Raw genomic sequence first — 70,940 nt, 5'->3', positions numbered from 1 at the left:
TGTCCATAGACATATTTTTTATCCCTTATACTTATATCATTCCCCAATTTGTCAAATGTGATCTAAATTCTCTCAAAATCTCAAATTTTATCCGCAGATGGAACAATTACAATTTTACCCTTATATAGTGAAAATTTCAATTTGACTCCGAATTGATCCTCGAACTCCTAATTACCATTTTGAGTCATCCCTGAACTGTGAAACTCTTAATTTCACCTTAAAATTCCTATTTGAACTAGTTCGAGGCTTAATCGACTTAATGATACCATTAGAGGCAATATCGTCTTTTAACGATTTCTCGAACTTCCTAAATATACAAACATTCTATCGAGCATGTGAATGATATTATAATTATTTTACAAAGCAGGGTTTGACAACACTACCCCCCTTAAAATAAAATTTTGTCCTCAAAATTTCACTTATTAACTCAAAGAAAAGGCGGGGTATTATCTTTTATTCGATGCTCAACTTCTCCTGTTATCTCCTTTATAGGGAATCTTAATTCACTAAAAATCATTCTTTATTTTAGTTAATCACAATATCACCCCACATATGTGTATATGCTTTATAATCCCATTTATGCATCCAAGATCTCTCTTGATTTAATCATCGCATATGATGCAGTATCATAATTCCTCAGAGTCATCCCTTTGTCCTTAATCATCTTTCGTGCCTCTATATTGCTTTGTATCCTTCTTGTATTTCAACATCAATTTATTGCTTAAGATTTAAGTTCATTTGAACTTTGTATACCTCAAGTATTTTTGAGTTCTAATTTCCACAATATAGTAAGAAATTCTTACAACCATATTCCATATGAACTCATTTACTATATTATTCTTGAAACCTTTATTTACACGTCCATCACTTGGTATTTACATCCCCTATCACTATTTTACACCTTCGTCTAACTTTTCACTCACTTTCTCCAAATCGGGCTCGTGCTTCATCTTCTGTTACAGCGAAAACTCTTGTTGAAGAACGAGTCAATGGCCTCAAAGGTGGTTGTGCTGGGGTGTTGCTACCCATTTCAGATCGTACAGTTACCCCCTGCCTCGGGTGTACTCCAGAGGAATCTCTCCTCTGCATATCCGTATGAGTTAGTGGGGATGAAGCAGCTACTGTAGCCCGTCCTAACTGTGGGCAGTCACTCCTAATGTGGCCCGGCTGGTCACAATGAAAGCATCTTATGCCCCAACACTCCCCAACATGATATCTCCCACATTTTTCGCATTTATTTAAACCTCCAAAACTCTTCTCGGAAGTACTACTCATCCCAGACCTGTTAAATCTCGAAGGTCTCTGCTGTAACTGTGAAAGTGGGGGTCGAGGAGATATCACCGGAACAGAAACAATATTCTCAGAAGCAAATGTGTCCCTACCTCTTTTGGGCAGTTGACTAGAGGATACATTCGGGTTTCTCCTCTTTGCAAACTCAGCTCGCATTCTCCGATTTTCATTCGTGAGTTTTTCGACCCTTAAAGCCATCTGTACAACTTCTTTATGAGGCTCCCGACTTGTCACATTCATCCTCTCTCTGATCTCGTTACGGAGCCCTTCTTCAAAATAACTAGCTTGATCTTGCTCAGACTTCACCAGGTCTGGCACATATGACATCAGCTCATTGAAACGAGCCTCGTACTCTTCTATGGTTAAATTCCCTTGTTGTAAACTTAGGAATTCTCTCTTCTTCTCTTTTTGATGAAAGTAGGTGTAGTATTGACCGTCGAATTCTTGTAGGAAGTCTATCCAAGTCAACGAAGTAATGGAACGTGATTTTACCGAGCTCCACCATGTACGAGCCTTCTTCTCTAGTAATCTTGTGGCCACCATTAACTTCATATCATCATCCAATTTCATATCCACAAATGTCTCCGTTACCTGAGTAATCCAATCTTTAGCTGCGGTTGCATCCAAATCACCAACAAAAGAAGTGCAACCCAGCTGCCTAGCTTCCTTAAGCTTTTTGGAAATGGAGACATCTGGCACTGGTGGTGGAACAAGAGGTGGTGGTGGTGGCACTGGAGATACTGCTGGGGGAACAGTATGAGGGACTCGACCAGCTTGAGCTTGGCCCATAATGACATTAAGAAAAGCTGCTAATGCTTGGACTGCCTCAAGAGACATGGCATGAACACCAGGAGTAGCAGTAGGTGGTGGAGGAGGTGGAGGAATCTCAGTAGGCTCAACAACAGGTGCTGCTCGAAAAGTAGGTGCAGCAGACTCCCTTTCCACGGGATCTGGCTGACTAAGTCTAGCACGGCCTCTTCCCCTCCCTACTGACCTATAGAGAGGTGGACGTCCACGTCGAGGAGGCATGGTACTCTACAATAAGAAATGGAATAGACTTAGATGACTTTAAATTCTATATGCAACTAACTCGATATAACCTAACTTAACTTGACTTACTTAACTTAACTTAACTTGGGCCACGCAGTGTCAGTGTGGATTTCTTAAAACAACTTTAAAATCAAAAACTTTGAAATCCAAAGCTTTAAAATCAAAATCTTTGATCTTTAAACCATGCTCTGATACCAATCTAATTGTCACGACCCGGAACTCCCATCGAGCCAGTGACAACCGCCGCAACGTCCCGATAAGCACTCATTACCCCGAATGCCGATCGAAACCCCGCAAGGCTTAGCATCAACTTCCGCATCTCCCCGGTGAGCGACAATTAGATAAATCTCGCATTTCAAGAAAACATAAGTTGGTTCCAACTCAAAACAATAAAATATTATTTTCTAGCTCACAGGGGCATTTTCGTCAATTTTTTTTTTTAAAATTTTGAAATCCGAAAAATGTAATATGTAAGTGGAAACACATATTTCATGATTTAAATTAAATTTTGAAGTCTACAACATTCATTTAAAGTAAAATTATAGCTATTTGAATATAATAAAAACATTAAATAAAATATTCTATTTTCTTAAAACACAATATTTTCAAAGTCTTCCTAAAATAACTTTTGTAGCGTAAAAGTAAAATAAATTCAGTTATATAGTAATAAAGATAATTAAAGTATGAAATTTCGTTTACAGTGACACGTGGGCCCCTAACTAACCAAGAAAGTGTAGAGCTACGAACCCTTACTTCCTATGATGCAACTTCGAGATTAATTCTCGTCTTAATCAACTATCAACAAACTGTCCTGAGCCTGAAAAATGGATAGGAAGAGGGGTGAGATTAAATAATCCCAGTGAGTAAACAATTACCATCAAAAGCATCTAAAGCCGAGTAGATGGAGACAATATAAAAACGTTATATCTCAATAATGTTCATAACACAAAATTCGTTTCAATCTATACCAAATAATTTCTTTTCATCAAAATTTCCCCGACTTATGAATTTTTTTAAACTTGGCCCCTGCCAATATCATTCTCGCGGGTACCTTCGTCAAGGTATCCCACTGAGACCGCCAAGGCTGTTCAATGACCCATACCCATAAACATGTTTTCACATCTGACACACAGCCGTTCCTTGGCGTTGGCTGAGTCTCACTCTCACGTGGTGGCCCGAACGTGAGGTGCACTCAAATCATACCTCAGGAGATACTTCACCCAACATCTCCCCCTGGAGGTAAGTATATAATTGAGTTACCGTGCCCCTCTCATAGGCAGTCCACGGAAACCCCCACCACTGCAGTGACCGTTTAATATACCACCAGACCCATAAAAATTTCAGTAGCATAATATGGCGAATAAAATGTAATCTAGTCTACCAAGACCAATCCAAAACTGTTCATGTATTTCATGCCAACCTCAAAAATTTAGTCATCATGCTATCATAGTGTCATAAGCCACAATTTCAATAACATATAAAATCATAAATTTCAACACAGTCTCCATATACTCAATTTTCCCAAAACAATATTAGTTTTCAAAACCAGTATAAATCTCATTTTTTATTAAAAAACATTTTAATTGGAAAACATAATATTTTATAATTTAAATTCACCATTCAATAAAAGCATCAAACAAGTATAATAACTCTAGATATTTAAGACGATAAATTGTCCACTCACAGTTCTAGGAGTCGATGTACTCCTAATCTCAGTCTTCAAGCACAATGTTGGTACTTTTACCAGTGTAATTTGCTCACCACCTATCCACAATGTACAATACATAATTCACCACATCAATGCTTGACCATTATAAAATCAATTCAGGCTCGGTATATATGCATGATATGACATGCAACTTATCCGACTACCGCTTAAATGCGGTGCTAACCTAATTCGGCCTATTACTCGATTAAATTACTAACACGTCCAATTTAATCTCAAATTAATTTTTTTCAATTTCTATACCTCAATTGCACCCAAATTGACTTAATGTCCCTCAGTGTGGTGCAAATTATCAGTCTCGATAACAAATTACGAAAATACCCCTAATGGGTAAAAATTCGTATTTTTGCTCTGAAAATTTCTATTATTTTTCTAGACTCATAATTCATCATTATTCATCATAATTGCTCAAGTAAACATCAAGATCATCAGCCAATATTCCCCTAGAAAATTCAGCCAATAATGGTAATGGAGGAAAATAAATTCTTTTCTTGTTGTTTTGTTCCTAAATATGCTAAACTAACTTAAAACACTAACATAACTTAAAATCAAATTAATCTAACAAGTTTCTCTCTCCTAACCCATTTTTCCAGAATTGAATTCATCCTCAAATCACATGATTCAACCATGAAAAATGATGGAAAATGCATGGGAAAGGTAAAGCACAAGACAAATTTAAGAAATGTTACCTTTTTTCACTTGATTTTTGAATTTCCACCTATTTTCCCTTTAAATTTCTTAGCTAGGGTTTTATTTTCTCCTTTCTCTCTCTTGTTTCTTGCTTGGCCGAATGTTGAAGAAGAAGAATGGGTGGGCTGATTTTTTTATGCCTTTTTTATTGTTTAATGAAATAATATTATTTTATTCATATTTTAAATATTTTATTAATTCATTTTTTTTTTCTAGCCATCCATTTGTCCTACTTTTTCCACCATGCATTCCCTTTGACTTATCCAAGTCTTAAGTGAAATTTCCAGATTTTTCCAAAGTTTTGGTGAAGTAATTTTTGATATTTACACTTTTGCCCCCGTAAAAATCAAAAATTACTTTTTTGCCCCAAAAACTGAAAAATTGTCCATAGACATATTTTTTATCCCTTATACTTATATCATTCCCCAATTTGTCAAATGTGATCTAAATTCTCTCAAAATCTCAAATTTTATCCGCAGATGGAACAATTACAATTTTACCCTTATATAGTGAAAATTTCAATTTGACTCCGAATTGATCCTCGAACTCCTAATTACCATTTTGAGTCATCCCTGAACTGTGAAACTCTTAATTTCACCTTAAAATTCCTATTTGAACTAGTTCGAGGCTTAATCGACTTAATGATACCATTAGAGGCAATATCGTCTTTTAACGATTTCTCGAACTTCCTAAATATACAAACATTCTATCGAGCATGTGAATGATATTATAATTATTTTACAAAGCAGGGTTTGACAACACTACCCCCCTTAAAATAAAATTTTGTCCTCAAAATTTCACTTATTAACTCAAAGAAAAGGCGGGGTATTATCTTTTATTCGATGCTCAACTTCTCCTGTTATCTCCTTTATAGGGAATCTTAATTCACTAAAAATCATTCTTTATTTTAGTTAATCACAATATCACCCCACATATGTGTATATGCTTTATAATCCCATTTATGCATCCAAGATCTCTCTTGATTTAATCATCGCATATGATGCAGTATCATAATTCCTCAGAGTCATCCCTTTGTCCTTAATCATCTTTCGTGCCTCTATATTGCTTTGTATCCTTCTTGTATTTCAACATCAATTTATTGCTTAAGATTTAAGTTCATTTGAACTTTGTATACCTCAAGTATTTTTGAGTTCTAATTTCCACAATATAGTAAGAAATTCTTACAACCATATTCCATATGAACTCATTTACTATATTATTCTTGAAACCTTTATTTACACGTCCATCACTTGGTATTTACATCCCCTATCACTATTTTACACCTTCGTCTAACTTTTCACTCACTTTCTCCAAATCGGGCTCGTGCTTCATCTTCTGTTACAGCGAAAACTCTTGTTGAAGAACGAGTCAATGGCCTCAAAGGTGGTTGTGCTGGGGTGTTGCTACCCATTTCAGATCGTACAGTTACCCCCTGCCTCGGGTGTACTCCAGAGGAATCTCTCCTCTGCATATCCGTATGAGTTAGTGGGGATGAAGCAGCTACTGTAGCCCGTCCTAACTGTGGGCAGTCACTCCTAATGTGGCCCGGCTGGTCACAATGAAAGCATCTTATGCCCCAACACTCCCCAACATGATATCTCCCACATTTTTCGCATTTATTTAAACCTCCAAAACTCTTCTCGGAAGTACTACTCATCCCAGACCTGTTAAATCTCGAAGGTCTCTGCTGTAACTGTGAAAGTGGGGGTCGAGGAGATATCACCGGAACAGAAACAATATTCTCAGAAGCAAATGTGTCCCTACCTCTTTTGGGCAGTTGACTAGAGGATACATTCGGGTTTCTCCTCTTTGCAAACTCAGCTCGCATTCTCCGATTTTCATTCGTGAGTTTTTCGACCCTTAAAGCCATCTGTACAACTTCTTTATGAGGCTCCCGACTTGTCACATTCATCCTCTCTCTGATCTCGTTACGGAGCCCTTCTTCAAAATAACTAGCTTGATCTTGCTCAGACTTCACCAGGTCTGGCACATATGACATCAGCTCATTGAAACGAGCCTCGTACTCTTCTATGGTTAAATTCCCTTGTTGTAAACTTAGGAATTCTCTCTTCTTCTCTTTTTGATGAAAGTAGGTGTAGTATTGACCGTCGAATTCTTGTAGGAAGTCTATCCAAGTCAACGAAGTAATGGAACGTGATTTTACCGAGCTCCACCATGTACGAGCCTTCTTCTCTAGTAATCTTGTGGCCACCATTAACTTCATATCATCATCCAATTTCATATCCACAAATGTCTCCGTTACCTGAGTAATCCAATCTTTAGCTGCGGTTGCATCCAAATCACCAACAAAAGAAGTGCAACCCAGCTGCCTAGCTTCCTTAAGCTTTTTGGAAATGGAGACATCTGGCACTGGTGGTGGAACAAGAGGTGGTGGTGGTGGCACTGGAGATACTGCTGGGGGAACAGTATGAGGGACTCGACCAGCTTGAGCTTGGCCCATAATGACATTAAGAAAAGCTGCTAATGCTTGGACTGCCTCAAGAGACATGGCATGAACACCAGGAGTAGCAGTAGGTGGTGGAGGAGGTGGAGGAATCTCAGTAGGCTCAACAACAGGTGCTGCTCGAAAAGTAGGTGCAGCAGACTCCCTTTCCACGGGATCTGGCTGACTAAGTCTAGCACGGCCTCTTCCCCTCCCTACTGACCTATAGAGAGGTGGACGTCCACGTCGAGGAGGCATGGTACTCTACAATAAGAAATGGAATAGACTTAGATGACTTTAAATTCTATATGCAACTAACTCGATATAACCTAACTTAACTTGACTTACTTAACTTAACTTAACTTGGGCCACGCAGTGTCAGTGTGGATTTCTTAAAACAACTTTAAAATCAAAAACTTTGAAATCCAAAGCTTTAAAATCAAAATCTTTGATCTTTAAACCATGCTCTGATACCAATCTAATTGTCACGACCCGGAACTCCCATCGAGCCAGTGACAACCGCCGCAACGTCCCGATAAGCACTCATTACCCCGAATGCCGATCGAAACCCCGCAAGGCTTAGCATCAACTTCCGCATCTCCCCGGTGAGCGACAATTAGATAAATCTCGCATTTCAAGAAAACATAAGTTGGTTCCAACTCAAAACAATAAAATATTATTTTCTAGCTCACAGGGGCATTTTCGTCAATTTTTTTTTTTAAAATTTTGAAATCCGAAAAATGTAATATGTAAGTGGAAACACATATTTCATGATTTAAATTAAATTTTGAAGTCTACAACATTCATTTAAAGTAAAATTATAGCTATTTGAATATAATAAAAACATTAAATAAAATATTCTATTTTCTTAAAACACAATATTTTCAAAGTCTTCCTAAAATAACTTTTGTAGCGTAAAAGTAAAATAAATTCAGTTATATAGTAATAAAGATAATTAAAGTATGAAATTTCGTTTACAGTGACACGTGGGCCCCTAACTAACCAAGAAAGTGTAGAGCTACGAACCCTTACTTCCTATGATGCAACTTCGAGATTAATTCTCGTCTTAATCAACTATCAACAAACTGTCCTGAGCCTGAAAAATGGATAGGAAGAGGGGTGAGATTAAATAATCCCAGTGAGTAAACAATTACCATCAAAAGCATCTAAAGCCGAGTAGATGGAGACAATATAAAAACGTTATATCTCAATAATGTTCATAACACAAAATTCGTTTCAATCTATACCAAATAATTTCTTTTCATCAAAATTTCCCCGACTTATGAATTTTTTTAAACTTGGCCCCTGCCAATATCATTCTCGCGGGTACCTTCGTCAAGGTATCCCACTGAGACCGCCAAGGCTGTTCAATGACCCATACCCATAAACATGTTTTCACATCTGACACACAGCCGTTCCTTGGCGTTGGCTGAGTCTCACTCTCACGTGGTGGCCCGAACGTGAGGTGCACTCAAATCATACCTCAGGAGATACTTCACCCAACATCTCCCCCTGGAGGTAAGTATATAATTGAGTTACCGTGCCCCTCTCATAGGCAGTCCACGGAAACCCCCACCACTGCAGTGACCGTTTAATATACCACCAGACCCATAAAAATTTCAGTAGCATAATATGGCGAATAAAATGTAATCTAGTCTACCAAGACCAATCCAAAACTGTTCATGTATTTCATGCCAACCTCAAAAATTTAGTCATCATGCTATCATAGTGTCATAAGCCACAATTTCAATAACATATAAAATCATAAATTTCAACACAGTCTCCATATACTCAATTTTCCCAAAACAATATTAGTTTTCAAAACCAGTATAAATCTCATTTTTTATTAAAAAACATTTTAATTGGAAAACATAATATTTTATAATTTAAATTCACCATTCAATAAAAGCATCAAACAAGTATAATAACTCTAGATATTTAAGACGATAAATTGTCCACTCACAGTTCTAGGAGTCGATGTACTCCTAATCTCAGTCTTCAAGCACAATGTTGGTACTTTTACCAGTGTAATTTGCTCACCACCTATCCACAATGTACAATACATAATTCACCACATCAATGCTTGACCATTATAAAATCAATTCAGGCTCGGTATATATGCATGATATGACATGCAACTTATCCGACTACCGCTTAAATGCGGTGCTAACCTAATTCGGCCTATTACTCGATTAAATTACTAACACGTCCAATTTAATCTCAAATTAATTTTTTTCAATTTCTATACCTCAATTGCACCCAAATTGACTTAATGTCCCTCAGTGTGGTGCAAATTATCAGTCTCGATAACAAATTACGAAAATACCCCTAATGGGTAAAAATTCGTATTTTTGCTCTGAAAATTTCTATTATTTTTCTAGACTCATAATTCATCATTATTCATCATAATTGCTCAAGTAAACATCAAGATCATCAGCCAATATTCCCCTAGAAAATTCAGCCAATAATGGTAATGGAGGAAAATAAATTCTTTTCTTGTTGTTTTGTTCCTAAATATGCTAAACTAACTTAAAACACTAACATAACTTAAAATCAAATTAATCTAACAAGTTTCTCTCTCCTAACCCATTTTTCCAGAATTGAATTCATCCTCAAATCACATGATTCAACCATGAAAAATGATGGAAAATGCATGGGAAAGGTAAAGCACAAGACAAATTTAAGAAATGTTACGTTTTTTCACTTGATTTTTGAATTTCCACCTATTTTCCCTTTAAATTTCTTAGCTAGGGTTTTATTTTCTCCTTTCTCTCTCTTGTTTCTTGCTTGGCCGAATGTTGAAGAAGAAGAATGGGTGGGCTGATTTTTTTATGCCTTTTTTATTGTTTAATGAAATAATATTATTTTATTCATATTTTAAATATTTTATTAATTCATTTTTTTTTTCTAGCCATCCATTTGTCCTACTTTTTCCACCATGCATTCCCTTTGACTTATCCAAGTCTTAAGTGAAATTTCCAGATTTTTCCAAAGTTTTGGTGAAGTAATTTTTGATATTTACACTTTTGCCCCCGTAAAAATCAAAAATTACTTTTTTGCCCCAAAAACTGAAAAATTGTCCATAGACATATTTTTTATCCCTTATACTTATATCATTCCCCAATTTGTCAAATGTGATCTAAATTCTCTCAAAATCTCAAATTTTATCCGCAGATGGAACAATTACAATTTTACCCTTATATAGTGAAAATTTCAATTTGACTCCGAATTGATCCTCGAACTCCTAATTACCATTTTGAGTCATCCCTGAACTGTGAAACTCTTAATTTCACCTTAAAATTCCTATTTGAACTAGTTCGAGGCTTAATCGACTTAATGATACCATTAGAGGCAATATCGTCTTTTAACGATTTCTCGAACTTCCTAAATATACAAACATTCTATCGAGCATGTGAATGATATTATAATTATTTTACAAAGCAGGGTTTGACAACACTACCCCCCTTAAAATAAAATTTTGTCCTCAAAATTTCACTTATTAACTCAAAGAAAAGGCGGGGTATTATCTTTTATTCGATGCTCAACTTCTCCTGTTATCTCCTTTATAGGGAATCTTAATTCACTAAAAATCATTCTTTATTTTAGTTAATCACAATATCACCCCACATATGTGTATATGCTTTATAATCCCATTTATGCATCCAAGATCTCTCTTGATTTAATCATCGCATATGATGCAGTATCATAATTCCTCAGAGTCATCCCTTTGTCCTTAATCATCTTTCGTGCCTCTATATTGCTTTGTATCCTTCTTGTATTTCAACATCAATTTATTGCTTAAGATTTAAGTTCATTTGAACTTTGTATACCTCAAGTATTTTTGAGTTCTAATTTCCACAATATAGTAAGAAATTCTTACAACCATATTCCATATGAACTCATTTACTATATTATTCTTGAAACCTTTATTTACACGTCCATCACTTGGTATTTACATCCCCTATCACTATTTTACACCTTCGTCTAACTTTTCACTCACTTTCTCCAAATCGGGCTCGTGCTTCATCTTCTGTTACAGCGAAAACTCTTGTTGAAGAACGAGTCAATGGCCTCAAAGGTGGTTGTGCTGGGGTGTTGCTACCCATTTCAGATCGTACAGTTACCCCCTGCCTCGGGTGTACTCCAGAGGAATCTCTCCTCTGCATATCCGTATGAGTTAGTGGGGATGAAGCAGCTACTGTAGCCCGTCCTAACTGTGGGCAGTCACTCCTAATGTGGCCCGGCTGGTCACAATGAAAGCATCTTATGCCCCAACACTCCCCAACATGATATCTCCCACATTTTTCGCATTTATTTAAACCTCCAAAACTCTTCTCGGAAGTACTACTCATCCCAGACCTGTTAAATCTCGAAGGTCTCTGCTGTAACTGTGAAAGTGGGGGTCGAGGAGATATCACCGGAACAGAAACAATATTCTCAGAAGCAAATGTGTCCCTACCTCTTTTGGGCAGTTGACTAGAGGATACATTCGGGTTTCTCCTCTTTGCAAACTCAGCTCGCATTCTCCGATTTTCATTCGTGAGTTTTTCGACCCTTAAAGCCATCTGTACAACTTCTTTATGAGGCTCCCGACCTGTCACATTCATCCTCTCTCTGATCTCGTTACGGAGCCCTTCTTCAAAATAACTAGCTTGATCTTGCTCAGACTTCACCAGGTCTGGCACATATGACATCAGCTCATTGAAACGAGCCTCGTACTCTTCTATGGTTAAATTCCCTTGTTGTAAACTTAGGAATTCTCTCTTCTTCTCTTTTTGATGAAAGTAGGTGTAGTATTGACCGTCGAATTCTTGTAGGAAGTCTATCCAAGTCAACGAAGTAATGGAACGTGATTTTACCGAGCTCCACCATGTACGAGCCTTCTTCTCTAGTAATCTTGTGGCCACCATTAACTTCATATCATCATCCAATTTCATATCCACAAATGTCTCCGTTACCTGAGTAATCCAATCTTTAGCTGCGGTTGCATCCAAATCACCAACAAAAGAAGTGCAACCCAGCTGCCTAGCTTCCTTAAGCTTTTTGGAAATGGAGACATCTGGCACTGGTGGTGGAACAAGAGGTGGTGGTGGTGGCACTGGAGATACTGCTGGGGGAACAGTATGAGGGACTCGACCAGCTTGAGCTTGGCCCATAATGACATTAAGAAAAGCTGCTAATGCTTGGACTGCCTCAAGAGACATGGCATGAACACCAGGAGTAGCAGTAGGTGGTGGAGGAGGTGGAGGAATCTCAGTAGGCTCAACAACAGGTGCTGCTCGAAAAGTAGGTGCAGCAGACTCCCTTTCCACGGGATCTGGCTGACTAAGTCTAGCACGGCCTCTTCCCCTCCCTACTGACCTATAGAGAGGTGGACGTCCACGTCGAGGAGGCATGGTACTCTACAATAAGAAATGGAATAGACTTAGATGACTTTAAATTCTATATGCAACTAACTCGATATAACCTAACTTAACTTGACTTACTTAACTTAACTTAACTTGGGCCACGCAGTGTCAGTGTGGATTTCTTAAAACAACTTTAAAATCAAAAACTTTGAAATCCAAAGCTTTAAAATCAAAATCTTTGATCTTTAAACCATGCTCTGATACCAATCTAATTGTCACGACCCGGAACTCCCATCGAGCCAGTGACAACCGCCGCAACGTCCCGATAAGCACTCATTACCCCGAATGCCGATCGAAACCCCGCAAGGCTTAGCATCAACTTCCGCATCTCCCCGGTGAGCGACAATTAGATAAATCTCGCATTTCAAGAAAACATAAGTTGGTTCCAACTCAAAACAATAAAATATTATTTTCTAGCTCACAGGGGCATTTTCGTCAATTTTTTTTTTTAAAATTTTGAAATCCGAAAAATGTAATATGTAAGTGGAAACACATATTTCATGATTTAAATTAAATTTTGAAGTCTACAACATTCATTTAAAGTAAAATTATAGCTATTTGAATATAATAAAAACATTAAATAAAATATTCTATTTTCTTAAAACACAATATTTTCAAAGTCTTCCTAAAATAACTTTTGTAGCGTAAAAGTAAAATAAATTCAGTTATATAGTAATAAAGATAATTAAAGTATGAAATTTCGTTTACAGTGACACGTGGGCCCCTAACTAACCAAGAAAGTGTAGAGCTACGAACCCTTACTTCCTATGATGCAACTTCGAGATTAATTCTCGTCTTAATCAACTATCAACAAACTGTCCTGAGCCTGAAAAATGGATAGGAAGAGGGGTGAGATTAAATAATCCCAGTGAGTAAACAATTACCATCAAAAGCATCTAAAGCCGAGTAGATGGAGACAATATAAAAACGTTATATCTCAATAATGTTCATAACACAAAATTCGTTTCAATCTATACCAAATAATTTCTTTTCATCAAAATTTCCCCGACTTATGAATTTTTTTAAACTTGGCCCCTGCCAATATCATTCTCGCGGGTACCTTCGTCAAGGTATCCCACTGAGACCGCCAAGGCTGTTCAATGACCCATACCCATAAACATGTTTTCACATCTGACACACAGCCGTTCCTTGGCGTTGGCTGAGTCTCACTCTCACGTGGTGGCCCGAACGTGAGGTGCACTCAAATCATACCTCAGGAGATACTTCACCCAACATCTCCCCCTGGAGGTAAGTATATAATTGAGTTACCGTGCCCCTCTCATAGGCAGTCCACGGAAACCCCCACCACTGCAGTGACCGTTTAATATACCACCAGACCCATAAAAATTTCAGTAGCATAATATGGCGAATAAAATGTAATCTAGTCTACCAAGACCAATCCAAAACTGTTCATGTATTTCATGCCAACCTCAAAAATTTAGTCATCATGCTATCATAGTGTCATAAGCCACAATTTCAATAACATATAAAATCATAAATTTCAACACAGTCTCCATATACTCAATTTTCCCAAAACAATATTAGTTTTCAAAATCAGTATAAATCTCATTTTTTATTAAAAAACATTTTAATTGGAAAACATAATATTTTATAATTTAAATTCACCATTCAATAAAAGCATCAAACAAGTATAATAACTCTAGATATTTAAGACGATAAATTGTCCACTCACAGTTCTAGGAGTCGATGTACTCCTAATCTCAGTCTTCAAGCACAATGTTGGTACTTTTACCAGTGTAATTTGCTCACCACCTATCCACAATGTACAATACATAATTCACCACATCAATGCTTGACCATTATAAAATCAATTCAGGCTCGGTATATATGCATGATATGACATGCAACTTATCCGACTACCGCTTAAATGCGGTGCTAACCTAATTCGGCCTATTACTCGATTAAATTACTAACACGTCCAATTTAATCTCAAATTAATTTTTTTCAATTTCTATACCTCAATTGCACCCAAATTGACTTAATGTCCCTCAGTGTGGTGCAAATTATCAGTCCCGATAACAAATTACGAAAATACCCCTAATGGGTAAAAATTCGTATTTTTGCTCTGAAAATTTCTATTATTTTTCTAGACTCATAATTCATCATTATTCATCATAATTGCTCAAGTAAACATCAAGATCATCAGCCAATATTCCCCTAGAAAATTCAGCCAATAATGGTAATGGAGGAAAATAAATTCTTTTCTTGTTGTTTTGTTCCTAAATATGCTAAACTAACTTAAAACACTAACATAACTTAAAATCAAATTAATCTAACAAGTTTCTCTCTCCTAACCCATTTTTTCAGAATTGAATTCATCCTCAAATCACATGATTCAACCATGAAAAATGATGGAAAATGCATGGGAAAGGTAAAGCACAAGACAAATTTAAGAAATGTTACCTTTTTTCACTTGATTTTTGAATTTCCACCTATTTTCCCTTTAAATTTCTTAGCTAGGGTTTTATTTTCTCCTTTCTCTCTCTTGTTTCTTGCTTGGCCGAATGTTGAAGAAGAAGAATGGGTGGGCTGATTTTTTTTATGCCTTTTTTATTGTTTAATGAAATAATATTATTTTATTCATATTTTAAATATTTTATTAATTCATTTTTTTTTTCTAGCCATCCATTTGTCCTACTTTTTCCACCATGCATTCCCTTTGACTTATCCAAGTCTTAAGTGAAATTTCCAGATTTTTCCAAAGTTTTGGTGAAGTAATTTTTGATATTTACACTTTTGCCCCCGTAAAAATCAAAAATTACTTTTTTGCCCCAAAAACTGAAAAATTGTCCATAGACATATTTTTTATCCCTTATACTTATATCATTCCCCAATTTGTCAAATGTGATCTAAATTCTCTCAAAATCTCAAATTTTATCCGCAGATGGAAAAATTACAATTTTACCCTTATATAGTGAAAATTTCAATTTGACTCCGAATTGATCCTCGAACTCCTAATTACCATTTTGAGTCATCCCTGAACTGTGAAACTCTTAATTTCACCTTAAAATTCCTATTTGAACTAGTTCGAGGCTTAATCGACTAAATGATACCATTAGAGGCAATATCGTCTTTTAACGATTTCTCGAACTTCCTAAATATACAAACATTCTATCGAGCATGTGAATGATATTATAATTATTTTACAAAGCAGGGTTTGACAATTTCCAAATCATAACATAACATATTGTTTTTTTTTTCTGGCTCACAGGGGCATTTTCGTCATTTTTGTCGAAAACCTCGAAACTTGCTAAAAATGTAGTAGGTAAGCCGAAAATATATATTTCATGATAAAAAAAGAAAAAATTAAGTATCTAAAACGTTCATTTGAAGTGAAAATTTAACCATTTGAATATGATAAAAATATTCAATAAAATAAACTATTTTCTTGTAAAATAATTTTCATAAAACTATCGGTACATAATTCTTATAGCGTAAAAGATAATTATATTCATATATACTACAAAGCAAATAACCAAAGCATAAAATTTCTTTTACAGTGACACGTGGGCCCATATCTATCCAAAATGCATCGGAAGCTGGAAACCTACAGCTTTTACCGATTCGAGTCCAAATGAAGGTCCTTGTTCAAGTCAGCTAACTACGGAATTCCCTGAGCCTGAAATGTGAGGAAATGAGGGTGGTGAGATTATAAAATCCCAGTGAGTAAACAGATACCATCTAAACTATCTAAAGTCGAGTAAATGGAGACAATTAAAATAAATCATCATACTGTAATTTCATTACCTTTCATCTCATTTCAACCAAATAAAATCAATCCATAAAAATCGAGTAATCAACTTGGCTTATGAATTTCTTAAAACTTTGGCTCGTGCCAAAACTTATACTCGGTGATACCTTGCGCAGGGCATCCAACCGAGTCCGCCAAGGCTGTTAAAATTTTGTATACACTTAAAATATATTTTTAGTTTGAGAAAAATACAGCCGTTCCTTGGCGTTGGCTAAGTTCCCCTTTACGTGGTGGTTTGGCGTGAAGTGAACCCTAAGCTTTACCCCAGGAGATACCCTATGCGCCTCTCCGTTCGAGGTAATAATATAATGGAGTTTACCGTGCCCCTCTAATAGGCTGGTCCACGGAACCCCCTCTGCAGTAAATAATTAATATATATTCCACCAATTCAATAAAATTCATTCTAGCATGACATGGCAATTTATCGCAATCTAGCCTCTCAAGGCTGAATACACAATACAAATAATTCTGATACCAAAATTAGTTTAGCCATTCATGCTCATTTAATATCATAAGCCATTCAATTTAAAACCATAATTTACAATACAAGCAGGCAGTCTCCAATTACTCTATTTCCAAAACCAATATTCGATTTTTCAGAAAATTTATAAAATCATAATTTCTCTTAAAACATAGCAATTTACCATTTAAACCCATTTTCTATAAAATCACACAATTGTATAAAACTACTATAGATAATTAAGATGATAATAAGTTTACTCACAGTATTAGGAGTAGAAATACTCCTATCTTCCGCCCTCGGGTGCAGTCTCTTACCCGAAACAATTGACTCACCACTTATCCATAATCTATGACACAAAATTCAATAAATTGTGTCAATTTATCATAAATTATTTCAGGCTCTTATCTATGCGTATGCACTAGATAGGATTTGAAATGTTTAGACAATCGCTTAATTGCGGTGTCCGACCTAACTCGCCTATACACGGTGTAAATTCCTAAAATCCCCAATTCGACTCCAATTCCATCCATTTCAATTTCAATTATCCAATTATATCCACAATACCTCAATGACTGTGAATTTGGTCCAATTTATCAGTCCGGACTATAAATTACGCTTTTACCCCTAGTGGGTAAAATTTTCAATTTATTACACCGAAAATTCCCATTTAATTTCCAACCTCATAATTCATCATTTTTCCACCCAATTCTCTTAAAATAAAGTCAACCTCATCCTCACATACCATTGGCCAGATTCAGCCTAGAGAAATTCATGGAGAAGATAAATATTTTTCTTGTTGTTTTGCTCATAAACATGTTAAACTAACACTAAACACTAACATAGCTCAAAATCAAATTTATCTAACAACTTTCTCTCTCTAAACCCATATGACCAGAATTCAAATCATCCTCAAATCACATGATTCAACCATGAAAAATGATGAAAAATGCATGGGAAAGGTAAAGCACAAGACAAATTTAAGAAATGTTACCTTTTTTCACTTGATTTTTGAATTTTCACCTATTTTCCCTTTAAATTTCTTAGCTAGGGTTTTATTTTCTCCTTTCTCTCTCTTGTTTCTTGCTTGGCCGAATGTTGAAGAAAAAGAATGGGTGGGCTGATTTTTTTATGCCTTTGTTATTGTTTAATGAAATAATATTATTTTATTCATATTTTAAATATTTTATTAATTCATTTTTTTTTCTAGCCATCCATTTGTCCTACTTTTTCCACCATGCATTCCCTTTGACTTATCCAAGTCTTAAGTGAAATTTCCAGATTTTTCCAAAGTTTTGGTGGAGCAAATTCTTCAAAATTACACTTTTGCCCCCGAACTTTTCAAAAATTACATTTTTACCCTAAAAATTGAAAATTTGCCATAATGCATAATTTGCACTCCTCATACTCATTTCACACTCCAAATAATTAAATTTCATCAAAATCCTTTCAAAAATTAAATTTTCGATTTTGGGTGGCAAAATTACCATTTTACCCTTTTACTCCAAATTATACCGAAATTAAAATTTTTCACTTCTAAACCTCAAATCTTACTCCAATAAGTCAAATGGGGCCAAAAAAATCTTTTCTAAAATTCCCATTTTGTCCTTAGGTGGCAAATGACCATTTTGCCCCTAGATAGCGAAAATTTCGGTTTGACTCCAAATTGATCCTCAAACTCTGAATTACCATATTAAACCATTCTGTGAGTTTAAAATTCTTAATTTTATCATAAATTCTCTATTTGATCTAGTTCGAGGTTTAAATCAACTTTGTTGTACCTCTAGGTACAATACCGACTTTTGTAAATTTTTTTCGTGACTCTCCTAGTATGCAAACATGTTATCCATCACGTGTATGTCATGATAAATATTTTTATAGAGTCGGGCTTGTCATCTTCTCCCCCACTTGAATCAACCATATGATCTTTCTTCTTGATTGATTTCGACATCCGGCTAAATATTAATATTTTAAAAATTTTATCTTGTCTCCTTGGTACCTGAAATACCTTATTATGCCTCACTTGACTTCTGAATTGCCTTTTATCTCACAAATTCTCCTCTGATAAAATTATTATTATTTTATTGCTATTTTCTCACTTACGGAATATTTTATCCTAAACTACTCCTTTCGTCTCTTATCACTTTTAAACATTTTAATTGACTTCAATTTGCATTCGCTCAACTTTATTTATCACCATATCAAAGTATGGGGTATTTCAATCTCCCCCACTTAAATAGAATTCGTCCTCGAATTCCCGTCAATGTTGCGTTATCAATCTCCTTCTATGATCCTACTCCTTGTTCCTTCTATAAGGACATTCAATTTATTTACCTCGTTCACCTTCAGTTCAATTAAATGCTTTATTTATGGCAATTATCATCCTTTGGAACCGGATCAGTAATACTTTTCATAACCATGATCTCTTATATCTAGACACTAAGCATGCCTTTATCACCAATATTAAATTTGAACCATAACTTCACCTCAATTATACTGATTTCAATCATATATCATACTTACTTATGTATACTTAATCATCATTTTATTAATTCACTCCGTACCAAATTTCTCAACCTTCATTTATCCATCTTATACTGGTCCATACCTTTTCTTTATTAGAGTTCCATTAAGAATTTAAACAATCCAAGGTTTACCTTCAAAGTTATTCATAACTTTAATCGTTCATTGCATGTCCGTTAACACTTTAGCTGAAATACCCCATACTTTGATATGGTGATAAATAAAATTGATCGAATGCATATTGAGGTCAATTAAAATGTTTAGAAGTGATAAAAGACGAAAGGAGTAGTTTAGGATAAAATGTTTCGCAAGTGAGAAAATAATAATAAAATAATAATAATTTTATCAGAGGAGAATTTGTGATATAAAAGGCGATTTGGAAGTCAAGTGAGGCATAATAAGGTATTTTGGGTACCAAAGAGACAAGATAAAATTTTTAGAATAAAATAATATTTTATTAATAAAATATTATTAAAATATTAATATTTAGCAGGATGTCGAAGTTAATCAAGAAGAAAGATCATATGGTTGATCCAAGTGGGGGAGAAGATGACAAGCTCGACTCTATAAAAATATTTATCATGACATACATGTGATGGATAGTATATTTGCATGCTAGGAGAGTTTCGAAAAATTTACAAAAGTCGGTATTGTACCTAGAGGTACAATAAAGTTGATTTAAGCCTCGAATTAGATCAAATAGAGAATTTACAATGAAATTAAGAATTTTAAAGTCCCAGAATGGGTTAATATGGTGATTCGGAGTTCGAGGATCAATTTGGAGTCAAATTGGAATTTTCGCTATCCAGGGGCAAAATGGTCATTTGCCACCTGGGGACAAAATGAAAATTTTTAGAAAAGATTTTTGGCCCCATTTGACTTATTGGAGTAAGATTTGAGGTCTAGAAGTGAAAAATTTTAATTTCGGTATAATTTGGAGTAAAAGGGTAAAATGGTAATTTTACCATTCGAAATCGAAAATTTAATTTTTTGAAAGGATTTTAATCAAATTTAATTATTTGGAGTGTGAAATGAGTATGAGGAGTGAAAATTATGCATTATGGAAAATTTTCAATTTTTGGGGTAAAAATGTAATTTTTGAAAAGTTCAGGGGCAAAAGTGTAATTTTGAAAAATTTGCTCCACCAAAACTTTGGAAAAATCTGGAAATATCACTTAAGACTTGGATAAGTCAAAGGGAATGCATGGTGAAAGAAAATAGGACAAGTGGATGGCTAGAAAAAAGAAATGAATTAATAAAATATTTAAAATATGAATAAAATAATATTATTTCATTAAACAATAAAAATGCATAAAAAAAATCAGCCCACCCATTCTTCTTCTTCAACATTCGGCCAAGCAAGAAACAAGAGAGAGAAAGGAGAAAACAAAACCCTAGAGAGAGAAAATCAAAGAAAAAGTGTGAATTTTCAAGGAAATTAAGTGAAAAATGTGAGATTTTTTCTATTAAGCTTGAGTTTTCTTATTCCCAAGCATTTCTCTTTATTTTCCATGATTAAATTACATGTTTTCATGATGAATTCAATTCTGAAAAAATGGGTTAGGAGAGAGAAAGTTGTTGGATTTATTTGATTTTAATTTATGTTAGTGTTTTTAGTTAGTTTAGCATATTTAGAAACAAAACAACAAGAAAAGAATTTATTTTCTCCCCCAACCATTAATGGCTGAATTTACCATGTAGTGAGTGAGGATGAGTTTGATTTTATTCTAGGAGAATTGGTTAAGGAATAATGAATTATGAGCCTAGAAAAATAATGAGAATTTTCGGAGCAAAAATACGAATTTTTACCCACTAGGGGTATTTTCGTAATTTACTATTGGGACTGATAATTTGCATCACACTGAGGGACATTAAGTTAATTTGGGTGCAATTGAGGTATAGAAACTGAAAAGAATTAAATTGGAGTTTAAACGAACCCGTTAGGAATTTAATCGGGTGATAAGACGAATTAGGCTAATACCGGATTTAGATAGTTACCAGTGCATTTTTGCATTCCATATCATGCATTGGTAGTCCAAATTAGTTTAATTTTGATTTAGTACCAACTTAGTGAATTCTCGATTTTGTACTGTGTCAAGGTGGTGAGTCCTCCAATAAAGGCAAGAAAATTACATCCGAGGACCAGTAGACAGAGTGCTTCGAAAGTCTGCATTCTAGACATTGTGAGTAAACTTATTATCGTCTTAATTATCTAGAGTAGTTTTATACAACTATGTGATTTTATGAAAAATGGGTTTAAATGGTAAATTGTTATGTTTTAAGGGAAATTGTGATTTTATAAATTTTCTGAAAAATCGAATATTGGTTTTGAAAATAGAGTAATTGGAGACTGCTAGTTTGTGTTGCAAATTTATGGTTCTGAATTGAATGGCTTATGACAATAAATGAGCATGAATGGCTAAACTGATTTTGGTGTTATAATTATGTATACTGTGTATTCAGCCTTGAGAGGCTAGGTTGTGATAAATTGCCATGACATGCTAGAATGAATTTTATTGATTGGTGGATTATATATTAATTATTTACTGCAGAGGGGGTTCCGTGGACCAGCCTATTAGAGGGGCACGGTAAACTCCATTATATTATTACCTCGAACGGAGAGGCGCGTAGGGTATCTCCTGGGGTATAGCTTAGGGTTCACTTCACGCCAAACCACCACGTGAAGGGGAACTCAGCCAACGCCAAGGAACGGCTGTATTTTTTTCAAACAAAAATATATTTTAAGTGTACACAAAATTTTAACAGCCTTGGCGGACTCGGTTAGATGCCCTGCGCAAGGTATCACCGAGTATGAGTTTTGGCACGAGCCAAAGTTTTAAGAAATTCATAAGCCAAGTTGATTTCTCGATTTTTATGGATTGATTTTATTTGGTTGAAATGAGTTGAATGGTAATGAAATTACAGTATGATGATTTATTTTAATTGTCTCCATTTACTCGACTTTAGATAGTTTAGATGGTATCTGTTTACTCACTGGGATTTTATAATCTCACCACCCTCATTTCCTCACATTTCAGGCTCAGGGAATTCCATAGTTAGCTGATTTTGACAAGGACTTTCATTTGGACTCGAATCGGTAAAAGCTGTAGGTTTCCAGCTTCCGATGCATTTTGGATAGATGTGGGCCCACGTGTCACTGTAAAAGAAATTTTATGCTTTGGTTATTTGTTTTATAGTATATATGTATATAATTATCTTTTACGCAATAAGAATTATGTATCGATAGTTTTATGAAAATTATTTTACAAGAAAATAGTTTATTTTATTGAATATTTTTATTATATTCAAATGGTCAAATTTTCACTTCAAATGAACGTTTTAGATACTTAATTTTTTTTTAAATCATTAAATATATATTTTCGGCTTACCTACTACATTTTTAGCAAGTTTCGAGGTTTTCGACAAAAATGACAAAAATGCCCCTATGAGCAAAAAAAAAATGTTATGTTATGATTTGGAAATGATTTGTAATCCTTCGTATTTTGATTATTTGATAACTATTGCTCACCGGGGAAGTGCGAAAGCTGATACGAGAGCCTTGCGAGGTTTCGATCGACGTTCGGGGTGAAGAATGTTTGTCGAGGCTTCGCGGCGGTTGTCACGGGCTCGATGGGGAGTTTCGGGTCGTGACAATTTAGATTGGTATCAGAGCATGGTTTAAAGATCAGATATTTTGATTTTAAAGCTTTGGATTTTAAAGTTTTTGATTTTAAGGTTGTTTTAAGAAATCTACACTGACACTGCGTGGCCCCAAGTCCAGTTAAGTTAAGTTAAGTTAGGTTAGATTGAATAGAATATATGCATCTACATATAGAAATCTACCTATTTTTTTAGATGCATAAATAATTAAACAATTACTATTTGATTGCATATAGGTTTTGAGGTGCGCTGGTGACACATACACCATGTCTAGGAGAGATGGTAGTCTCGACGCCTCTCATAGTATTAGCGAGGGATCGCTAGATTCTACTGCTAAGAGCCGATGGCAACCTGAACCGAGTTGTCCAAAAAGTGCAGATAGTAATAATATTAATGTAAGCATAAGAGGTTCCCTTTTGAGAAAATCTAAGGAACATGTTAAAGAAAGGGGGAAATTAAGGATAGCCGAAGGAGGTATTTGTTCTAAGAAGAGCGTGACAGTAGTCCGACACTTTCCACCAGGTTGTGGGAGAAATGTAAAGGGACAACCAGAAAAGGATAAGGAGAAAGTAACAGTGGCAAGTAAACCTCTTAGAAAAGTGTCAGGTGTACGACATTTTCCTCCCGGTTGTGGAAGAAATGCTACACCGGTGAGTGATGAAGAATATAAGAGAATACAACAAGCCTGGATTGAAGAACAAAGGAGAAAATCTCAGGAGGAAGAGGATCCATTGATGTGCCCGGATCAGGACAATGAGGAACCTAAAGATGTTTAATACTTTAGTTGAAGTTGTATTGTCATAAATCTAGGCAAGTGTCGTTTAAGGGAAGATGTAGTAGTTACCTGTGTAAAGGAATTAGGAGTGGCTTTTATTTTGTATGACTCGAACGGAATGTAAAATAGCAGTTTAAATAATTGGATATGTATGGGAATCTCTTAGTATAACAGAGATAAATTGGTAATATAATTATTGAGGAAGGTTATAGAAGGAAGCAATAAGGTTATAAATGACATTCGAAATGGATAATGTGATTAAGTTAATGATTGTAATTTAAGCATGAAGGGGATTATTCAGTGATGTTATGACACTATGAGGTAATAGTTGGGCACAAATATAACCCAATGAAGTTAAATTATGGAATATGGGGAATATAAAATTTTGATTCAGTAAGGATTGTGAGAATAAAATAAGGAGGAAGCTGAGCTGTTTTCGTAGTTAATTATACCGAAAGTTAATAAGATTATTGGAGTATAAGACAAAGAAGATAATTGGATAGGGATGACAATAAATTTGAGGAAAGTTGTAGATAGTAAGCAACTTATGTGTGGAGTGGTATATGTATCATGAATTTATTACATTGTATGGAAAGGATGTTATGAGGTGGAATTTTATGAACGTTGATAAAAGTCAAAAGATGACATGAGATGAAAGTATTAATCTGGCATAGTGTGTATGACAAGAAAATAAAAGGTATCTATACTTATGGAACTCATGATATATATCTAAAAGGGAAACCACTGGTTGAGAATGATTGATGTGGTGACTTTGAATGCAGACAAATAGCTTTGATGAAAAAATTTCTAATAGCTACAGTACTTCAGCATTGACTGTTCAATGTTATACTGCTCCGAATACCTCACGCTTATGATGCATGAGTAAGATGGGAGTGACACGATAATGAGCTTACAAATTGAATTTTGGTTGTTGGTCATTGTGTTTTGTTATTTGGGAGTGTTGAATATTCTGGAGAATGTTTACCCAAATGAATTGAAAAACTTCTTTATTGCCTTGTATATAGGCATATAATTAAAAGAAAAAAATTTGAAAGATTCTTGAAATGACTATATTGAGATGAGATACCAAATAATGAAAGTGTGAAGGAAGAATTACGAGACTGGTATAGAAAATCAGTTTATATAGAATATCATTATGAGAATTTGTAATATCTGTTTTGATACAGTAAAATGACAAGGGTTAGTAACAACATGAGGCTAATTGTGTGGCACCCTAGAAACTTATGAAGATGAGTTAGGAGTTGAATGGATGAGTATGTATTTATATATCTTTAAGAGTAAATGTTTTAGGAATACATAAACATCTTTGAGAAGAGATTCTAATCATACACAACAAGTATGAAACGTAAAATTTTTAAAACTTGCTGAGAAGCCTAATGGCAAAATCACAAGTTAAGGGATCACATGCTGTGAGACATAAGTTTAAGATAGATATTCCCAAGGAAATACTCAAGAGAAGTTTTGCTCTGGATCTCGTTAAAGCAAGCACTAAGTTATGTGATTATAAAAAGAAGTTGTAAGCTGAGAGTGATATTAGTATTAGTATTGAAAAATACTTGAGGAGAATCTAATTTAAAGTTTTACAATTTCAAGTACAAATTATAAATTAGTTAAGGAAGAATGATGTTATGTTCATATGAAGGAGTGGAACAAAGGATGATAGAAGTTGACCTTGAAAATGAAGTCAGATAATGAAACTTTCCTAATATATTATGGAAATTGGAATTCGAAAATGCTTAAGGCATACATGATTCAAATGGGTTTGAGTCTTAAGTGACAAATCAATATCGTAATGCAAGAAAGATACAAGGTAATATAGAGGCATGAAAGATGATTAAGGACAAAAAGGATGACTCTTAGGAATTGTGGTATTGCATGAGATGCAATGATCAAGTTGAGATAAATCTTTGAGGCATCAATAGGATTATAAAGCATACACGTATAATAGATTATAATTCAATGGAGATGACATTGTGATGAATGATATATAGTATAAGGAAACTCAAACATATGGTTGGAAATGATATGAATGATATGAAGTTATACACAAGTATAATAAGAAGGTTGACATGCACTATAAGAATTATTATATTGAAACTAGGATTGGGATACAGATGAATAATGGGGGAATGTAGTCCAAGGCATGTGAACACATGGATTCCTATATATAAAGAGAGAGGTTGACATTTGAAAATGCATGTATATATGTATATATGAAATTGATAATTTTACTAACTGAAGTGAAGAATGGTTCTCGGTAATTGGGAGATTTTGAAATAGTGTCCAGAGAGGTTAGTGAGCTAAAGTGTTAACAGACATGTAATGAACGATTAAAGTTATGAATGACTTTGAAAGTAAACCTTAAATTGTTTAAGTTTTTAATGGAACTCCATTAAAGGAAGGGTTTGGACCAGTATAAGATGGATGAATCAAGGTTGAGAAAATTGGTATGGAGCAAATTAATAAAACGATGAATAGGTATACATAAGTAAGTATGATATGTGATCGAAATCGGTATAATTGAGATGAAGTTATGGTTCAAATGTAATAATGGTGATAAAGGCATGCTTAGTGTCTAGATATAAGAGATCATGGTTGTGAAAAGTATTACTGATCCGATTCCAAAGGATGATAATTACCGTAAATAAAGCATTTAATTGAACTGAAGGTGAACGAAGGAAATAAATTGAATGTCCCCATAGAAGGAACAAGGAGTAGGATCATAGAAGGAGATTGATAACGCAACATCGATGGGAATTCGAGGACGAATTCTATTTAAGTGGGGGAGATTGAAATACCCCATACTTTGATATGGTGATAAATAAAATTGATCGAATGCATATTGAGGTCAATTAAAATGTTTAGAAGTGATAAAAGACGAAAGGAGTAGTTTAGGATAAAATGTTTCGCAAGTGAGAAAATAATAATAAAATAATAATAATTTTATCAGAGGAGAATTTGTGATATAAAAGGCGATTTGGAAGTCAAGTGAGGCATAATAAGGTATTTTGGGTACCAAAGAGACAAGATAAAATTTTTAGAATAAAATAATATTTTATTAATAAAATATTATTAAAATATTAATATTTAGCAGGATGTCGAAGTTAATCAAGAAGAAAGATCATATGGTTGATCCAAGTGGGGGAGAAGATGACAAGCTCGACTCTATAAAAATATTTATCATGACATACATGTGATGGATAGTATGTTTGCATGCTAGGAGAGTTTCGAAAAATTTACAAAAGTCGGTATTGTACCTAGAGGTACAATAAAGTTGATTTAAGCCTCGAACTAGATCAAATAGAGAATTTACAATGAAATTAAGAATTTTAAAGTCCCAGAATGGGTTAATATGGTGATTCGGAGTTCGAGGATCAATTTGGAGTCAAATTGGAATTTTCGCTATCCAGGGGCAAAATGGTCATTTGCCACCTGGGGACAAAATGAAAATTTTTAGAAAAGATTTTTGGCCCCATTTGACTTATTGGAGTAAGATTTGAGGTCTAGAAGTGAAAAATTTTAATTTCGGTATAATTTGGAGTAAAAGGGTAAAATGGTAATTTTACCATTCGAAATCGAAAATTTAATTTTTTGAAAGGATTTTGATCAAATTTAATTATTTGGAGTGTGAAATGAGTATGAGGAGTGAAAATTATGCATTATGGAAAATTTTCAATTTTTGGGGTAAAAATGTAATTTTTGAAAAGTTCAGGGGCAAAAGTGTAATTTTGAAAAATTTGCTCCACCAAAACTTTGGAAAAATCTGGAAATATCACTTAAGACTTGGATAAGTCAAAGGGAATGCATGGTGAAAGAAAATAGGACAAGTGGATGGCTAGAAAAAAGAAATGAATTAATAAAATATTTAAAATATGAATAAAATAATATTATTTCATTAAACAATAAAAATGCATAAAAAAAATCAGCCCACCCATTCTTCTTCTTCAACATTCGGCCAAGCAAGAAACAAGAGAGAGAAAGGAGAAAACAAAACCCTAGAGAGAGAAAATCAAAGAAAAAGTGTGAATTTTCAAGGAAATTAAGTGAAAAAGGTGAGATTTTTTCTATTAAGCTTGAGTTTTCTTATTCCCAAGCATTTCTCTTTATTTTCCATGATTAAATTACATGTTTTCATGATGAATTCAATTCTGAAAAAATGGGTTAGGAGAGAGAAAGTTGTTGGATTTATTTGATTTTAATTTATGTTAGTGTTTTTAGTTAGTTTAGCATATTTAGAAACAAAACAACAAGAAAAGAATTTATTTTCTCCCCCAACCATTAATGGCTGAATTTACCATGTAGTGAGTGAGGATGAGTTTGATTTTATTCTAGGAGAATTGGTTAAGGAATAATGAATTATGAGCCTAGAAAAATAATGAGAATTTTCGGAGCAAAAATACGAATTTTTACCCACTAGGGGTATTTTCGTAATTTACTATTGGGACTGATAATTTGCATCACACTGAGGGACATTAAGTTAATTTGGGTGCAATTGAGGTATAGAAACTGAAAAGAATTAAATTGGAGTTTAAACGAACCCGTTAGGAATTTAATCGGGTGATAAGACGAATTAGGCTAATACCGGATTTAGATAGTTACCAGTGCATTTTTGCATTCCATATCATGCATTGGTAGTCCAAATTAGTTTAATTTTGATTTAGTACCAACTTAGTGAATTCTCGATTTTGTACTGTGTCAAGGTGGTGAGTCCTCCAATAAAGGCAAGAAAATTACATCCGAGGACCAGTAGACAGAGTGCTTCGAAAGTCTGCATTCTAGACATTGTGAGTAAACTTATTATCGTCTTAATTATCTAGAGTAGTTTTATACAACTATGTGATTTTATGAAAAATGGGTTTAAATGGTAAATTGTTATGTTTTAAGGGAAATTGTGATTTTATAAATTTTCTGAAAAATCGAATATTGGTTTTGAAAATAGAGTAATTGGAGACTGCTAGTTTGTGTTGCAAATTTATGGTTCTGAATTGAATGGCTTATGACAATAAATGAGCATGAATGGCTAAACTGATTTTGGTGTTATAATTATGTATACTGTGTATTCAGCCTTGAGAGGCTAGGTTGTGATAAATTGCCATGACATGCTAGAATGAATTTTATTGATTGGTGGATTATATATTAATTATTTACTGCAGAGGGGGTTCCGTGGACCAGCCTATTAGAGGGGCACGGTAAACTCCATTATATTATTACCTCGAACGGAGAGGCGCGTAGGGTATCTCCTGGGGTATAGCTTAGGGTTCACTTCACGCCAAACCACCACGTGAAGGGGAACTCAGCCAACGCCAAGGAACGGCTGTATTTTTTTCAAACAAAAATATATTTTAAGTGTACACAAAATTTTAACAGCCTTGGCGGACTCGGTTAGATGCCCTGCGCAAGGTATCACCGAGTATGAGTTTTGGCACGAGCCAAAGTTTTAAGAAATTCATAAGCCAAGTTGATTTCTCGATTTTTATGGATTGATTTTATTTGGTTGAAATGAGTTGAATGGTAATGAAATTACAGTATGATGATTTATTTTAATTGTCTCCATTTACTCGACTTTAGATAGTTTAGATGGTATCTGTTTACTCACTGGGATTTTATAATCTCACCACCCTCATTTCCTCACATTTCAGGCTCAGGGAATTCCATAGTTAGCTGATTTTGACAAGGACTTTCATTTGGACTCGAATCGGTAAAAGCTGTAGGTTTCCAGCTTCCGATGCATTTTGGATAGATGTGGGCCCACGTGTCACTGTAAAAGAAATTTTATGCTTTGGTTATTTGTTTTATAGTATATATGTATATAATTATCTTTTACGCAATAAGAATTATGTATCGATAGTTTTATGAAAATTATTTTACAAGAAAATAGTTTATTTTATTGAATATTTTTATTATATTCAAATGGTCAAATTTTCACTTCAAATGAACGTTTTAGATACTTAATTTTTTTTTAAATCATTAAATATATATTTTCGGCTTACCTACTACATTTTTAGCAAGTTTCGAGGTTTTCGACAAAAATGACAAAAATGCCCCTATGAGCAAAAAAAAAATGTTATGTTATGATTTGGAAATGATTTGTAATCCTTCGTATTTTGATTATTTGATAACTATTGCTCACCGGGGAAGTGCGAAAGCTGATACGAGAGCCTTGCGAGGTTTCGATCGACGTTCGGGGTGAAGAATGTTTGTCGAGGCTTCGCGGCGGTTGTCACGGGCTCGATGGGGAGTTTCGGGTCGTGACAATTTAGATTGGTATCAGAGCATGGTTTAAAGATCAGATATTTTGATTTTAAAGCTTTGGATTTTAAAGTTTTTGATTTTAAGGTTGTTTTAAGAAATCTACACTGACACTGCGTGGCCCCAAGTCCAGTTAAGTTAAGTTAAGTTAGGTTAGATTGAATAGAATATATGCATCTACATATAGAAATCTACCTATTTTTTTAGATGCATAAATAATTAAACAATTACTATTTGATTGCATATAGGTTTTGAGGTGCGCTGGTGACACATACACCATGTCTAGGAGAGATGGTAGTCTCGACGCCTCTCATAGTATTAGCGAGGGATCGCTAGATTCTACTGCTAAGAGCCGATGGCAACCTGAACCGAGTTGTCCAAAAAGTGCAGATAGTAATAATATTAATGTAAGCATAAGAGGTTCCCTTTTGAGAAAATCTAAGGAACATGTTAAAGAAAGGGGGAAATTAAGGATAGCCGAAGGAGGTATTTGTTCTAAGAAGAGCGTGACAGTAGTCCGACACTTTCCACCAGGTTGTGGGAGAAATGTAAAGGGACAACCAGAAAAGGATAAAGAGAAAGTAACAGTGGCAAGTAAACCTCTTAGAAAAGTGTCAGGTGTACGACATTTTCCTCCCGGTTGTGGAAGAAATGCTACACCGGTGAGTGATGAAGAATATAAGAGAATACAACAAGCCTGGATTGAAGAACAAAGGAGAAAATCTCAGGAGGAAGAGGATCCATTGATGTGCCCGGATCAGGACAATGAGGAACCTAAAGATGTTTAATACTTTAGTTGAAGTTGTATTGTCATAAATCTAGGCAAGTGTCGTTTAAGGGAAGATGTAGTAGTTACCTGTGTAAAGGAATTAGGAGTGGCTTTTATTTTGTATGACTCGAACGGAATGTAAAATAGCAGTTTAAATAATTGGATATGTATGGGAATCTCTTAGTATAACAGAGATAAATTGGTAATATAATTATTGAGGAAGGTTATAGAAGGAAGCAATAAGGTTATAAATGACATTCGGAATGGATAATGTGATTAAGTTAATGATTGTAATTTAAGCATGAAGGGGATTATTCAGTGATGTTATGACACTATGAGGTAATAGTTGGGCACAAATATAACCCAATGAAGTTAAATTATGGAATATGGGGAATATAAAATTTTGATTCAGTAAGGATTGTGAGAATAAAATAAGGAGGAAGCTGAGCTGTTTTCGTAGTTAATTATACCGAAAGTTAATAAGATTATTGGAGTATAAGACAAAGAAGATAATTGGATAGGGATGACAATAAATTTGAGGAAAGTTGTAGATAGTAAGCAACTTATGTGTGGAGTGGTATATGTATCATGAATTTATTACATTGTATGGAAAGGATGTTATGAGGTGGAATTTTATGAACGTTGATAAAAGTCAAAAGATGACATGAGATGAAAGTATTAATCTGGCATAGTGTGTATGACAAGAAAATAAAAGGTATCTATACTTATGGAACTCATGATATATATCTAAAAGGGAAACCACTGGTTGAGAATGATTGATGTGGTGACTTTGAATGCAGACAAATAGCTTTGATGAAAAAATTTCTAATAGCTACAGTACTTCAGCATTGACTGTTCAATGTTATACTGCTCCGAATACCTCACGCTTATGATGCATGAGTAAGATGGGAGTGACACGATAATGAGCTTACAAATTGAATTTTGGTTGTTGGTCATTGTGTTTTGTTATTTGGGAGTGTTGAATATTCTGGAGAATGTTTACCCAAATGAATTGAAAAACTTCTTTATTGCCTTGTATATAGGCATATAATTAAAAGAAAAAAATTTGAAAGATTCTTGAAATGACTATATTGAGATGAGATACCAAATAATGAAAGTGTGAAGGAAGAATTACGAGACTGGTATAGAAAATCAGTTTATATAGAATATCATTATGAGAATTTGTAATATCTGTTTTGATACAGTAAAATGACAAGGGTTAGTAACAACATGAGGCTAATTGTGTGGCACCCTAGAAACTTATGAAGATGAGTTAGGAGTTGAATGGATGAGTATGTATTTATATATCTTTAAGAGTAAATGTTTTAGGAATACATAAACATCTTTGAGAAGAGATTCTAATCATACACAACAAGTATGAAACGTAAAATTTTTAAAACTTGCTGAGAAGCCTAATGGCAAAATCACAAGTTAAGGGATCACATGCTGTGAGACATAAGTTTAAGATAGATATTCCCAAGGAAATACTCAAGAGAAGTTTTGCTCTGGATCTCGTTAAAGCAAGCACTAAGTTATGTGATTATAAAAAGAAGTTGTAAGCTGAGAGTGATATTAGTATTAGTATTGAAAAATACTTGAGGAGAATCTAATTTAAAGTTTTACAATTTCAAGTACAAATTATAAATTAGTTAAGGAAGAATGATGTTATGTTCATATGAAGGAGTGGAACAAAGGATGATAGAAGTTGACCTTGAAAATGAAGTCAGATAATGAAACTTTCCTAATATATTATGGAAATTGGAATTCGAAAATGCTTAAGGCATACATGATTCAAATGGGTTTGAGTCTTAAGTGACAAATCAATATCGTAATGCAAGAAAGATACAAGGTAATATAGAGGCATGAAAGATGATTAAGGACAAAAAGGATGACTCTTAGGAATTGTGGTATTGCATGAGATGCAATGATCAAGTTGAGATAAATCTTTGAGGCATCAATAGGATTATAAAGCATACACGTATAATAGATTATAATTCAATGGAGATGACATTGTGATGAATGATATATAGTATAAGGAAACTCAAACATATGGTTGGAAATGATATGAATGATATGAAGTTATACACAAGTATAATAAGAAGGTTGACATGCACTATAAGAATTATTATATTGAAACTAGGATTGGGATACAGATGAATAATGGGGGAATGTAGTCCAAGGCATGTGAACACATGGATTCCTATATATAAAGAGAGAGGTTGACATTTGAAAATGCATGTATATATGTATATATGAAATTGATAATTTTACTAACTGAAGTGAAGAATGGTTCTCGGTAATTGGGAGATTTTGAAATAGTGTCCAGAGAGGTTAGTGAGCTAAAGTGTTAACAGACATGTAATGAACGATTAAAGTTATGAATGACTTTGAAAGTAAACCTTAAATTGTTTAAGTTTTTAATGGAACTCCATTAAAGGAAGGGTTTGGACCAGTATAAGATGGATGAATCAAGGTTGAGAAAATTGGTATGGAGCAAATTAATAAAACGATGAATAGGTATACATAAGTAAGTATGATATGTGATCGAAATCGGTATAATTGAGATGAAGTTATGGTTCAAATGTAATAATGGTGATAAAGGCATGCTTAGTGTCTAGATATAAGAGATCATGGTTGTGAAAAGTATTACTGATCCGATTCCAAAGGATGATAATTACCGTAAATAAAGCATTTAATTGAACTGAAGGTGAACGAAGGAAATAAATTGAATGTCCCCATAGAAGGAACAAGGAGTAGGATCATAGAAGGAGATTGATAACGCAACATCGATGGGAATTCGAGGACGAATTCTATTTAAGTGGGGGAGATTGAAATACCCCATACTTTGATATGGTGATAAATAAAATTGATCGAATGCATATTGAGGTCAATTAAAATGTTTAGAAGTGATAAAAGACGAAAGGAGTAGTTTAGGATAAAATGTTTCGCAAGTGAGAAAATAATAATAAAATAATAATAATTTTATCAGAGGAGAATTTGTGATATAAAAGGCGATTTGGAAGTCAAGTGAGGCATAATAAGGTATTTTGGGTACCAAAGAGACAAGATAAAATTTTTAGAATAAAATAATATTTTATTAATAAAATATTATTAAAATATTAATATTTAGCAGGATGTCGAAGTTAATCAAGAAGAAAGATCATATGGTTGATCCAAGTGGGGGAGAAGATGACAAGCTCGACTCTATAAAAATATTTATCATGACATACATGTGATGGATAGTATGTTTGCATGCTAGGAGAGTTTCGAAAAATTTACAAAAGTCGGTATTGTACCTAGAGGTACAATAAAGTTGATTTAAGCCTCGAACTAGATCAAATAGAGAATTTACAATGAAATTAAGAATTTTAAAGTCCCAGAATGGGTTAATATGGTGATTCGGAGTTCGAGGATCAATTTGGAGTCAAATTGGAATTTTCGCTATCCAGGGGCAAAATGGTCATTTGCCACCTGGGGACAAAATGAAAATTTTTAGAAAAGATTTTTGGCCCCATTTGACTTATTGGAGTAAGATTTGAGGTCTAGAAGTGAAAAATTTTAATTTCGGTATAATTTGGAGTAAAAGGGTAAAATGGTAATTTTACCATTCGAAATCGAAAATTTAATTTTTTGAAAGGATTTTGATCAAATTTAATTATTTGGAGTGTGAAATGAGTATGAGGAGTGAAAATTATGCATTATGGAAAATTTTCAATTTTTGGGGTAAAAATGTAATTTTTGAAAAGTTCAGGGGCAAAAGTGTAATTTTGAAAAATTTGCTCCACCAAAACTTTGGAAAAATCTGGAAATATCACTTAAGACTTGGATAAGTCAAAGGGAATGCATGGTGAAAGAAAATAGGACAAGTGGATGGCTAGAAAAAAGAAATGAATTAATAAAATATTTAAAATATGAATAAAATAATATTATTTCATTAAACAATAAAAATGCATAAAAAAAATCAGCCCACCCATTCTTCTTCTTCAACATTCGGCCAAGCAAGAAACAAGAGAGAGAAAGGAGAAAACAAAACCCTAGAGAGAGAAAATCAAAGAAAAAGTGTGAATTTTCAAGGAAATTAAGTGAAAAAGGTGAGATTTTTTCTATTAAGCTTGAGTTTTCTTATTCCCAAGCATTTCTCTTTATTTTCCATGATTAAATTACATGTTTTCATGATGAATTCAATTCTGAAAAAATGGGTTAGGAGAGAGAAAGTTGTTGGATTTATTTGATTTTAATTTATGTTAGTGTTTTTAGTTAGTTTAGCATATTTAGAAACAAAACAACAAGAAAAGAATTTATTTTCTCCCCCAACCATTAATGGCTGAATTTACCATGTAGTGAGTGAGGATGAGTTTGATTTTATTCTAGGAGAATTGGTTAAGGAATAATGAATTATGAGCCTAGAAAAATAATGAGAATTTTCGGAGCAAAAATACGAATTTTTACCCACTAGGGGTATTTTCGTAATTTACTATTGGGACTGATAATTTGCATCACACTGAGGGACATTAAGTTAATTTGGGTGCAATTGAGGTATAGAAACTGAAAAGAATTAAATTGGAGTTTAAACGAACCCGTTAGGAATTTAATCGGGTGATAAGACGAATTAGGCTAATACCGGATTTAGATAGTTACCAGTGCATTTTTGCATTCCATATCATGCATTGGTAGTCCAAATTAGTTTAATTTTGATTTAGTACCAACTTAGTGAATTCTCGATTTTGTACTGTGTCAAGGTGGTGAGTCCTCCAATAAAGGCAAGAAAATTACATCCGAGGACCAGTAGACAGAGTGCTTCGAAAGTCTGCATTCTAGACATTGTGAGTAAACTTATTATCGTCTTAATTATCTAGAGTAGTTTTATACAACTATGTGATTTTATGAAAAATGGGTTTAAATGGTAAATTGTTATGTTTTAAGGGAAATTGTGATTTTATAAATTTTCTGAAAAATCGAATATTGGTTTTGAAAATAGAGTAATTGGAGACTGCTAGTTTGTGTTGCAAATTTATGGTTCTGAATTGAATGGCTTATGACAATAAATGAGCATGAATGGCTAAACTGATTTTGGTGTTATAATTATGTATACTGTGTATTCAGCCTTGAGAGGCTAGGTTGTGATAAATTGCCATGACATGCTAGAATGAATTTTATTGATTGGTGGATTATATATTAATTATTTACTGCAGAGGGGGTTCCGTGGACCAGCCTATTAGAGGGGCACGGTAAACTCCATTATATTATTACCTCGAACGGAGAGGCGCGTAGGGTATCTCCTGGGGTATAGCTTAGGGTTCACTTCACGCCAAACCACCACGTGAAGGGGAACTCAGCCAACGCCAAGGAACGGCTGTATTTTTTTCAAACAAAAATATATTTTAAGTGTACACAAAATTTTAACAGCCTTGGCGGACTCGGTTAGATGCCCTGCGCAAGGTATCACCGAGTATGAGTTTTGGCACGAGCCAAAGTTTTAAGAAATTCATAAGCCAAGTTGATTTCTCGATTTTTATGGATTGATTTTATTTGGTTGAAATGAGTTGAATGGTAATGAAATTACAGTATGATGATTTATTTTAATTGTCTCCATTTACTCGACTTTAGATAGTTTAGATGGTATCTGTTTACTCACTGGGATTTTATAATCTCACCACCCTCATTTCCTCACATTTCAGGCTCAGGGAATTCCATAGTTAGCTGATTTTGACAAGGACTTTCATTTGGACTCGAATCGGTAAAAGCTGTAGGTTTCCAGCTTCCGATGCATTTTGGATAGATGTGGGCCCACGTGTCACTGTAAAAGAAATTTTATGCTTTGGTTATTTGTTTTATAGTATATATGTATATAATTATCTTTTACGCAATAAGAATTATGTATCGATAGTTTTATGAAAATTATTTTACAAGAAAATAGTTTATTTTATTGAATATTTTTATTATATTCAAATGGTCAAATTTTCACTTCAAATGAACGTTTTAGATACTTAATTTTTTTTTAAATCATTAAATATATATTTTCGGCTTACCTACTACATTTTTAGCAAGTTTCGAGGTTTTCGACAAAAATGACAAAAATGCCCCTATGAGCAAAAAAAAAATGTTATGTTATGATTTGGAAATGATTTGTAATCCTTCGTATTTTGATTATTTGATAACTATTGCTCACCGGGGAAGTGCGAAAGCTGATACGAGAGCCTTGCGAGGTTTCGATCGACGTTCGGGGTGAAGAATGTTTGTCGAGGCTTCGCGGCGGTTGTCACGGGCTCGATGGGGAGTTTCGGGTCGTGACATTAGCTCACTGACCTCTCTGGACACTATTTCAAAATCTCCCAATTACTGAGAACCATTCTTCACTTTAGTTAGTAAAATTATCAATTTCATATATACATATATACATGCATTTTCAAATGTCAACATCTCTCTTTATATATAGGAATCCATGTGTTCACATGCCTTGGACTACATTCCCCCTTTATTCATCCGTATCCCAATCCTAGTTTCAATATAATAATTCTTATAATGCATGTCAACCTTCTTATTATACTTGTGTATAACTTCATATCATTCATATCATTTCCAACCATATGTTTGAGTTTCCTTATACTATGTATCATTCATCACAATGTCATCTCCATTGAATTATAATCTATTATGCGTTTATGCTTTATAATCCCATTGATGCCTCAAAGATTTATCTCAACTTGATCATTGCATCTCATGCAATACCACAATTCCTAAGAGTCATCCTTTTGTCCATAATCATCTTTCATGCCTCTATATTACCTTGTATCTTTCTTGCATTACGATATTGATTTGTCACTTAAGACTCGAACCCATTTGAATCATGTATGCCTCAAGCATTTTTGAATTCCAATTTCCATAATATATTAGGAAAGTTTCATTATCTGACTTCATTTTCAAGGTCAACTTCTATCATCCTTTGTTCCACTCCTTCCTATGAACATAACATCATTCTTCCTTAACCAATTTATAAATTGTACTTGAAATTGTAAAACTTAAAACTAGATTCTCCTTAAGTATTTTTCAATATTAATACTAATATCACTCTCAGCTTACAGCTTCCTTTTTATAAACACATAACTTAGTGCTTGCTTTAACGAGATCTAAAGTAAAACTTCTCTTGAGTTTTTCCTTGGGAATATCTATCTTAAACTTATGTCTCACAGCATGTGATTCCTTAACTTGTGATTTAGCAGTTAGGCTTCTCAGCAAGTTTTAAAAAATTTTATGTGTCATACTTGCTGTGTATGATTATAATCTCTTCTCAAAGATGTTTATGTATTCTTAAAACACTTAATCTTAAAGATATATAAATACGTACTCATCCATTCAATCCCTAACTCATCTTCAGAGATTTCCAGGGTGCCACACAATTAGCCTCATGTTGTTACTAACCCTTGTCATTTTACTGTATCAAAATAGATATTACAAATTCTCGTAATGATATTCTATATAAATTGATTTTCTATACCAGTCTCTTAATTCTTCCTTCACACTTTCATTACTTGGTATCTCATCTCAATATAGTCATCTCAAGAATCTTTCAATTTTTTTTTTACATGCCCATGTACAAGGCAATAAAGAAGTTTTCAATTCATTTGGGTAAACATTCTCCAGAATATTTAAGACTCCCAAATAACAAAACACAATGACCAACAACCAAAATTCAATTTGTAAGCGCATTATCGTGTCACTCCCATCTTACTCATGCATCATAGGCGTGAGGTATTCGGAGCAGTATAACGTTGAACAATCAATGCTGAAGTACTGTAGCTATTGGAAATTTTCTCATCAAAGCTATTTGTCCGCATTCAAAGTCACCACATCAATCATTCTCAACCAGTGGTTTCCCTTCTAGATATATATCATGAGTTTCATAAGTATAGGTACCTTATATTTTCTTGTCATACACACTAAGCCAGATTAATACTTTCATCTCATGTCATCTTTTGACTTTTATCAACGTTCATAAAATTCCACCTCATAACATCCTTTCCATACAATGTAATAAATTCATGATACATATATCACTCCACACATAAGTTGCCTACTATCTACAACTTTCCTCAAATTTATTGTCATCCTTATCCAATTATCTTCTTTGTCTTATACTCCAATAATCTTATTGACTTTCGGTATAATTAACTACGAAAATAGCCCGGCTTCCTTCTCACTTTATTCTCACAATCCTTACTGAATCAAAATTTTATGTTCCCCATATTCCATAATTTAACTTCATTGGGTTATATTTGTGCCCAACTATTATCTCATAGTGTCATAACATCACTGAATAATCCCCTTCATTCTTAAATTACAATCATTAACTTAATCATATTATCCATTCCGAATGTCATTTATAACCTTATTGCTTCATTCTATAACCTTCCTCAATAATTATATTACCAATTTATCCCTATCATACTAAAGATTCCCATATACCTTCAGTTACTTAAACAACCATTTTATAATACATTCTAGTCCTATACTTTAAAAGCCAAACTATTTTTAATTCTTTGTACAGATCATTATTATCTCTTTTACACAACATCTACTTAGAGTTAAGGTAGTGTAAAATCCTACGAAAATATTGCATGTCCTTGGGATCATCATCTTAATCTGATCTTATCGAAAAATTCTACTCCGAGTCTTCCTAAAGATCCTCTTTCGGGTTTTCCTCCTCTTGAGACTTTTTTTCCTTTGCTCCTCAATCCAGGCTTGTTGTATTCTCCTATATTCTTTATCACTCACCGGTGCAGCATTTTTTCCACAACCGGGAGGAAAATGTCGTACACTTGACACTTTTCTAAGGGGTTTACTCGCCACTGTTATTTTCTCCTTATCCTTTTCTGGTTGTCCCCTTATATTTCTCCCACAGCCTAGTGGAAAGTGTCGGACTACTATCACGCTCTTCCTAGAACGAATACCTCCTTCGGCTATCCTTAATTTCCCTATTTCTTTAACATGTTCCTTAGATTCTCTCAAAAGGGAACCTCTCATGCTAACATTAATATTATCACTATCTGCACTTTTTGGACTACTCGATTCGGACTGCCATCGGCTCCTAGCAGTAGAATCTAGCAATCGCTCGCTATCACTATGAGAGGTATCGAGACTACCACCTCTTCTAGACATGGTGTGTATGTCACCAGTGCACCTCAAAACCTATATGCAATCAAATAGTAATTACTTAATTATTTATGCATCTCAAAAGTAGGTAGATTTCTATATGTAGATGCATACATTCTATTTAATCTAACCTAACTTAACTGGACTTGGGGCCACGCAGTGTTAGTGTAGATTCCTTAAAACAACTTTAAAACAAAAAACTTTTAAATCCAAAGCTTTAAAATCAAAATATCTAATCTTTAAACCATGCTCTGATACCAATAAAATTGTCACGACCCGGAACTCCCCATCGAGCTCGTGACAATCGCCGCGAAGCCTCGACAAACATTCTTCACCCCGAATGTCGATCGAAACCTCGCAAGGCTCTCGTATCAGCTTTCGCACTTCCCCGGTGAGCAATAGTTATCAAATAATCAAAATACGAAGGATTACAAATCATTTCCAAATCATAACATAACATATTGTTTTTTTTTTTCTGGCTCACAGGGGCATTTTCGTCATTTTTGTCAAAAACCTCGAAACTTGCTAAAAATGTAGTAGGTAAGCCGAAAATATATATTTAATGATAAAAAAAGAAAAAATTAAGTATCTAAACCGTTCATTTGAAGTGAAAATTTAACCATTTGAATATGATAAAAATATTCAATAAAATAAACTATTTTCTTGTAAAATAATTTTCATAAAACTATCGGTACATAATTCTTATAGCGTAAAAGATAATTATATTCATATATACTACAAAGCAAATAACCAAAGCATAAAATTTCTTTTACAGTGACACGTGGGCCCATATCTATCCAAAATGCATCGGAAGTTGGAAACCTACAGCTTTTACCGATTCGAGTCCAAATGAAGGTCCTTGTTCAAGTCAGCTAACTACGAAATTCCCTGAGCCTGAAATGTGAGGAAATGAGGGTGGTGAGATTATAAAATCCCAGTGAGTAAACAGATACCATCTAAACTATCTAAAGTCGAGTAAATGGAGACAATTAAAATAAATCATCATACTGTAATTTCATTACCTTTCATCTCATTTCAACCAAATAAAATCAATCCATAAAAATCGAGTAATCAACTTGGCTTATGAATTTCTTAAAACTTTGGCTCGTGCCAAAACTTATACTCGGTGATACCTTGCGCAGGGCATCCAACCGAGTCCGCCAAGGCTGTTAAAATTTTGTATACACTTAAAATATATTTTTAGTTTGAGAAAAATACAGTCGTTCCTTGGCGTTGGCTAAGTTCCCCTTCACGTGGTGGTTTGGCGTGAAGTGAACCCTAAGCTTTACCCCAGGAGATACCCTACGCGCCTCTCCGTTCGAGGTAATAATATAATGGAGTTTACCGTGCCCCTCTAATAGGCTGGTCCACGGAACCCCCTCTGCAGTAAATAATTAATATATATTCCACCAATTCAATAAAATTCATTCTAGCATGACATGGCAATTTATCGCAATCTAGCCTCTCAAGGCTGAATACACAATACAAATAATTCTGATACCAAAATTAGTTTAGCCATTCATGCTCATTTAATATCATAAGCCATTCAATTTAAAACCATAATTTACAATACAAGCAGGCAGTCTCCAATTACTCTATTTCCAAAACCAATATTCGATTTTTCAGAAAATTTATAAAATCATAATTTCTCTTAAAACATAGCAATTTACCATTTAAACCCATTTTCTATAAAATCACACAATTGTATAAAACTACTATAGATAATTAAGACGATAATAAGTTTACTCACAGTATTAGGAGTAGAAATACTCCTATCTTCCGCCCTCGGGTGTAGTCTCTTACCCGAAACAATTGACTCACCACTTATCCATAATCTATGACACAAAATTCAATAAATTGTGTCAATTTATCATAAATTATTTCAGGCTCTTATCTATGCGTATGCACTAGATAGGATTTGAAATGTTTAGACAATCGCTTAATTGCGGTGTCCGACCTAACTCGCCTATACACGGTGTAAATTCCTAAAATTCCCAATTCGACTCCAATTCCATCCATTTCAATTTCAATTATCCAATTATATCCACAATACCTCAATGACTGTGAATTTGGTCCAATTTATCAGTCCGGACTATAAATTACGCTTTTACCCCTAGTGGGTAAAAATTTCAATTTATTACACCGAAAATTCCCATTTAATTTCCAACCTCATAATTCATCATTTTTCCACCCAATTCTCTTAAAATAAAGTCAACCTCATCCTCACATACCATTGGCCAGATTCGGCCTAGAGAAATTCATGGAGAAGATAAATATTTTTCTTATTGTTTTGCTCATAAACATGCTAAACTAACACTAAACACTAACATAGCTCAAAATCAAATTTATCTAACAACTTTCTCTCTCTAAACCCATATGACCAGAATTCAAATCATCCTCAAATCACATGATTCAACCATGAAAAATGATGGAAAATGCATGGGAAAGGTAAAGCACAAGACAAATTTAAGAAATGTTACCTTTTTTCACTTGATTTTTGAATTTCCACCTATTTTCCCTTTAAATTTCTTAGCTAGGGTTTTATTTTCTCCTTTCTCTCTCTTGTTTCTTGCTTGGCCGAATGTTGAAGAAAAAGAATGGGTGGGCTGATTTTTTTATGCCTTTTTTATTGTTTAATGAAATAATATTATTTTATTCATATTTTAAATATTTTATTAATTCATTTTTTTTTCTAGCCATCCATTTGTCCTACTTTTTCCACCATGCATTCCCTTTGACTTATCCAAGTCTTAAGTGAAATTTCCAGATTTTTCCAAAGTTTTGGTGGAGCAAATTCTTCAAAATTACACTTTTGCCCCCGAACTTTTCAAAAATTACATTTTTACCCTAAAAATTGAAAATTTGCCATAATGCATAATTTGCACTCCTCATACTCATTTCACACTCCAAATAATTAAATTTCATCAAAATCCTTTCAAAAATTAAATTTTCGATTTTGGGTGGCAAAATTACCATTTTACCCTTTTACTCCAAATTATACCGAAATTAAAATTTTCACTTCTAAACCTCAAATCTTACTCCAATAAGTCAAATGGGGCCAAAAAAATCTTTTCTAAAATTCCCATTTTGTCCTTAGGTGGCAAATGACCATTTTGCCCCTGGATAGCGAAAATTCCGGTTTGACTCCAAATTGATCCTCAAACTCTGAATTACCATATTAAACCATTCTGTGAGTTTAAAATTCTTAATTTCATCATAAATTCTCTATTTGATCTAGTTCGAGGTTTAAATCAACTTTGTTGTATCTCTAGGTACAATACCGACTTTTGTAAATTTTTTTCGGGACTCTCCTAGCATACAAACATGTTATCCATCACGTGTATGTCATGATAAATATTTTTATAGAGTCGGGCTTGTCATCTTCTCCCCCACTTGAATCAACCATATGATCTTTCTTCTTGATTGATTTCGACATCCGGCTAAATATTAATATTTTAAAAATTTTATCTTGTCTCCTTGGTACCTGAAATACCTTATTATGCCTCACTTGACTTCTGAATTGCCTTTTATCTCACAAATTCTCCTCTGATAAAATTATTATTATTTTATTGTTATTTTCTCATTTACGGAATATTTTATCCTAAACTACTCCTTTCGTCTCTTATCACTTTTAAACATTTTAATTGACTTCAATTTGCATTCGCTCAACTTTATTTATCACCATATCAAAGTATGGGGTATTTCATTAGATGAATATATGAGATGTTGATAAGAGATGTCAATATCAAGTGATGAGAGTGTGAATGGAGATTTCAAGAATGATATAGCAAATGAGTTTATATAGAATATTGTTATGAGAATGTACTAATCTTGTCTTGACTTTGTTGAAAGGAAAGGATTAGTGACAACACAAGTAAATTACGGGGTATGATAGAAACCTTTGGAGATAAGTTGAAACATGAGTAGTTGGGCATGCCTTTATGGAAATGATATACTTGGAGTATGAAAGAGTAAACAAGTGATTAAGTGTTTCAAGAATATTTAAACATTTTTGAGGAAGAATTATAAAATTATACGAGATTAGTATGAGATGTGTGATTTTGAAATTTGCTAAGCAGCCAAATGGCTAAGTCACAAGTTAAATGATCATATGCTGTGAGACATAAGTCTAAGGTGGATATTCCCAAGGAAATACTCAAGAAGAGTTTTGCTACGGATTTTGTGGAAGCTAGCATTAAATTATGTGGCTGTAAAGAGGAAGCCGTAAGTTGGAAGTGAAATTCGTATTGACATTGAAAAGTACTTAGAAGAACCTTATTTCAAGTCTTACAGTTTTAAGTACAAACTGCAGATTGGTCTAGGGAGAATGATATCACATTAGTATGGAAGAACAGAATAAAGGATGAATGAAGATAATTTGGATAATGAAGCTTCATAATGAAAATTTCCTAAGGTAGTATGAAAATTGGAATTTGAAAATGCATAAGGCATGCATGATTCGAAACAGTCTATGTAAAACCCAACCCTATAAATACATGTCATGACATACATGCACTGAGTAGCATGTTATTATGCTAGGAAAGCACATAAGAAAAGACGAAACCCGATATCGTACCTAACGGTACACTTGAGTTGATTTAACCTCGAACTAGTTCAAATAGGAATTGTAGGATGAAATTTAATATTTTATAGTCCAGGAATGACTAAAAATGATTGTTCGGAGTTCGAGGGTTCATTTGGGGTAAAATTAGAAATTTTGATATTCAAAGGCAAAATCGTCGTTTTGCCACCTAAGATAATAATTTGATCATGGAGTGAAATTTTTGACCAAGATTAACTATTTGGAGTATAATTTAATGATAGGAAGTGAAAAAGTTTAATTCTGGTGATTTTTGGAGTGTAGGGGCAAAATCGTAATTTTGCCACCCACGGACAAAATTTGAGATTTTGAGAGAATTTAGATCAAATTTGACAAATTGGAGAATGGTATGAGTATAAGGGGTGAAAAATATGTCTATGGGCAATTTTTCAATTTTTGGGGCAAAAATGTAATTTTTGACTTTTACGGGGGCAAAAGTGTAAATTGTAAAAATTACTCCACCGAGACTTTGGATGAGTCTGAGAATTTTATCTAAGCTATGAATATATGAGACAAGTGTATGGTGAAAATTTGGAAACAAATGGATGAAATTTTAAAAATGGGCCAATGGGAAAGTGACACATGGCATTTTTTTAATGAAATAATATTATTTTAATGAAAAGTCAGCCATTTAAACCCAAATTTTGAGTGCTGGCCGGCCATAAGGAAGAAAAGAGAGGAAATAGAGAGGAAAGGAAGAAGAAAAGAAAAACCAAAGAGAAACAAGAAAATTCAAAGAGAAATTCACGGTTTTCGACCGTTTACGCGTCTAACGGTAAGATTTTTCGATTTTAGCTTGATTTCTACCTTTCCTATGCCTTTATTTCCATTTAGCATGCTTGAGGAGAGAGATCAAAAAGTGATATCAAGGGCTGGACGAAATTCTAGGAGAGAGAAATTGAAATTTTTAGGTTTTGATTTTTAGTTAAATTGATAGTTTTAGTTAGTTAAATGTGTTTAGAAATTAAATTGGGCAAGAAATCAGTAAATTTTCACAATACCCACTCTTGGCTGAATGCTCAATGCTGTACAATGATGATGAATTGATTTTATTCTAAGGAAAATGAAGAGAAATGATGAAAAACGATTAAACGTGATAGAAAAACAAAGTAGAAAATTTACCGAGTTAATGTACCATTTTTGGCCGAATTTTCCAAGGAAGGGAGTGAGCTGATTTTGTTGTTTTTAGAAGGTTATTGGCTGATATTTAATGGTTAGAAATGTTGGAGAGAGAATGGGATGATTTAGAGCTAAAATGGAGCGCGTTAGCAATTTATCGGGCAAAGTGCCAAAAATAGGTTAATACCGCATTTAAGTCGTTTTAGGCTATTGCATTTCATACCATGCATTAGTATAGGATTTAAGTTAATTATATAATGATTTAGCATCAATGTGATGAATTGTGTAAATTTTTGTAATGTGTCTAGGAGGAGAGCCTTCCGGAAAAGGCAAAGAAGTCGTACCCGACGAGTAGTGATCGGGGCGCTTAGAAAGCTTTTATTTTGTACAAACGGTGAGTAAACTTATTATTATTGTAAATTATCTAGAGTTTATTTTTAAATGCCCTTTATGTATTTTATGAAATGAGAACGAGATTAAAACGAGATTTTTGATGTTTTAGGAATAAATGTGACAAATAAAAATATATTATATTGATTATGAAATTGAGTAATTGGAGGCTACAAATTGACTTGAAAAATATATATTTTCCTAGGAATGGCTTATGAGAAATGAGTATATGTGGCTATATTTTGTGAATGCATTGGGAAATTTATGTAAGTTGTTTTACTATGCAGGCTGGATAAATAAATAAAAGCCACGTTATATTGTCGAAATTTTATTAAAATTGGTGGGTTAGTCACTGCAGTGACGGGTTTCCGTGGACTGCCTATTAGAGGGGCACGGTAAACCCAGTTATATAGTTACTCCGGTTGTAGAGGCGAGGAGGGTAACTCCTGGGGTAGTATTAGAGCTCACTTCACGTCGAACCCCCACGTGAATGTGTAACTCGGCCAACGCCAAGGAACGGCTGGTTTTAAAAATAAAAATGTGTTTCACGTGTGAATATTTTAACACCCTTGGCGGACTCGGTTAGATGCCTCGGCCAAGGTATCCCCGAGGATTAGTTTTGGCTTGAGCCTTGTTTTAATAAAAGATATAAGCCTTAACAACTGTTTTGGTAAATTACAAATATTTTATGGTTTAAGAAACAAATTGAAAACATTATGAAATGGGTTGAAATTTGTTGTTTAAACTTGCCTCCATTTTACTCGCCTTTAGATATTTATGATAATGTCTGTTTACTCATTGGGATTGCAAAATCTCACCCAACTCCTTTCCACCCATTTCAGGTTCAGTATAGACTGTAGATAGCTGATCTCATCGAGGACTACCATTGGATCTGCATTTTCCAAATCGTAGGTTCACAGTCTTCTTTACTTTTGTTTATTCGGGGGCCCTCTTGTTATTGTAAATTAAATTAAATATTTTGGCTTACTGTATTTCAGTATGTATAAATTTATTTAGCTTTTACGCTATAAAAATTATTCACGTATAACTCTATAAATATTGTTTTATAAGAAAATAGAATATTTCCCTTAATATTTCTTTTATTTTCTTATTTTATTCAAATAATCGTAATTTCGTTTTAAATGAAGATTTTAGACTTTTAAACTCATTTTGAATATGAATTATGTATTTTGTACTTGTATATTACGTTTTAGCCAGTTTTGAAATTTTTGAGCAAAAAATGACCAAAATACCCCTATGTGGCAAAAATTTTATTTTGATTGTTTTTGATCTAAAATAGTATATATTCTCTAAAGACTCGATATCTAACAATGATTGCTCACAAGAAAGGAAAGAAACTGATATGTAAGCCTTGCGGGGTTCCGGTTGGCATTCCGGATAATGAGTGTCAATCGGGACGTCGCGGCGATTGTCATGGGCCTGAGGGAGGTTCCGGGTCGTGACAGTCTAAGTTTTTAAGTGACATTTAGTAGGTGAGATGTGATTAATGACATTGTGATGTGAGGATATAGCATGATAAAACTCAAGCATATTGTTGGAAATGATATAAATGATATGAAGTTATACGTAAGTATAATAAAAAGGTTCACATGCACTATAAGAATTATTATATTGAAACCAGGATTGAGATGTGGATGAATAAAGGGGAATGTAGTCCAAGGCATGTGAGCACATGGTTCCCTATACATAATGTGTCACGACCCGAAACTCCCATTGGGCCCGTGACAACCGTCGCGACTTCCCGATGGCACTCATTACCCCAAATGCCGATCGGAACCCAGCAAGGCTTAGCATCAGTTTTCGCATATCCCCGGTGAGCGACAGTTATTAAATCTTGCATTTCAAGAAATCATAATTCATTTCCAAATCAAATCAATAAAATATTATTTTTTGGCTCACAGGGGCATTTTCGTCATTTTTCTTTAAAAATACCAAAACCCGCCAAAAACATGGTGTAAAAGCTAAATATGTTCATACATATTTTAAATCAAATAACTAAAGTATAAAATTACTTTTACAATTACACGTGGGCCCCCAACTAACCAATAAGATGCGAGTCTGTGAACCTATAATTTTGTCAATGCAAGGCTAACTGAAGTCCTTGATGCAATCGGCTATCTACCGGCTATCCTGAACCTAAAATGTGGGGAATTGAAGGTGGTGAGATTATAAAATCCCAGTGAGTAAACAGACACCATCTAAACTATCTAAAGGCGAGTAAATGGAGACAATTAAAAAATAATTAACTTCAGCAAATTTTTCACATCACGAATATTCATCAATATGGCTCGTGAATTACTCAAAACTTGGCTCATGCCAAATCTGTACTCGGGGACACTTGGACCAAGGGTATCCAACTGAGTCCGCCAAGGCTGTTAAAAATTTATATTTCGCATAAATCATATTTTTATTTTAAAACATAGCCGTTCCTTGACGTTGGCTGAGTCTCACTCTCACGCGGTGGTCCACGTGAAGTGCACTCAAAAAGCCCACCTCAGGAGATACCCTACGCGCCTCTACGACCGAGGTGAGAATATAAAGGAGTTTACCGTGCCCCTCTAATAGGCTGGCCCACGGAACCCCCCACTACTGCAGTAGCTAATCTTTTATCTACCACCTGATTTATAAAATCTTTTTCTGCATGACATGGCAATTTATTGGAACCTAGCCTCTCAAGGCTAAATATACAGTACAAATAACACCAAAATCAGTTTAGCCATTCATGCTCATTTATTGTCATAAGCCATTCAATTTAAAACCATAAATTTACAACACAAGCAGGCAGTCTCCAATTACTCTATTTTCAAAATCAGTATTCGATTTTTCAAAAAAATTATAAAATCATTTTATAAAATCACAATTTCTCTTAAAACATAGCAATTTACCATTTAAACCCATTTTTCATAAAATCACACAATTGTATAAAACTACTCTAGATAATTAAGACGATAACAAGTTTACTCACAGTTTCTGAAAACTAAATTCGGGTACTCCAACTATTACTCCTCGAGTGCGATTTCTTTGCCCTTACCAGAGGATTCGCCACCTTGACAAATTGCACAATTAAGAGGTTTACTACTTTGGTACTAAACCAAAATAAACTAATTTATACTACTAATGCATGATATGAAGTGCAAAATGTCTAAATTTTGCCTACACGAGATGTTTGCCTATTTCGATCTTTTACCCAATAAATCGATATACGCGTCCGTTTAAACTCCAAATTAATTTTTTTCAATTTCTATACCTCAACTGCACCCAAATTGACTTAATGTTCCTCAGTGTGGTGCAAATTATCAATCTCGGTAGTAAATTACGAAAATACCCATAGTGGGTAAAAATTCATATTTTTGCTCCAAAAATTCCCATTATTTTTCTAGGCTCATAATTCATCATTATTCATCATAATTCCTCAAATAAACATCAAGATCAGCAGCCAATATTCCCCTAGAAAATTCAGCATAATGGGTTTCAATGGGAGAAAATTATTTCTCTAGCTTATTTTTGCTATATTTCAATATAGCCTAACTAAAATCACTTAATTCAATTAAAATCAACCAAAACTCAAGTTCAAAACTCATCCATGGAGGTTTGGCCAGCATGGGTGTCCATACCCACTTTCTAATTTTGCATGGAAATGAGAAAAAATTCATGGGTAGTGAAAATCACAAGGAAAATCAATGAAATTTACCTTTTTAATACTTGATTTCTTGATTTCTCTTGATTTTTCTCAAATTTTTTCAGCTACGGTTCTTATTTCTTTTCCCCCTTTTTCTCTCCTGGTTTGGACAGCTGAAGAAGATGAGAATTCTGGAATTTTGACATTTTTAAAGGCTAAAATAATATAATATTATTTTATTCATTTTTTTTGTTTTATTAATTTCTTAAATTCTAGCCATCCATTTATTTTCAAATTTTCACCATACACTTGTCCCACATATCCATAGCTTAGATAAAATTCTCAGACTTATCCAAAGTCTTGGTGGAGTAATTTTTGAAATTTACACTTTTACCCCCGTAAAAGTCAAAAATTACATTTTTACCTCAAAAATTGAAAAATTGCCCATAGACAAATTTGACAAATTTTTACCTCATACCATTCTCCAATTTGTCAAATTTGATCTAAATTCTCTCAAAATCTCAAATTTTGTCCATAGATGGAAAAATTACGATTTTATCCCTACACTCCAGAAATCACCGGAATTAACTTTTTCACTATCAAACCCTCAAATTAAACTCCAATAAGTTTAATATAATCAATCTTAATCAAACGGGGTTAAAAATTTTCGTATTGGTCCTCAGGTGGCAAATTACCATTTTGTCCCTAGAATACTTAAAGTCCGGATTAACTCCATATCGGACCTCAAACTCTGAATCCTCATTTTAAATCAACCAATGGGTTTTAGTTTTCTCAAATTCATCCTCGATTCTCTATTTAAACTAGTTCAATAATTATTTGACTGAACCGTACCATTAGGGGTAATACAGTCATTTAACTTGTTTTTCGGGCAATTCAATATACAAACATGCTATCCAAAGCATGTGAATGATATATCACAGATAATTTAGGGTGGGGTGTTACATAATGAGACATGTTGACATTTGAAAATGCATGTACATATGTATATATAAAATTGATAATTTGACTAACTAATGTGAAGAATTGTTCTTAGTAATTGGGAGATTTTGAAATAATGTTTAGAGAGGTCAGTGAGCTAAAGTGTTATCGGGCATGTAATAAACGATTAAAGTTTTGAGTGACTTTGAAGGTAAACCTTGAATTGTTTAAGTTCTTAATGAAACTCTATTAAAGGAAGGGTATGGACCAGTATAAGATAAATGAATTAAGGTTGAGAAATTTAGCATAAAGCAAATTAATAAAATGATGATTAGGTACACATAAGTAAGAATGATATGCGATCGAAATCGGTATAATTGAGATGAAGTTATGGTTCAAATTTAATAAGGGTGATAAAGGTATGCTTAGTGACTCGATATAAGAAATCATGATTGTGAAAGGTACTGTTGATCTGGCTTCAAAGGATAATAATTGCCATAAATAAAGCATTTAATTGAACTGAAGGTGAACGAGGTAAATAAATTGAATGTCCCTATAGAAGGAAAAAGGAATAGGATCATAGACGAAGATTGATAACGTAACATCGACGTGAATTCGAGGACGAATTCTATTTAAGTGGGGGAGATTGAAATGCCCCATACTTTTATATGGTGATAAATAAAGTTGGTCGGATGCGAATTGAGGCATAATAAGGAACTTTGGGAACCAAAGAGACAAGATAAAATTTTTAGAATAAAATAATATTTTATTAATAAAATAATATTAAAATATTAATATTTAACTGGATGTCGAAATTAGTCATGAAAAAGGATCATATGGTTGATCCAAGTGGGGGAGAAGATGTCAAGCCTGACTCTATAAAATACTTGTCCTGACATGCATGTGATTGACTGAATGTTTACATATTAGGAGAGCTCCGAAAAATTGCCAAAAGTCGGTACTGTACCTAGAGGTACAACAAAGTTGATTTAAGCCTCGAACTAGATCAAATAGAGAATTTAAGTGGAAATTAAGAATTTTAAAGTCCCAGAATGGTTTAATATGGTGATTTGGAGTTCGAGGATCAATTTGGAGTCAAATCAAATATTTCACTATCTTGGGGTAAAATGGTAATTTTGCCACTCGAGGACAAAATGGGGAATTATTTTTCAAAGATTTTGATCATATTTGACTTATTGGAGTGTGATTTGAGGTTGAGAAGTGAAAAATTGTAATTTCGGTATTTTTCAAAGTATAAGGGTAAAATGGTAATTTTACCACCTCAAGGCAAAACAGTAATTTTTCATCACCAGAACACTTGTCTAGCATATGGATTTTATCCAATTTTATCATGGATAATTGAAGGAATTTATATGGTGGAGAGAGAAAGCTTAATAATTAAGAAATAAAAACGGACCAATGAAATGGTGACACATGGCATATTTATAACCATTAAATATTTAGCTTTAAAATTAATACAAAATCAGCCCATTTCTCATTGATATGGCCGGCCAAAGAAGAACAAAGGAGGAAAGGAAAAAAACAAGAACCCTAGGTGGGAATATTGAAGAAAAAGTGTGAGATTTCAAGGGATTGTGCTAATAAAGGTAAAATTTCTTTGATTTTGACTTGTGATTTACACTACCCATGCTTTCTTTTTCATTTTTCATGGTTAGATTTCACGTTTTCATAGTGAATTCATGGCTGGTTGGAATGGGTATGGAGAGAGAATGAAGTTGGATTGATTTTGATTTTAAGTTATGTTAGTGTTTTTAGTTAGTTTATCATGTCTAGAAACAAACCAACAAGAAAAATTCATTTTCTCCCATTACCCATCATTGGCCGAATTTTCTAGGGAGCATATTGTGGCTGAAATTGATGATATTTCATGACATTTTGGTGATATTTGATGTTTGGTGAGGCTAGAAATTAAATGGGAAATTTTTGTGTGAAAATCTGAATTTTTGCTTAACGTATAGACATGTGTGATTATTGACCCAGGACTAATAAATTGAATCTCATTCATAGTCACTAAGGCAAATTAGGTATAATTGGAGTGTAGAAAGTGAGAAGAATTGATTTGGAGTTAAATTGGAGATTTTAGCCGATTAGACCGAGTATAGTGTGACTTAGGTCGAATATCACATTTGAGTGATTAATCGGACATTTTGCATCCCATCGCATGCATTCATTTAGATTTAGAGAGCCTGAAATAGTTTATGATAAATTGACACAATTTATTGAAATTCGTGTCACGTATGATGTATAAGTGGTGAGCTCTCTCACAAGGGTAAAGAGATTGTACCCGAAGACCGTAAATAGGAGTATATCGAACTCCTAGTACAGTGAGTAACCTTACTATCGTCTAAATTATCTAGAGTGGTTTTTATTCGATTTTGTGGATTTTATGGAAAATGAGTTTAAATGGTAAATCTTTTTGTTTTACAAACAAAACGTGTTTAAATAAAATGATTTTATAAATTGTCTTGAAATTGAATGATGATTTTGAAAATAGAGTAACTAGAGACCACTTGAGGTGTTGTAAATTCATGATTTGAATTGACTGGCTTATGACAATATTTGCATGAATGGCTGAATTGGTATTTGTGTTGAAATATATGAATTGTGTATTTAGCCTTGAAAGGCTGTGAATTACAATAATTACCATATCATGTTATTAAATTTTATTGATTGGTGGGATAATGATGTAAAACCCAACCCTATAAATACATGTCATGACATACATGCACTGAGTAGCATGTTATTATGCTAGGAAAGCACATAAGAAAAGACGAAACCCGATATCGTACCTAACGGTACACTTAAATTTATTTAACCTCGAACTAGTTCAAATAGGAATTGTAGGATGAAATTTAATATTTTATAGTCCATGAATGACTAAAAATGATTGTTCGGAGTTCGAGGGTTCATTTGGGGTAAAATTAGAAATTTTGATATTTAAGGGCAAAATCGTCATTTTGCCACCTAAGATAATAATTTGATCATGGAGTGAAATTTTTGACCAAGATTAACTATTTGGAGTATAATTTAATGATAGGAAGTGAAAAAGTTTAATTCTGGTGATTTTTGGAGTGTAGGGGCAAAATCGTAATTTTGCCACCCATGGATAAAATTTTAGATTTTGAGAGAATTTAGATCAAATTTGACAAATTGGAGAATGGATTGAGTATAAGGGGTGAAAAATATGTCTATGGACAATTTTTCAATTTTTGGGGCAAAAATGTAATTTTTGACTTTTACGGGGGCAAAAGTGTAAATTGTAAAAATTACTCCACCGAGACTTTGGATGAGTCTGAGAATTTTATCTAAGCTATGAATATATGAGACAAGTGTATGGTGAAAATTTGGAAACAAATGGATGAAATTTTAAAAATGGGCCAATGGGAAAGTGACACATGGCATTTTTTAATGAAATAATATTATTTTAATGAAAAGTCAGCCATTTAAACCCAAATTTTGAGTGCTGGCCGGCCATAAGGAAGAAAAACAGAGGAAATAGAGAGGAAAGGAAGAAGAAAAGAAAAACCAAAGAGAAACAAGAAAATTCAAAGAGAAATTCACGGTTTTCGACCGTTTACGCGTCTAACGGTAAGATTTTTCGATTTTAGCTTGATTTCTACCTTTCCTATGCCTTTATTTCCATTTAGCATGCTTGAGGAGAGAGATCAAAAAGTGATATCAAGGGCTGGACGAAATTCTAGGAGAGAGAAATTGAAATTTTTAGGTTTTGATTTTTAGTTAAATTGATAGTTTTAGTTAGTTAAATGTGTTTAGAAATTAAATTGGGCAAGAAATCAGTAAATTTTCACAATACCCACTCTTGGCTGAATGCTCAATGCTGTACAATGATGATGAATTGATTTTATTCTAAGGAAAATGAAGAGAAATGATGAAAAACGATTAAACGTGATAGAAAAACAAAGTAGAAAATTTACCGAGTTAATGTCCCATTTTTGGTCAAATTTTCCAAGGAAGGGAGTGAGCTGATTTTGTTGTTTTTAGAAGGTTATTGGCTGATATTTAATGGTTAGAAATGTTGGAGAGAGAATGGGATGATTTAGAGCTAAAATGGAGCGCGTTAGCAATTTATCGGGCAAAGTGCCAAAAATAGGTTAATACCGCATTTAAGCCGTTTTAGGCTATTGCATTTCATACCATGCATTAGTATAGGATTTAAGTTAATTATATAGTGATTTAGCATCAATGTGATGAATTGTGTAAATTTTTGTAATGTGTCTAGGAGGAGAGCCTTCCGGAAAAGGCAAAGAAGTCGTACCCGACGAGTAGTGATCGGGGCGCTTAGAAAGCTTTTATTTTGTACAAACGGTGAGTAAACTTATTATTATTGTAAATTATCTAGAGTTTATTTTAAATGCCCTTTATGTATTTTATGAAATGAGAACGAGATTAAAACGGGATTTTTGATGTTTTAGGAATAAATGTGACAAATAAAAATATATTGTATTGATTATGAAATTGAGTAATTGGAGGCTACAAATTGACTTGAAAAATATATATTTTCCTAGGAATGGCTTATGCGAAATGAGTATATGTGGCTATATTTTGTGAATGCATTGGGAAATTTATGTAAGTTGTTTTACTATGCAGGCTGGATAAATAAATAAAAGCCACGTTATACTGTCGAAATTTTATTAAAATTGGAGGGTTAGTCACTGCAGTGACGGGTTTCCGTGGACTGCCTATTAGAGGGGCACGGTAAACCCAGTTATATAGTTACTCCGGTTGTAGAGGCGAGGAGGGTAACTCCTGGGGTAGTATTAGAGCTCACTTCACGTCGAACCCCCACGTGAATGTGTAACTCGGCCAACGCCAAGGGACGGCTTGTTTTAAAAATAAAAGTGTGTTTCACGTGTGAATATTTTAACACCCTTGGCGGACTCGGTTAGATGCCTCGGCCAAGGTATCCCCGAGGATTAGTTTTGGCTTGAGCCTTGTTTTTATAAAAGACATAAGCCTTAACAATTGTTTTGGTAAATTACAAATATTTTATGGTTTAAGAAATAAATTGAAAACATTATGAAATGAGTTGAAATTTGTTGTTTAAACTTGCCTCCATTTTACTCGCCTTTAGATATTTATGATAATTTCTGTTTACTCATTGGGATTGCAAAATCTCACCCAACTCCTTTCCACCCATTTCAGGTTCAGTATAGACTGTAGATAGCTGATCTCATCGAGGACTACCATTGGATCTGCATTTTCCAAATCGTAGGTTCACAGTCCTCTTTACTTTTGTTTATTCGGAGGCCCTCTTGTTATTGTAAATTAAATTAAATATTTTGGCTTACTGTATTTCAGTATGTATAAATTTATTTAGCTTTTACGCTATAAAAATTATTCACGTATAACTTTATAAATATTGTTTTATAAGAAAATAGAATATTTCCCTTAATATTTCTTTTATTTTCTTATTTTATTCAAATAATCGTAATTTCGTTTTAAATGAAGATTTTAGACTTTTAAACTCATTTTGAATATGAATTATGTATTTTGTACTTGTATATTACGTTTTAGCCAATTTTGAAATTTTTGAGAAAAAATTACCAAAATATTCCTATGTGGCGAAAATTTTATTTTGATTGTTTTTGATCTAAAATAGTATATATTCTCTAAAGACTCGATATCTAACAATGATTGCTCACAAGAAAGGAAAGAAACTGATATGTAAGCCTTGCGGGGTTCCGGTTGGCATTCCGGATAATGAGTGTCAATCGGGACGTCGCGGCGATTGTCATGGGCCTGAGGGAGGTTCCGGGTCGTGACAAATGATGAGCTTACTGCAGTGGGCCGGTTTTCGTGGACCAGCCTATTAGAAGGGCACGGTAAACCTCATTATATCTTACCTTAGTATGAGAGGCGCTGGTGGATAACTTGTGAGGCTAACACTTTTAGAGTTCACTTCACGCCAAACCACCACGTGAGGGTGAACTCAGCCAACGCCAAAGAACGACTATGTTTTCAAAATAAAAACATAATTTATGCGTACATGACTTTTTAACAGCCTTAACGGACTTTGTTGGGATAGCGCTCGATCAAGGCATCCCTGATAACTGAATTTGAGTATAATTTTTGGCACGAGCCAAGCTTTTCAGGAAATGATAAGCCTAATTGTTTATTTGGTTAAAATAAGTTGAAAGGTAAAGAAATTACAATATGATGATTTATTTTAATTGTCTCCATTTACTCGGCTTTAGATATTTTAGATGGTATTTGTTTACTCACTAGGATTATATAATCTCACCACCCTCATTTCCATCCATTTCAGGCTCAGGATAGTTTGTAGATAGCTGATATCGTCAAAGGCTATAGTCGGCTTTCCTACTCCAAAAACCGTAGGTTTATTGCCTTTGTGCACTTTTATTCCTTGTGGGCCCACGAGTCACTGTAAAGTAAATTTCATATCCCGGATATCTGTATTGTAGTACGTATGAATTTATTTAGCTTTTACATTACAAAAAAAAAAATTAATTACCGATGACTCTATAAATATTGTTTTACAAGAAATTAAAATATTTTATTGAATATTTTTATTTTATTCAAATAGTTGCACTATCATTTTTAATAAATGTTTTAGACACTCAAATTTATTTTAAATCATGAAATATGTGTTTTCCACTCATCTACTACATTTTTAGTCGGGTTCGAAAAATTTTGAGGAAAAATGACTAAAATGCCCCTGTACGGCGAAAATTATTTTTCCACGATTTTGAAAGGGAAAAAGCTTAAAATTCTTTAAAAACAAGGTTTGGCGATGATTACTTATAGGGGAGATGAGAAAAATGATACTAAAACCCTGCGGGGTTCCGGTTGGCACTCTGGGTAAAGAATATCTACCGGGACGTCGCGGGGGTTGTCATGGGCTCAAGGGGAGTACCGGGTCGTGACAGTGCTTGCCAAACTTTTGTCAAAAGACTTAAAATTGCTCATCAATAGCCTTCAAAAGGTCTTTGATATTCTTGCATTCAAGTATAGACCCACAAATACTAATATTAATGCTAGTTTTGATAAACAACATACTCAAATGATTGGATTGTTGCCATCGTTCATATAAAGCAATCTCAACTGGCATACTAGTAGCTATAATTCCAACAGGCTCATCTTTTGAAGAGTATAGTCAAGATCAGTACACCCCAAATAAAGAAAAATTCTATTTTTCCATACTTTATAGTTGTCACCACTTAAGTAGGGAACATCAAATTTTTTATCAGATAATATTAAAGATTGAACTGCAAATAAATAAATAAATAAATAATCATGCTTACGTTACAAAATTGAGACACAACCATCAACAAAATGATATGCTTACCTATGCAAGATATATCAAAATAATAAATATGAATCAGCATGTCATTAAAATCTACCTATGGGCAAATATGTTAACGCAAAATTGATTCACTTACTTTATGATGAAACCAACCAATCATCAATATTTCTTAAGATTTGTGAGTTAATTAAGAAATAAAAATTAATTATTATTTCATCCAAATTTGTAAAGCCCGACCTTATAAAATACTATTCATGACATACATGTGATGATAGCATGATTGCATGCTAGGAGAATCCCGAAAAATTTACAAAAGTCGGTATTGTACCTAGAGGTACAACAAAGTTTATTTAATCCTCGAACTAGATCAAATAGGAATTTTCAGGTGAGATTAAGAGTTTCACAGTTCATGGATGACTTAAAATGGTAATTTGGAGTTTGAGGATCAATTTGGAGTCAAATCGAAATTTTCACTAACTAGGGGTAAAATGGTCATTTGCCACCTGAGGACAAAATGGAAATTTTAGAAAAGATTTTTTTGACCCCATTTGACTTATTAGAGTATAATTTGACTTATTGAAGTATGATTTGAGGTTTAGAAGTGAAAAATTTTAATTTCGGTATAATTTGGAGTATAGGGGTAAAATGGTAATTTTACCACCTCAGGGGCAAAATTGTAATTTTCCACCACCAGGATATTTTTTCCAGCACATGGTCTTCCTTTGTCTTCATCTTTGACCCTTGACTAAACATGTGGTGGAGATAAAATGTTTAAATTTTTAAAATTTTAAAAACGGGCCAATGACATGATGCCATGTGTCATGCCTTTATTAATTTATTATTTTTCCTTTTTAAAAGGCACAAAATCAGCCCATCTTCCACCCCATGGCCGGCCAAACCAGCAAGAAGAGAGAGAAAACAAAAACAAAACCCTAGAGAGAGAAAATCAAAGAAAAAGTGTGAATTTTCAAGGAAATTAAGTGAAAAAGGTGAGTTTTTTCTATTAAGCTTGAGTTTTCTTATTTCCAAGCATTTCTCTTTATTTTCCATGATTAAATTACATGTTTTCATGATGAATTCAATTCTGAAAAAATGGGTTAGGAGAGAGAAAATTGTTGGATTTATTTGATTTTAATTTATGTTAGTGTTTTTAGTTAGTTTAGCATATTTAGAAACAAAACAACAAGAAAAGAATTTATTTTCTCCCCCAACCATTAATGGCTGAATTTACCATGTAGTGAGTGAGGATGAGTTTGATTTTATTCTAGGAGAATTGGTTAAGGAATGATGAATTATGAGCCTAGAAAAATAATGGGAATTTTCGGAGCAAAAATACGAATTCTTACCCACTATGGGTATTTTCGTAATTTGCTGTTGGGACTGATAATTTGCACCACACTGAGGGACATTAAGTTAATTTGGGTTCAATTGAGGTATAGAAACTGAAAAGAATTAAATTGGAGTTTAAACGGACCCGTTAGGAATTTAATCGGGTGATAAGACGAATTAGGCCAATACCGGGTTTAAATAGTTACCAGTGCATTTTTGCATTCCATATCATGCATTGGTAATCTAAATTAGTTTAATTTTGATTTAGTACCAACTTGGTGAAACTCTCGATTTTGTATTGTGTCAAGGTGGTGAGTCCTCCGATAAAGGCAAGGAAATTGCATCCGAGGACTAGTAGACAGAGTGCTTCGAAAGTCTGCATTCTAGACATAGTGAGTAAACTTACTATCATTTTAATTATCTACGGTGGTTTTTAGATGCTTTCATGAATTCTATGGAAAAATGAATTTAAAAAGATAAATTTTCATGTTTTATGAATAAATGAGTTTCAATGAAATTAAATTATAAATTGTTTTGAAATTAATAGTGATTTTGAAAAATAGAGTACACGGAGACTGTTAATTGTGGCAATTTGATTGTTTAAATTAACTGGCTTATGAAAAATCGAGCATGATTGGCTAGTTGGCAATTGTATTGAAATGCGAATTGTTTGGTTACCTTGAAAAACTACGAATTACAAAATTGCCATATCATGTTATTGAGTTTTATTATATGGTGGATTATATATTAATTAATCACTGCAGTAGGGGGTTTCTGTGGACCAGCCTTTTAGAGGGGCACGGTAAACCCCATTATATTCTTACCTCGAACGGAGAGGCGCGTAGGGTATCTCCTGGGGTAAATTTTAGGGTTCACTTCACGCTAAACCACCACGTGAGGGGGAACTCAGCCAACGCCAAGGAACGGCTATGTTTTCAAAACAAAAACATGATTTATGTGAAATGTGAATTTTAATAGCCTTGGCGGTCTCGGTAGGATGCCTCGGCCAAGGTGTCCCCGAGAATGGATTTATGGCACAAGCCTAGATTTTTATGAGATTCATAAGCCTCTTTACGTGTTTTGAACAAAATGTGTTCTAATGCTATAACCCAGTTTATGATGATTTACTTTATTGTCTCCATGTACTCAACTCTAGATGTTTATGATGATGTTTGTTTACTCATTGGGATTTTATAATCTCACCACCCTCATTTCCACCCATTTCAGGTTCAGTATAGACTGTAGATAGCTGATCTCATAGAGGATTACAGTGGGATCTGCATTTTCTAAACCGTAGGTTCACAGTCCTCTTTACTTTTGTTTATTCGGGGGCACTCTTGTTATTGTAAATTAAATTAAATATTTTGGCTTACTGTATTTAAGTATGTATAAATTTATTTAACTTTTACGTTATAAAAATTATTCACGTATAACTCTATAAATATTGTTTTATAAGAAAATAGAATAATTTACTTAATATTTCTTTTATTTTCTTATTATATTCAAATAACCATAATTTCGTTTTAAATGAAGATTTTAGACTTTTAAACTCATTTTGAATATGAATTGTGTGTTTTGTACTTGTACATTACGTTTTAGCCAGTTTTAAAATTTTTGAGAAAAATGACCAAAATACCCTTGTGAGACGAAAAATTAATATTTTATTTGTTTAAAGTTGGAAACAGCTTAAAATATTTTAGAACACGATATTTGACAATGGTTGCTCACAAGGGAACAGAGAAACTGATAGTAAAGCCTTGCGGGGTTTCGGGTTGACATTCCGGGTAATAAGTGTCTACCGGGACACCGCGACGGTTGTCACGGGCTCGAGGGGAGTACCGGGTCGTGACATAATTAAACATGAAAATATAATAATCTCCATGTAGGGTAAAATTAACATATTAACATAATCAATTAGAATTTGATGTCAAAAAATCTAGATGTGATCATCATATATATATATATATATATATATATATATATATATATATATATATATATATATCAATACTTTATGTATGTATTATCATAATTGAAGATGCTGTGTGTCATGAGCCAATCTTTGTACAGGGCCGTGATGGGTTAGAAATGTCAAGGAGACTAAATCCTTTATGCTTTGAGGGGAAATGTCCCCATTTTAAAAAATATAATGGTACTTGGTAGCATACTTATAAAAGCTTGTTAAGTCTTGAGGGGAAAAACCTTTGAGGGAAAAAGTGTCCCCATTTCACACATTATAACGGTTCTTGGTGTCCTAGGAGTAAAAGCTCGTTAGCTCTTTATAAGGGGTGAGTAGTCGATGGATTATTAGGTTACTTCATTACTAAAGGTATGTTTGTAGCTAGCCATCAAGGGTTACCCCTATGGCCCGACATGGCACGTTGGTAGTCTTGATCCCTTTGTACTTACTTTCAATATTAATAAACATTTTTCTTTTATGTGAATTCAGTGGTTACGCGTATGACATTCGTTATGCCATATGATTTTGCTATTGCTTTTTCGTAAACTAACTTGTACCTACTATTAGTGTTTACTCAGATTTAATCAAATTCTTGGTTAGCTTGTATAGAAGTGTCCACCCAAGCACTACACAAGATACTTTGTACTTAAGCGAAGGGGTGTAGTCCGTGACAGTTAATATCAGAGCACGGATAAAACGTGCTTAGTGAAAAAGCAAGCATGGTGACAATGCAAAATGTATCGGAATACCATCAGAGAATTGATGAGCTAAAGGTTGCGATAAAGGCTCAAATGATCCCGCTTAAGCGAATGAATAAGATTGAGGCAGTTTAATGAGAATTGACTGAGATGATAAATATGTTGAGTGATGAGACTAGGGATGTGTTGAGCATTCTCCATGGTGAGTTTGGAGAATTAAAAGCTTAGGTAAATCTTTTGATTATTGCTACAAGTAATGTTAATGCAAACTTATGAGACAAAGGGAAAAAAAGCCAAAATGATAGAATCCAAGTGTTACGAAGAGGCCAAAAATGCAAAAAAGTTAGAAAATTTCCTCTTTGATATAAAAGAGTACTTACGAGTTGTCCGCACAGAGTAAAAAGATGAGAAAGTGGTGATGGCCACGATGTATCTTTTTTGGGGATATTAAGTTATGGTGGTATTCAAAATTTGTCAATGGAGAGTGCCCTATCAACACTAGGGTTAACCTCATGCGAGAACTAAAGTATTAGTTTTTTCTTAAAAATGTGGAGCGTATGGCACTGTGAGAGTTGGCTCAAATAGGATTTGAGTAAGAGTTTGTGGGGAACTTCTCCACCTTAATACTTGATATCAAGGACATGACCAAAAGGGACAAGTTATTCTATTTCTTTAAAAGTCTGAAACCATGGGTTAGGACAGAACCACAGCGACAGAAGGTACAAGATGTGACTTTGGTGATGGTAGTTGTTGATATTTTACTGATTATAGTAACAGCATAAATAAAAGAAAAGACCTTTCATCAAGGAATAATAGCTCTAGCTCCAACAGTGGAGCGAAATTTGTCAAAGTTAATAAACCCTCAAGCGAAAGAAGGGAAAAGGAAAACATACCACTCGTTAGAGATACATCTCAACCAAAGACAAATAGGACTTGAGCTTCAAACCACGACTCCTTATATCTTGTTTTCTATGTAATGAACTTGTTGAGAACTTGACTGTCCACACCGAGCAACCCTTAGTGCGATACGTACATCCAATCTAGAGACAACTTAACCCCGCACCTTAGTTGAGGAAAAACAAGATAAAGAAAGATCCTCAACGAGGTCTTATGTTTGTGGATGTAGTGTTGAATGGCAAAATGATCAAAGCCATACTTAGCACGGGGGCCTCGGACACCTTTATCACTCGAAAAGAATCTAAAAAATGTGGTTTCAACATTGAGAAAGACTTTGGGTAAATAAAAGCAGTTAACTCACCAGTTTCAACTATTATGGGGAACTCTAAAGACTTGAAGATTAAGATCGACCCTTAGGAAAAGGGTGTAAACTTCACTATTGCAACTATAGATGACTTTGATGTTGTTCTTGGCTTAAACTTCATGACAAAAACACAAGTTATTTCATGCCTTACTACTAGCTGTTTAATGTTTTTCAAGGAACAACCATGTATGGTATTTGTTATTTTTCTACCTAAAAGTAGGAGAAATATAATATTAGTCATCTAATTTAAGAAGGGGATTAAGAGAAAAGAACCTTCTTATGTGGCTATGCCTATCTACAAAGGTGTAGATAGTACAAACCCAATACTTGGAGTAAAGTTAGGTTTGGAAGAATTTGAAGATATAATGCCAGAATAACTACCTAACGTACTACCACCTCGACGAGTAGTGGATCCTGAGATAGAACTACTCTTGGGAGTCAAGCCTCTTGCAAAGGGGTTGTATAAGATGGGTCCCCTAAAACTAATCGAGTTGAGGAAACAACTAGACGTGTCAATACAAGTAGGATTCATCAGACTTTCAAAAACCCGAATATGACTCGTAAGGCATATAATTGAACAAGGTCTCATCTAAATAGATATGCAGAAAGTGAAAGCCATCAAGGAGTGGGTGACTCCTAAGAATATGACTGAACTTCATTTATTATTAGGGTTAGCCAACTATTATTGGAGATTTTTGGAGGGGTACTCAAAAAGGATGATCATATTCACGAAATTTTTGAAAAAAAAAAAAGACAAAAGTGGTGTTGGACACCTTAATGCAAAAAGCTTTTAAAGACTTGAAGAAAGTGATAATAATAGATCTTGTCTTGGCACTCCCAGATATTGAAAAGCCTTTTGAGGTGCAAATAGATGTATGAAACTTTGCTTTCGAAGGAGTATTATTATAAGAAGGACACTCGATCGCATTCGAAAGCGGAAAGTTGAATGAAGATGAGAGAAGATATAAGGCATAGGAATAAAAACTCTTAGCAATAATTCATTGTTTATAAATGTAGAGACACCACTTGTTAGGGTTTCAATTCATGGTTAAGATAGAGAATACCACAATTAGTCACTTCCTCACATAATCGAAACTCACAGCCATGTAAGTGAGATGGTAAGAGTTCCTGGCCAAGCTTGATTTTTATTTTCAAGCATAAAGCCAGAAGGGTTAACCAAGTTCCAGATGCCCTCGATATAAAGGTTGAATTTGTAACTCTTAGAGTGATAGCTCTAATCCCAACAAGCAGAGTGACCATAAACATCCACAACCTTATTGAAAAGAACTTGAAATGAGATTCTCATGCCATTGCTGTCATGAAATTAGTGAAGAGCAGGAAGTCCAAATATTTTTTGGTGGAAAATGGCTCTTACCAACAAGAGGGTCATAGATGAGACAGAAGTTGATGGGAAAATGTCACGATACTCCTTGGGTAGGACATCCAGGTTGGTATTGCACCATTGCGTTACTGAAACAAGGTTATTATTGGCCCTATATGCGGCAGGATGTGATGAAGTATACCAAGACGTGCCTTATTTGTCAATAAGATAAAGTAGAGAGACAAAAACTGGCGAGAATGCTTCAACGTTTACTAATACCAACAAGACCTTGGGAAAACATTTCCCTTGATTATATAATAATACTTCCTAAAGTTGGAGCTTTTGACATCCATTTTGGTGGTAGTAGATTGTCGTTTGATACGTTACGTTCATCTAGGTTCAGAAGTTTGGTTTTGCAGAAGACATGACGTGTATGGTTTTCAAACATTTGGTGAAATATTGAGGTGTCTTGCAGAGCATCATCAGTGACATGGATCGAAGGTTTTGTAGTTTTTTTCGGAAAGATCTCTTCAAGTTGTTGGGGTCAAAACTCAACATCTCTTCCAATTATAATCCTTAAAAAGATGGCCAAACAAAATACTTCAATGGATTACTGAAGGAATATTTGCTACATTTTGTACAAGCAAAACAAAAAAATTGGCCTACTCTACTAGATGTGGCCCAACTGCATTTCAACTCATAGAAAAGCTTCTCTACTAACAAAATCCTATTCGAAGTCATCACTAGATAACAAGTTAGACTTCCCCACATTTTGGTGTAGTCATATCAAGGTAAGAGCTCCCGAGCCTTTAACTTCACTAAAAATTGGAGATAAAATACAGAGATTGTTCAGGCATATTTAGAGAAGACCTTCAACCATATGAAGAAATGGATAGACTAAGGTTGAAGAATGCAGCACTTTAAGGTAGGTGGCCTTGTGTTGGTGAAAATGGTGCCCGAATAGCTCAAATTCCTAAGAAAGAGAGATTGATGACTAGTGTAAAACTATGAAAAGCTGGTAACAATCACTGCCAAGGTTGGGAAGACCTCTTACTAGATTGATCCACTAGAGTGGATGAAGGTACATCTAATGTTTCATGTCAGCAATCTAAAGTTATTTCATGCAGATTTAGTAGATGCAAGCAAAAGTTAAGCCACGAGAGTTGCCATTAGCACCAAGCCACCATCACAGTGCCAAGTAGAGGAGATTCTAGCAAAAAGGACCACGTTAATCTCTTGATAATTGGAAGGTCTTGGAACAAATAAAATCACCTAGGAGAGAGAGGCTGACCTCCACACCTTCAAGTAGAAGATTGAGGAATTCCAAGCCAACCAGTCAACGAGGCCATTGATAGATTGAGTAAGAGAGGATGTCATGTGCCAACCTTTGTATAAGGCCACAACTGGGTGGAATTGTTTAGGAGATTAAGTCCTTTATGCCTTAAGGGAAGTAGTGTCCTCATTTCACGCAATGTAATGGTTCTTGGTGACATAGGTGTAAAAGCTCGTTAGCTCTTTATAAGGGGTGAGCAATCGGAGGATCGTTGGGATGCCTTACTCGTAAAGGTATGTTTGTAGCTAACCATCTAGGGCTACCTCTTTGGCCCGACAATAGGGCGTTGTTACTCTTGATTTCTTTGTATTTACTTTCAGTATTAATAAAATATTTTTCTTTTATGTGGATTTAGCGGTTGCTTGTATGGCATTTGCTTTTTCATAAACTAACTCATGGCTATTATTGGTGTTTACTCAGATATTATCAAGTTCTTGGCTGCTTTGTGTGAAAGTATCCACCCAAGCATCGCAAAAGATACTACGTACTTAAGTGAAATGGCGTAGTCCGTAACATTGTGGCTACTTCTTAATTAATCAAATACACACTAATCATATGACATCAATACCATAAATTAAGATATTATTTAAAAAAAAAATAAACCTAACATAAATACTTAATTTTATTATGCTAATAACATCCTAATTAAAAATAGAATTAATTAGGACTAAGTAAAGTTCTTTTTTACTAATTAAATAGTCTAGCTTATTTACAAAAATTAAGACCTAGAAAACCAGATTAAGTCTAATTTATAATAGGCTTCAAAAATAAATTTCCATTAAAAAAATAAATGTCAAAATTTTATAATCTATATCTTAAATAGCCTAAACTTAAATCACGTGTCAAATTATTTATCGACAACGTAAGATTTAAAACATAATAATTATAAAGACCCACATGCAAATTAAGGCAAGGCAAATAATAATAGTTTATTAAATAAAATAAGCTCAAATTTTAATTAAAAAACAACACATAATTAATTAAACAAACTGCCCAAATTAAGTTACAACAATCAAACTATAAGTTCAATAAATTCACAATAAAGCATGTGATGAAGAAGAATTCAAATAAAAAAAAATCCAATCACATGCTAACAGGCCACATAATATCGTTGAATCAATGTGAATAACTCAAGGCCATATATTTGCAATCTCTGTAAAACAATTAAAACTCTTAAAAATAGCAACAACCAATTTAACTTGGTCAACATGTCATCCTATTATCAAGTAACAATTAGAAAAATTGAAAAGTCAAACAAATGCTTCAAAAGATAATGACAAATATCCAAAACCAAATCTCTTTTTTTATTTAATAAATTAAATAATTGAAATAATTTGATTGAGTCAAAGGTTGATTCAAAAATTACATGATCTAGTGTCAATAATTACTAATTATGGCCCACCCATGCAAATTACCACCTTGAAAACGGGTTTCATATCACTACAAACTTTACCGTTTGGCAAACTACTAGCACAAAGTAATTCGACATGGGACAGACGCAGCTAGAAAATATTACAGCATAACAGGTAGAATTTTTACAGGAAAAGCCAACGAAAGTTATACACAAAATAATTATTGAGCATGGCAAAACAAATCTAGATTTAGAAATTTTACTAGCACCAATTCAATTATGGGTTATATTAATTAATAATCAATTTCAAATTTTCTGAAATTCTAGTTTTATTACTAAGCAGGAGAAAAATATTGCTCTGATACCACATGATAAACCATACTCAAACATATTTACATAAAAAATCATATAGCAACGAAAATAAATAAGAATCAATACTAACCTCCAGCCACAACAATACTAAAATAAGAAATTCCTTTTATGAGATCTTTTGACTCAATACAATTTCCAATGATGGATATAAGGCTAATGAATTGCTGCATTAGAAACGTATATTATATCTATTTAAAAACTTTCTCTTATCAAGAAAATCTCATATCTTCAAAAATTTAAGAGAAATAATTATCTAGAACTTGAAATAGATGTTATCTATACTCCTTAAACTAATATTATCACATACTTAAACATGAAAGATAAATATTTAGATAATAACAAATACACGATAAGGACCACAATTGAATTTTAAATTTAAATTAAATCTAAAATTCCAACACCTTTTACACACCAACAATTAAAAGTTTAAACTTTATAAAGGAATTGACATAATTAACATGTATTTTCTATTCAAATTGTACTATCCTCTTTTATCATTTTAAAAATGTTTCACATGAAAGAATATAAGAAATTGTGCATAATATATCTCAGATATATGATCAAGAGATTCATACATAGGTAAAGTAGGTAAAACAAATTAAGTTAAGCCATTAGCAAATATGGTGAATGAATGAGTATCCAACATAAAAGTAAAGAAGAGAATGATCTCCTTTTGTATTTATTTTTTAATTTAAATTCATATAGTTGAATTTACTTTTTACTTTTTTTTATTTTTCTTAAAAATAAATGGAAACCATTGATATTGAATTTTTTTTAGAAAGAATTTTTCAACACTTTTAGTAAGATTTTAGAAAATTTCTTCATCTAGATGTTTTTAACAAAACCAACACTTACAATTTTCTCAAAATTCCATCACCGGTTGATTTATCACTTGCTTGTGTAATCAAAATGGAATGTTCTTGATGCAAACAAATATCATTATGCAATTAACAATTTATCACAATTTTATTTATTATACATTTATTTTGTCTTATTTTTAAGTGTAATTATTTAGGATAATTTCTTTGTGGAAATACCTTTTGAATTTTTTTCCTACACTTTTGGCTAGGTCCCAAACTTATTTTCACTTTGAAAATTTTTAAGAAAATGGTCACTCCCAATTCTCCTAAAAATTCTCTTTTTAAGAGATTTCTCTGTAGATAATTGTTAATTTAAATATTAAATTTAGTTACTTGGGAATTTGATATTATCATGTATGCATTTTTAAAAAAATTTCTCAAATTAAAATATGCACATAAAAGAAAATAATAAAAGAAATTAAATGGACATATAATTAAAGAGTAGGAAAATACAACTTCAATCGGTTTTGCTCAAATCTGTCCAAAGCGGATTGGGTCTTGAGCCGAGCTTGGGTTGAGTGGCCCAATATTCCTTCTTTTTCCTGATTAATGGATCCTTTTAATCTTTGGGTCTACAGTTGGGCCAACGACTTAAATTGGGATGATGGGCCTACTTTCTCTGTTTTTGTTTTTGTTTTTTTTGCTTTCCATAATTTTGCTTATTACTTATCCCCAAAAATCCTAACAATAAAAGTCATTTGTTTTATCTGATAAGCTTACAATCGTATGATTACATAATGAACAAATGAGATAGGATAACAATCGGTTTGACATAGACTTTGACATGGTCAGCTTGGTGTTGATGTTTCCCATCTCTTCTTGGATTGGCTTTTCTTTTCAATGTTGAGATAAGTTGATGCGCATAATGAGGTTTTTGTGTTCTGTCTTTTAGATTTTGCGTGCTGCTGGATTGTGTGTGAACTGTTTTAGGGCTTAGGAGGCTGCATTGTGTGCGTTGTTGCTATGTGCTTAACGATGATGGACGCAGTTGAGTTTTGGTGCAGTGACAGTCGATGCTGCAACTGAAGTCAATGATGCAGCTGATAAAGTTGATGCTGTAGTTGTATCTGATGAAGCTGATGCTAGGATAGAAATTGATGTTGTAGCTGATGCAGTGTCAAGGTAAGCATCTGTTGTTGTAGCTGATGAGGAATGACATCCAATATAGCATTGGGATTGAGTTTGGGTTCAATATTATCAGGCTCCAACTTTGCCTATTTAGATTGGATGCATGTAGGATGTTTTGGCCCAAATTTTTAAAAGCATATATATCAAAGATTAGAATGTTCTCCCAAAAAAGAAAAAAGTTTAGAATGATGCAGTGACCCGTAGCTGAAGCCCGAATACAATAGGCATAAACTTGATTCATAGAAATTGAAGTAGGTCTGACTTCTGAGGCCTTACGTAAATGCACTCGACAAAGCAAAGGAAAATATAACCAAATTGGCTTGCAACCAAGAGCATACGCCTCCAAACAAACTATCAGACACTATTCAAATCAACAAAGAAACAAGTCAGTGTTTCCAGAATTGAGAAGCACAAATGGAGAATGAAGAACTAAGCCAGAGGACTCGATTGGAAAGAAGAAATCTGGAAAGGGGTCCAATACTCACCGATTCAATAAGGCTTGGCATAGAAGAGCAAAACACACCGTTTCACTTATAGCATGTGTAAAGACGATCAAAGCACACTCGATTTGTCTGTGTTTTGACAATTAGTTTAACAATTATTAGTTAGTTAGAAATTGGTTTTTCCTTTCTTCTTTAATTAAACCAACACCTGTGTATATAGACTCATTTTTGTCCAGTAAATGAGAATATGCCTTGATATTTTCTCTCTCATCTGTGAGCTACCTTTGTATTATTTCTCCATTTTCGACATGTTATCATAATAGACAGATGATTCCTAAGAAAAGGTACCTCTAAATCCTATGATTCCATAGGAATCTTATTTACTTTGCTATTTCTGGTAAAGAGGTCTTTTCGAACACATCTTATTCTCCATTCTTAGCAAACGTCTCTTTTATATTCACCCTTTGTTTGTTTATTTGATCCTTGCATCACCTTCCTTTATTGATCATCATCTAAATCTTGAGTCATGTTTGCATCGAATGAATCAACTCAATCAAGGTCCCAAGGATCTCAAACCTCATCTCAAATTTCACTAGCCGATGACCCTCAGTCTCCTAACTACTTCCATCACACTAACCATCCAAGTTTAGTGATCATTAACCCTAAGCTCACCACAAACAACTATGTGGTTCGAAACAGGTCTTTTCTTCTTGCTTTGTTAATTAGAAACGAGTTAGGGTTTATTAATGGTTCAATCCCTAAGCCTTAAATCATAGACACCTTATATCCTTCCTTGATTCAATGTAACAACCTCATTGTAGCGTAGTTATTAGACTCAATCAGCCCACCTATAGCTTTAACCATTTTTTACATGGATTCTACAATGGAGATCTGGAATACTTTG

At 33.8% G+C, this 70,940-nt stretch overlaps 4 long non-coding RNA genes across 4 annotated transcripts; 3 read left to right on the top strand and 1 right to left on the bottom strand.

Moving 5' to 3' along the window:
- Window positions 1-16,050: 16,050 nt before the first annotated feature.
- Window positions 16,051-17,951, bottom strand: LOC148762201 (uncharacterized). Its single transcript, XR_016027213.1, has 3 exons — window positions 17,834-17,951; window positions 17,104-17,188; window positions 16,051-16,247 (listed from the first exon to the last, which is right to left on the bottom strand). It is a non-coding gene; the product is annotated as an uncharacterized LOC148762201 (long non-coding RNA).
- A 9,480-nt stretch (window positions 17,952-27,431) lies between these two features.
- On the top strand, window positions 27,432-29,680 carry LOC148762200 (uncharacterized). The gene is made up of 3 exons (XR_016027135.1): window positions 27,432-27,870; window positions 28,519-28,602; window positions 29,458-29,680. It is a non-coding gene; the product is annotated as an uncharacterized LOC148762200 (long non-coding RNA).
- Window positions 29,681-34,488: 4,808 nt separating this feature from the next.
- LOC148762199 (uncharacterized) lies at window positions 34,489-36,737 on the top strand. Its single transcript, XR_016027141.1, has 3 exons — window positions 34,489-34,927; window positions 35,576-35,659; window positions 36,515-36,737. It is a non-coding gene; the product is annotated as an uncharacterized LOC148762199 (long non-coding RNA).
- A 22,137-nt stretch (window positions 36,738-58,874) lies between these two features.
- On the top strand, window positions 58,875-60,701 carry LOC148762198 (uncharacterized). Its single transcript, XR_016026890.1, has 3 exons — window positions 58,875-58,969; window positions 59,618-59,701; window positions 60,537-60,701. It is a non-coding gene; the product is annotated as an uncharacterized LOC148762198 (long non-coding RNA).
- Window positions 60,702-70,940: the final 10,239 nt, after the last annotated feature.

This window comes from Theobroma cacao, chromosome 6 (genome assembly GCF_053813885.1).
Source record: "Theobroma cacao isolate CCN51 chromosome 6, ASM5381388v1, whole genome shotgun sequence".
Lineage (NCBI taxonomy): Eukaryota > Viridiplantae > Streptophyta > Magnoliopsida > Malvales > Malvaceae > Theobroma > Theobroma cacao.
Note: the sequence above shows the minus strand (reverse complement) of the source record. Positions and strands in the feature narration are given on the sequence as shown.